We start from the raw sequence: 72,089 nt of genomic DNA, 5'->3' as shown, positions 1-72,089 counted from the left end.
AATAAAAACTCCGCATTGACTTACAAATGCCTTTGCGTTCACTCTGGGACGCAGCGGTTTGCCCTGTGCAGAGACTTCCTCAATTGGGAGATGCGCATTATCGGCCATCCCTTTGGCTGGCCTCGTTTCTTTCTAGAAGATTGGCTCGATGTGGAGGGCTAAAAGAAGAAACATTCGTTAATATATATATATATATACAAATCAACTAATGCATCTATCTAGTGATCACCAGAGGCTTAATATACCTCACCGAACTTTGTTAAGGGTCCAACATTTTGTGAGCCGTCATCGCAATCAGTGCTTGTTTGCGCTTCGTATCTTGGTTCTAGCTCCGTTCCCTCACTGTTATGTGCTTCACCCCCTTGTATAATTTTGAACTATTCCTCTTCACGGTCTCTGCCACCGTACTCCATAGCTTAACTAACATAGAACAAAGATAAAACAAATTTTGAATTAACATAACATTTCTAAATTATTTTAGTTCCACAACTTATTGTACACAAGTACTAAATTATATCTATTTCCATTTTCTACCCTAAACCCTAAATCATGTTTCTATTTTCTATTTCTACTATTTCCAAATAGCATTTCCAACTAGGGTATTACATGTAAATAAAAAGTAATTAACATCTAAAACAACTAGCATTTCCAAATAGCATTTCCAACTAGGGTATTACATGTAAATAAAAAGTAATTAACATCTAAACAATCATATTTCCATTTTCTACCCTAAACCCTAAATCCTATTTCTATTTCTACTATTTCCTTGTACTCCCAAATTGATGCATATTTCTTCAATTCCATCACAAATCAATAAATAGAAGACAAAATGCAATGAAACTTCAATAAATCCATTTATAATTAATTACGATAGGTTAATAGGAAATTAATTAAATAAATCCATAAGACCAGAGATGGTGGTCGGAGCGGCGCCGACCCCCTGGTCCAGATGGTGGCGGCGCCTCGACCCCCTGGTCCAGATGGTCGCTGGAGCGGCGCCTCAACCCCCTGGTCCTGATGGTGCCGGCACCGCCCGCGAATGGGAAGGACCCGAGGCTGACTTAAACAAGGTGTACACGCATTTATCTGAACGCAAAGTGCTCCTGATGAAGTGGGTTGACTACGAGTTTCACTCCCGCCAAGGCCTCAGCAGCGACTTCACCTCGTTGGTGAGCAATGCCAGTCTGGAGGTCTTCTCGTCGCTCAACTGTGACACCTACAAGCGTGCCACCCTTGAGTTTCTTGCGGCCTTCCACGACGACCTCGCCGTCCTAGGGCTACACACCACTGTGAGCATTCGATTGAACAGTGTACCGCATGTCCTTACTTGTAATGAATTTTGCGGTTGCTTCGGGTTCTCCACTGATGAAGGACCCGATATTACTGAGAAGGTTGTCTAGGAGGTGCAACAAGCCTGGCAACATATTTCTGTACACAGGATCATGAACTATCTACGGAAGAAGACCGCCACCATCTAGAACCCTGTCGTCCGCTACATCACTACCTTCTTGGCGAACTCTATCTTCGGCAAGGGAGATACCCGGGCCATGGCTAGCCCCGAGATGTGTGTCATCTACAGTGCACTCAACCCCAACATGGTGCACAAGGTGAACCTTGGTGCCCTTATCATTCAGCACTTCCGCTGATAGAGGTCGGCAAATTCAGGTGATATCCGTTGTGGTGGGTTAGTCACCCAAATTGCTTATTTCTGTTGACTTGAGATGCCTCCGGGCAATGTTATCATGGGATGTAAGTATTTGGATGATAACCATATGGCTAGTACCAAGTTTTTGGGTGTGTATAGGCAGAACAATCAACTTCGTGCCTATCAGTTTTATTTTGAGACTAACGGTGAATTGTTCCAAGAGTTGTTGCCTTTTCCTGGTGCCTTTGGTCTTCCTGGAAAGAATACTTGGGTGCTTTCACCGGAGGAGTACCACGCTTTGAGGGTGGCGGTTGGACGAGTACAAGCCCCAGGAGGAAATGCTGCTTGGGAGCAGCAAAATCATCAAGCTGGAGATGATGACCAGTAGTGGGGAGATCAGGGGTGGGATGACTACAGTCAAGCCCACCAATTTCAGCAGTACCAGCAGCCGCCGCAGCAGCTCTACATGCAGCCACAGCCGGGATATGACTACGTCCCGAGGGAGGAGTACAACACCTTGTTGGGTCACGTCGGTGGCGCGGAGAGCACGTTACAAGACGTGAACGCCAATGTGATTTCTCTCACCCAGAGCTTGAGCGAGTTCACCACCAGCTTCCAGACCTACTACCCGCCGCCGCACGGTGGTGATGGTGGGCAATGATCCAAGTTAGGCTAAACACCTAAGCTTGGGGAGGTTCAAATCCTCCACCTCTTCATTCATATTTCAGTTTATTGTTTTTCATTTATTTTCTTTTCTTGTTATTTGCATGTTTACTTCTCGTTTTGCATTTATAATTGAAAACACACAAAAATTAGTTAAAATTTCCTCGGTTTTTATTTTTGTGAAGCTCTCTTTATATTTTCTTTGAAATTTCTTTGAGTTATTCACTTCCAGTGTCCTCGTGATGGGAATGGAAGGGAGGAGGACTCGGGTATAAGGAAAGCAAGCGAGATGAGGTACCATTTCTCATCTTCACTCTCGTTGTTATTCCATTCGTGATCATATTATTATTTTCTTGGTTGCACTCTAGTCTCGCTCCCCATTTAGCTCGTTATCATATAAATTTCATTCCCATGCTAGTGTCACTACTTTGGTTTTGTTTCACAATCATTGAATGAGGTATGAAAAACAAACGCAATTGGATTCAACTCCAATCATTTTTATAACAAGAACAAGCATCTCTTGATGACTTTGGTGCCGTATGTTTGTCTTAAGCTTTTAATCTTGGTAGTGCTCAACAACATATCTTGATGAATTTATTTGATATCACTCATGATAGGAGTTGTTTGATTGAACTAAAACCTAGTAGTAGCTGAGACGCATGCCAAGATTTAATGTCGTGAATCAAGTATGATATTGCATAAAAGCTTGTCTACAAACTGTGGTGCACACTCTTGGGATGATAACAACTCCTCTGGCTTATGAACGATTCAAAGTATAAATCCCAATTTCAGCTACTGAGTTGAAGGCACGGGTGGCCAGCTACTCGTGTGTACTATTAGCCCGTTGAGTCTTGCAAAAATATTGGAAACTATCACTCGAATCCAAATTATCACTTCAAAGTCTTGGCATGGACTCGTTACTATTAGATGAATTTTCTTGAAAGACAATGAGGGGATTGGGTGTTAGAGTGTCAAGAATCTTGATATGGAGGTCAATGATTTGCTCTAAGATTAATTCTCTTTTGACTTACACATGTGCACCCTTAATTTGATCAAAGCATTCCATTGCTTAAAATATCTATTTCACTCTCAATAAGAAGAGAGGCACCGAAACAATGTATTCGCGAACCTAGTCAAACTCTTGACACTATCCATGGGTTTAGAATTTATTTTGATAGATGAACTACACGTGGCTAGGACGCGATATTAGGTGCAACCATTTGAATATCTTATGATCATGTTTGAAGTTGCAAGGTTTTTGAAGATGAATTTGATATCACTTCGGACTTGTGAGCTCTTCTACTCAAGTTTATTTCTCTCTACTCTTCTTTTATCACTTTGTCACTCGAGGACGAGTAACAGCTAAGCTTGGGGATGTTGATAGCTCCAAATTTCGAGGCTTTTTACTACGGATTTTCCACCATTTATCTCTCAGTTTCATTGGGTTTTCATCGGATTTTGTGTTTCAACTAATGTTAATATCGCAATCTAAGCGAAACCTTGTTTTGGAATTATGTATTTCAGGAAACCATCATTTATGGAGGATCCGAGGACATTTATGAGCTGATTGCAACAAATAAAGATATTTCCTTTAGAGGCCAATTTCATCCTGACGAGATATGGAGTTTAGCGGGCATTCGTACGGGCGGGGCTGACCGTACCGCCCGCCAGTACTAAGCGCCGCTGCCTTCCCCATATCAAGGCAAGCCCTTTTCGTAAAGGGCAACACACCAAAAACGCAACACAGCAGCCACCATTCGCCCCAGAACAAAAGAGATCAGATCTAAAGAAGGAGAAGATCATCCTCGACTCCACCGAAGATCAATCTCATCAAGATCACCACCTCATCCATCACACCCACTTGTACTGAGAGAGAGGGAGATTCATACTTGTAAGATTAGGGATTGAAACCTCTATTCCATCTTGGTTTGTATTTGATTTGATCTTCAACTATTGTGGCTTGCTATGGTAATATCGAGATGAACTCCATTTACTTTGCTATGATATCATTATGTTATTCTCCTCTCATGTGTGAGTAGATCCCATTGGCGTGGGAGATGTAGGGGATTGGTGAGATGTGATTTGCCAATTTTATTCCATCTATTTGTGAATTTATGATTAAGATGATTATATATGAGTATGAATGTTTATGTGCACCTAATGCTGTTATCTAATTTAAGGGCCCAGATAGCATGATCTCAAGAACTCATAAATTGGAACATGTGTGCTAGTGAATCGGCGACCCCCGAGTGACACGACCGATATCAAAGAGGATCTAGCAATACTCGAGGAATCACAAGGAACCACCAAGCTTAAAGCCTTACTCCGGTTTAACCACCTTAATAGATGCGCTGACCATGGCTTTGGTAACAGGCAGAAGGATTATTGGAGGAAGATGGAATGTGACGCCCCAAAACCGGTACCATGAGGATTCCGGCGATTCCACCGAAATCCGCACGTATCAATTTTGAGACGCCCTCCGACATGACATGCGCGATGAATCACACACGTGATGCCAGAGGAATTACCACGAGCAGTTACATTACAACAATAGAGCCCACAAGAAACATATATTACAACAACGACTCCAACGAGTCAAGATACAAATGTACAATACAAGATCCAAATCATACAGAAGATCAAATACGTCCGTGTACGGACAAGATACAAATTGGACTAAGAGTCGTGAAGATAACCAGTGGCATCCATAACCCTGCCCAGGCCAAGCCGGAGGGTAACTTTGCTAACGTCGTCTTCATCGAACATGTCTTCATACCTGCCCGGTTATGTCCCAAAGCAGCAATAAGTACGGGTTCGTACTTAACAAGACTTCAAGACGTGTAAGCATTCATCAACCAGTCGTCCTTTGTACTTGAGGCACGCAGGGGACTTAGAGAACGCAAGAGGGCGTCATAGTCAATACGGTGGGGTTACGCGGCAGCGCTCAAGCACTAAAAACCTATAGAGACACTCTCAACTCACAAGTGTAAGAGAGCACATAACTAACAATTCCATACTCCGCAAACATAACCCAGCCGATGTGTTCCCCCCTTCGCAAAGGAATTACTTGCAAGGGCACTCACACGGTTGACAAATTTTATTCAGTATCAGTTGTAGTAATGCTAATTTACTACGCAGGTTATTAGCAAATTATTAGCAACAACATAAAGGTGTATGTTGTTCTATGATCGAGTTAAACAACTCCAAGTCGTCCATAACCGCGAACACGGCTTATCGATGAGATGTACACCCTGCAAGGGTTGCCCAAATGTAACCATACACATGCTCTACCACACCGAGTGACAGTGAAGTCTCACAACAAGACCGTTCCCAGTTCAACAAGAAAGTCTAGGGGGCCACCCGACTAAGCTACCCGTATCAAAGTTCGGTCGTACTCCGAAGCGGACTCAGGGTTTGCGTCGGCAGCTAGGCATGCAAACCACATGCTTCGCTAAATGTCCCGCGAGGTACAATACAGAATATATACACCCAAAGGCAACTGAATGTAAACACCCGAAGGCAACAGTAAGTAAAGAATGGCATACATGGCATTGGCAAATAAAACCAAGGTTGTGGCCCCCTTTTCAACTGACTTGAGAAAAGGTAATGGGTGAGGGGGGGTCCCGATAATCATCCCAGGTACGGGTAGAGTGCTCAATCTCGGAACAGATAACAAGAAGTCGGGTCCTAGGGGACATTAGCGAGACAAAGATCCGATGCTTTCGCAAAGGGGCTTACAGATGCCACTGCTTACAATTTTAGTTGTTAACAATTAAGTAAAGCATGATTATCTCCAACAACTAATGTAGCATGTGATAACCTCCCAACAACCCAACAGATAACCCGATAAGATAACAATGGCGAAACTCGATATAACGACACTAGCATGCACTACGACTCGCAAGGCAGACCCGATAACCAAACAATAGCTGTAGGAGGGCGGTGGAGGCAATATGGGCTGCTTGAGGTAACAAGTGGATAGGACACGTGACAAAAACGCAACTCAAGGCTAGCATAAGAGAGAAGGCAAAATAAAATGGGTAAGAGACTCCCGCAGAGACAGGAGTGTGGAAATTCTTGCCTGTTAAAGATTGCCGAGGAACATCCGGAGAACTTGGCGTAGCTCGCATCAGCTCAACGGCCTATCCGGGAAGAAGCAAATGCTGGAACAAACAACGGATGCAAATCTTACAACTATGGATAAAGAAGATCCAGCATGATCAAGATGATACGTATGACATGGCAGCGATGGTGCAATGCAACTTATCCTTATTAATCGGAGTCAGAAACTCCGAACAAACAAATTAGGTTGGAGTTGCATTTTCTATCGACAAAGTTATTTGTTGATTAGCATGGCATAACATGGCAGGGGGTGTGCTACTTCAAAGTTAAATGGAACCGGGACAACAATTATATCATATCCCACATATTCCATATGTTATCTATGAGGTGATAATGCAAACTATCACGAAATTATATGAAGCATGGTGCAACAACAAGCATGGATGGCATAATCATGTTCCTTGCATTTTTTGATCAATTTTCATATATAAAACATTTTCATTTGAATTACCAATTAAAAGATATTAACATATTAGGGTTTTGTTATTTTAAAAATAGATAAATAGATTTTATTTAATTAGAAAGGACCTGAAAACAAGTACTGGGTCAGGGGAGGACCCCGGGTTTGTTTACAGAAGTTACAGGGGTTTTTAAATGAAACAAACAGGATCAGGGGCGGCGGGTTGATGAACTAAAAGATGCAGGGGCCTTGATGGAAAAACATCCAGATCTAGATCTTGGGGGGTTTCTCACCGGTGGGTTTCCTAGCCACAGAGAATGACGGGTGGGGCCCGGAGTTGACGTGGCTGCTAGCGTGGCGCTAAGCTAGCGAAGCTTGTCGGTGCGCAGCGACGGCGGTGATCACCGTGGGATGGTCTCGTTGCGCGCTGGCGACGGCGGTCGTTCAAGGAAACGAAAGGAGGGGCGTCGGGAGCGCCTCGTTGGCGCGGACTACGGGATGGCGGCGCCGTTGCCTGGAGGTTGTCATAGCATCACCGGCGGCGGGTACCTGCGACGGCGGCATTCGGATCAATGGTGAAAAGGGGTACCAAGAAGAGAAGAAAGAGAGGATGATGTCCAGGATATGCGCAAGCCCACCTTTGAGCTCGACGTGCCATCGCTAGTGCTGGAGAAGGGCGGTGGTCGCCAGAATCGAAGAAAGGCTTCGCCGGAGACGGAGAAGGGAACGGTGATTCGCGGGCGTTTTGGGAGATTCTCTGGCCGATTCTTTGCGCAAGTAGAACGAGAGCGTCAAGGCGATGCTGGAGGTGGTCTCGGAAAGGCCGGAGGTGGACGGAGTCGACGGTGGCGATGAACAGCGGTGGTGGCGCTCTAGGAGGTTCTCACAGAGAGAAGGAAAGGGAGGGGAAAAGAGGTAGCGGTGCGAGGGAGGAGGAAGAGGGAGAGCGCTAGGGTTTCATGAGAAGATAAAGCAGGGCGGAGCAGGTGTGGAGCAGGTGTGGTCCAGGCGGCCAAGGCGATCACGTTGGCCGCGGGGTGGTCACGCCTCCTGCGTGAAGTGGAAAACGACGAGCGTCTCCGTTGCTTTGTCGAAGCGGTACGAGGCCAGGAAAAGGAGTGGGCTCGGGCTGGGCCAAGAAAAGAGAGAGGAGGTGGGCTGCCGGAGGGAAAAAATTAAAAGGAGGCCAGGGGTTGGGTTGAGAGGAAGAGAGGGCCCAGGGTAGAAGGGTTAGGGTTTTTATTTTGCAAATTCTTTTCTTTTTCAAACCTATTTTGCAATATGAATCCAAACCAGAATTCAAACCTGATTTTGAAAGAAAAGCATTTAAAATATTTTATTTGTTTTGACACTTTGCTTTTTGGGTTTTGTTTTAAAATAAAATGATAAAGGGGGAGGGTTTATTATAAAAACCATATGAGAGGAAAAAACAAAATAGCTAGGGTTTATAAAATAAGTTTATTTTGTTAAATAAGACATGAATGATATGATGCATATGCCATGATGATGCATAAAAGAAAAAGAACAAACAAAATCTAATAGGGGTATTTCTGGGGCCGTTACAATCGATATCACTAACAAGGAACCTCGCCCCGAGGTTCCACGCCATGGTACGGGGGAGAGAGGTGAACTATCGGATCTTCAGGTGGCGTGTCGATCTTCTCGACACCACTAATAAGGGTTCTTGCTCCATGTTGATCGGTCGACACCACTAACAAGAAGTCGTTGTTCCGCTGTTGATGACGCGCTTTCATCGTGGCCTCCGAAGATCAGACCTATTAGGATAAAGGCAGAGATTGTCCAACCCACGTGGGAACCTAAGACTCGGAAAACTCAGATAAGAGAGAAGACTCAAAACTTGCAAAGGTAAGATGAGAAAGAATTGAGGTAAGGAGCAAAATGCAGAGCTAATCATATCTATCCAACGAATTTTCAGAAAATAGGTTTTTGACACTAGACACAACAACGTCCGTTTGGCAAGGTTATCCTACAGGCAACTGGACCAGTGGGGTACCGTCAACCTGGGCTCTGATACCAACTTGTGATGCCCCAAAACCGGTACCATGAGGATTCCGGCGATTCCGCCAAAATCCGCACGTATCGATTCTGAGACGCCCTCCGACACGACGTGCGCGACGAATCACACACGTGATGCCAGAGGAATTACCACGAGCGGTTACATTACAACAGGCTTACAATAGAGCCCACAAGAAACATATATTACAACAACGACTCCAACGAGTCAAGATACAAATGTACAATACAAGATCCAAAATATACAGGAGATCAAATACGTCCGAGTACGGACAAGATACAAATTGGACTAAGAGTCCTGAAGATAACCAGTGGCGTCCATATTCCTGCCCAGGCCAAGCCGGAGGGTAACTTTGCTAACATCGTCTTCATCGAACATGTCTTCATACCTGCCCGGTTATGTCCTAAAGCAGCAATAAGCATGGGTTTGTACTTAACAAGACTTCAAGATGTGTAAGCATTCGTCAACCAGTCGTCCTTTGTACTTGAGGCACGCAAGGGACTTAGAGGACGCAAGAGAACGTCATAGGAAATATGGTGGGGTAAGCACTAAAAACCTATAGAGACACTCTCAACTCACAGGTGCTAGAATAGGTAAGAGAGCGCATAACTAATAGTTCTATCCTCTGCAAACATAACCTAGTCAATGTGTTCCCCTCTTCGCAAAGGAAGTACTTGCAAGGGCACTCACACGGTTGACAAATTTTATTCAGTATCATTTGTAGTAATGCTAATTTACTACGCATGTTATTAGCAAATTATTAGCAACAACATAATGGTGTAAGTTGTTCTATGATCGAGTTAAACAGCTCCAAGTCGTACATAACCGCGGACACGGCTTATCGACAAGATGTACACCCTGCAGGGGTTGCCCAAATGTAACCATACGCATGCTTGACCACACCGAGGGATAGTGAAGTCTCACAACAAGACCGTTCCCAGTTCAACAAGAAAGTCTAGGGGGGCCACCCGACTAAGCTACCCGTATCGAAGTTCGGCCGTACTCCGAAGCGGACTCAGGGTTTGCGTCGGCGGCTAGGCATGCAAACCACACGCTTCGCTAAACGTCCCGCGAGGAATAGTACAGAATATAAATACCCGAAGGCAGCAGAATGTAAACACCCGAAGGCAACAGTAAGTAAAGCATGTCATACATGGCATAGGCAAATAAAACCAAAGTTGTGGCCCCCTTTTCAACTGACTTGAGAAAAGGTAATGGGTGAGGGGGGTCGCGATAATCGTCCCCACATACGGGTAGAGCGCTCAATCTCGGAACAGATAACAAGAACTCGGGTCCTAGGGGACATTAGCGAGACAAAGATCCGATGCTTTTGCGAAGGGGCTCACAGATGCCACTGCTTACAATTCTAGATGTTAACAATTAAGTAAAGCATGATTATCTCCAACAACTAATGTAGCATGTGATAACCTCCCAACAACCCAACAGATAACCCGATAAGATAATGATGGCGAAACGAGATATAACGGCACTAGCATGCACTACGACTCGCAAGGCAGACCCGATAACCAAACAATAGCTGTAGGAGGGTGGTGGAGGCAATATGGGCTGCTTGAGGTAACAAGTGGATAGGACACGTGACAAGAACGCAACTCAAGGCTAGCATAAGAGAGAATGCAAAATAAAATAGGTAAGAGACTCCCGCAGAGACAGGAGTGTGGAAATGCTTGCCTGTTAAAGATTGCCAAGGAACATCCGGAGAACCTTGCGTAGCTCGCATCAACTCAACGGCCTATCCGGGAAGAAGCGAATGCTGGAACAAACACCGGATGCAAATGTTACAACTACGGATAAAGAAGATCCAGCATGATCAAGATGATATGCATGACATGGCAGCGATGGTGCAATGCAACTTATCCTTATTAATCGGAGTCGGAAACCCTGGACAAACAAATTAGGTTGGAGTTGCATTTTCTATCGACAAAGTTAATTGTTGATTAGCATGGCATAACATGGCAGGGGGTGTGCTACTTGAAAGGTAAATGAAACCGGGACAACAATTATACCATATCCCACATATTCTATATGTTATCTATTAGGTGATAATGCAAACTATCATGAAATTACATGAAGCATGGTGCAACAGCAAGCATGGATGGCATAATCATGTTCCTTGCATTTTTCCGATCAATTTTCATATATAAAACATTTTCATTTGAATTACCAATTAAAAGATATTAACATATTAGGGTTTTGCTATTTTAAAAATAGATAAACAAATTTTATTTAATTAGAAAGGACCTGAAAACAAATACTGGGTCAGGGGAGGACACCGGGTTTGTTTACAGAAGTTACAGGGGGTTTTCTATGAAACAAACAGGTTCAGGGGCTGCGGGTTGATGAACTAAAAGATGCATAGGCCTTGATGGAAAAACATCCAGATCTAGATCTTGGGGGGTTTCTCACCGGAGGTTTACCTAGCCGTAGAGAATGACGGGTGGGGCCTGTAACGACCCGGAAAAACCCTAATATTAGATTTTTCTCCACTGCTTGTTTTTCCATGTCGTTCCGAAAATCATCATATTGTATTCATGCATCTTGTCACCATGGCCATTATAAATTGTATATTTTACTTTGTTGTTCTTCCATTCTCTCTCAAAATTGGTTTGACCTATCTAGGGTTTGCCAATTATTTTGAATACAAAATATTTTTCTTTTTTCCATTAAATTCCTATGCCTCCGTCCCACTCTCTTATTTCTTCCTTTACCCTTTTCAGGCAGCCATAGCTTGGTTTAAACGCTTGAGCCTCTTTGTTATTCAAAATATAGTTTCAATTTCAAATTCTGTTTTCCTCAAATTTCAGAAAAAGATTTGAAAATGAGAGAGAAATAAAAAAACAGAAAACAAAAAGGAAAAGCAAAACTAACCTAACCCTAGTCTAACCTAGCCCAGCAACATATCCCCCCGGTGGTCCATTCCTTCTCCTCTGGCCCAACCCCCTTTCTTTCCTCCTCTCTGGCCCAACACCAGCACCCAGCCCATCTCCCCAGCAGCTGATGTCTACGCACGCTTCTATTCTTGTAGACAGTGTTGGGCCTCCAAGTCCAGAGGTTTGTAGAACAGCAGCAAGTTTCCCTTAAGTAAATCACCCAAGGTTTATCGAACTCAGGGAGGTAGAGGTCAAAGATATCCCTCTCAAGCAACCCTGCAATTAAGATACAAGAAGTCTCTTGTGTCCCCAACACACCCAATACACTTGTCAGGTGTATAGGTGTCCTAGTTCGGCGAAGAGATAGTGAAATACAAGTAATATGGATGATTATAAGTGGTAATTGCAATCTGAAATAAAAATGGCAGCAAGCAAACATGTAGCAGAACTGGTTGTAAACGGTGTTTCAATGCTTAGAAACAAGGCCTAGGGATCTTACTTTCACTAGTGGACACTCTCAACAATGATATCATAATTGAATACATAAATATCATCTCTTCACTATGCTACTCTGAACCACTCTCCGGTTGGATACGAACACCAATTCACCGCGTAGGGCTGCAAAAGCACACCTTAAAGTTCGCGTTCCAAACCTAGGGACACCCCACTCTATCACTTTGAGCATCCAAAGATAGTACTAACAAACACCACAATTTCATAGAGACATCCAACACAAATTATAACTCATGACAAGTATTTCTGTAATCTTTAGCCTAAGAGACACACACGGTGCGCACACTATCACCTTCACACCGTGGGACAAGGTGTCTCCGGAGATCACAATAATAAAACCACTTGAGTAGCATAATAGATGAAGAGTAACATCTACTTATTCAACTAGATTACAAAGCTCATGATCACATAAAGATCACACCATGGGAGAGAAGATAAACCACATAGCTACCGGTAAAGCCCTCAGTCTCGGGGGAGAACCACTCCCTCCTCATCATGGGAGTCAGCAACAGCGATGAAGATGGCGGTGGAGTCGTTGAGATGGCTCTGGGGGCAATTCCCCGTCTCGGTAGGGTGCCGGAACAGAGATTTCTGTCCCCCGAAACTTGTCTTCGAGGGCGGCGGAGCTACGGAACTTTTCGTGGATGGAGGCTCGGGTGTTTAGGGTTTTTGCGTCAAAGGCAATATATAGGCGGAAGGGCGAGGTCGGTGGATGCCCGAGGGGCCCACACCATACCTAGGCGCGGCCAGGGTGCCGCGCCTAGGGGTGGTGTGGCCGCCTCTTGGCTCCTCTCCGTCTCCCCTTTGGACTCCGTCTTTGTGACAGCAAAATAGGAACTTCGGCTTTCGTTTCGTCCAATTTCGAGAATATTTCCAGAACAACTTTTCTGAAATACAAAAACAGCAGAAAATAGGAACTCGCACTGTGGCATCTTGTTAATAGGTTAGTTCCAGAAAATGCATAAAAATGCCACGAAGTGTAAACAAAACATATAGAAATTGGTGTCAAACAAGCATGAAGCATCAAAAATTATAGATACGTTTATAACGTATCAGCATCCCCAAGCTTAACTCCTGCTCGTCCTCGAGTAGGTAAGTGATAACAAAAATAATTTTTGAGGTGACATGCAGCCAACACAATCTTGATAAAGTTATTGTAAAAGCATTGTAAGCTGGGATCAAAGTACTCCAAACATAGGCATGATATATATAATTCTAACAATAGAACTTAGCAACTATGTTACAACATGAGAAGTAACTCAAACAAAAGATCATGAATAATAGTGCACTGAAAGCAACTGTTTGTTTTTTAGCATAGAGAAAACATAGCAAAGTGGTATTCAGCTTGTCCTTCATGAAATAGCAAAACATAAATGCAAAGGACACCTTTAAAGTTCAAAAGGGTGATTAGATACAAATAATTTGAGAACAAGCAATAACATAATCATGAATCAATCAATAATAAATTTTAGGACTATGCACATTATACTCAGAATGACAACTATGCTCTCTTAATTGGTGCATAAAGTTAGAAGATGAATACTCAACATAAAAGTAAAAGAAAGGCCCTGCGCAGAGGGAAGCAAGATTACTCATGTGCTAGAGCTTTTTATTTTGAATAAAACAGAGGTCTCGAAAATGTATTTTGAGAGGTATGTATGTCTATGTTAACGAATGGCACCAAATGATCTATCATCCTTTCATGTTTAATGGCTTCAAGAGTGGCTCCCATAGAGAGAATAATAAAGTTCCTCTTCTCCTTTGTTTGAACAAGCTAAGTTCATGATTTCTCAAGCCCATGGTGTTCAGAGATTTATTTGATTATTTGTTTATTTTATATTTAGTGGGCTGGGCACCCGCTTGCCTGCTCTTTTTGCAATATTAGGGACTAGCACATTATGCATGCTAGTCAAGGTGTGAAGCCAAAATAAACATGAAAGAGACAATAAAACATTCAACACTTCCTCACGAGCTAAAACAGGAACACAAAACAGGTAATAATTTTTGAAGGTTTTAAAGGTAGCACACAAGCAATTTACTTTGGAGTGGCGGTGAAATACCACATATAGGTAGGTATGGTGGACACAATTGGGAAACTTTGGTTTTTGGGAGTTGGATGCACGAGTAGAGCTCATACTCAGTACAGGTGAAGGCTAGCAAAAGACTGGGAGCGACGAACTAAGAGATCAATAATGGCCATAATCATGCATAGCGACAAAACATTATTAATCAAAGCATAAAGTGATATTAAAAGTCAAAAACTAAATGATCATAGAGGCTTGAGGTGACTGGTTTGTAGTCATGACATGGTGTAAGCATGCGCCAAGTCAACCGAATTAAAGCATCAAAGGAGAATACCACAATATTATGCTTTTGTATGATGGAAACAACACATGATTCTTTCAATGGCACATTAAGCACTCTCAGATATTTGAGACAAGTCATGCTACAACAATAACTACTAAGCATATAATTAAAATAACATCTAACATGACATGCTAAAGTCTAAGCCACAGTCTAAACAAGCTTCTTTTGCACCACTATAAGCATGAAATATTTTACTCGTCTCCAACACCAATCAAATATTTTTTTGAAACAACTCTCATAATAATTTATAAATGAAGACCAGAGAGCTAATCATACCTAACTAAAGAAAACTAACAAGCTCTGAACAAGAGATGCATGAAAAACAGGAGCTAAAAGCATTGCAGTAGCTAGACAAGAATACTCAACAAATATAAGTGAAGAATACGATTATTCACATGAAAAAGCGGAGCGTGTCTCTCTCCCACACAAGAATGCTAGGATCCAACCAAGTTGATTACAGCAAACAAAACAAAAGAAAACTAAAAACAAAAATAAAGACGCTCCAAGAACAACACATAGTATATGAAGCAATAAAAATATAGTGTCTTGAAAGATGACCTGATATTTTTGTTGATGAAGAAGGGGATGACTTGGGGTGACATGGGCATCCCCAAGCTTGAGCTTTTGTCCATCCTTCATCTCATCACATCATTCTTCTCTCCCTACACTTGAAAACTTCCTTCATACAAAACTTCACACAATTTTCATTAGCAACATTAGTGCAATCAAAATAACAAATCCACTTTGTTTCAGTTCTAACATAAGTCAAACATCCATTAAACATTAGCTACTATAGCAACTTCTTTTAAAAGCTCTTTCTCTCAAAAGAACTCAAAAAGAAAAAGATTAAGAGGCAAATGCAAATAGTGGTAGAAATCTGTCGATACAGAACAGCAGGTAAAGATCATTTTTTTCGAAAATCCTCTGTTGCTCAACTCGAAAAGTGAAAAACTAATGAATGTTAGATAATAACCCGGGGCAGGTGCTCAAAAATTATCAGATCAATCTGACGTCCTGGCTGAGAATACTAATTTTTTTGGTGGCAGCACAGAATCTGTTTCAGGACAGCAACTTCCCCAAATCTTACCTTCTTCCTATTAGAGGCTATCCTTGGCACAAAAACGAAATAAAAAGGATAAGGAGAGGTTATTACAGTGGTAACAACTTTCAAGACTCAACAAAAGAAAAATTACAGAAATAAAACATGGGTTATCTCCCAAGAATGCTTTTCTTTAACGCCTTTCAGCTAGGCACAGTAGTTTGAGAAGATGCTCACATAAAAAATATGCATTGAAGTAAAAGAGAGCATCACGAAGAAAATATAAAACAAATTGAAGTCTAACCCACTTCCTATGAAAAATAATCTTGTAAAGAAACAAGTCATGGAAGCACAAAGCAACAAGCATAGGAAAGCAAAACAAGTGCAACTTCAAAATTTTCAACATAAAGAGGTGAAACTTAATATTGTTGAGATACATAAAACCATGTTTCCCTGTCTCATAATCACTTTCAGTAGCACCGTGAATAAAATTAACAATATAACTATCACATAAAACATTCTTATCATGAGCCACATGCATAAAATAATTATTACTCCCCACATAAGCATAGTCATTCTTATTAATTGTAGTGGGAGCAAATTCAACAAAATAGCTATCATTATTATTCTCATCACCATAATCATCAAATATAGGAGGCATATTGTAATCATAATTAATTTTCTCCTCAATAGTAGGTGGACTGAAAATATCATATTCATCATTGTAATCATCATATATTGGAGGTATAGTATCATCATAAGCAATAGAATAGTTATCTTCCAAAGTGTGTTCATTTGTAAACATATCATCATTGGAAGGAATATGGATAGTACTAATAGTACAGCAATTATTAACATCATCATTTTCAGAATTGGTACCCAAGAGATTTTCAATATCAAAAGTAGTGTGCTTTTCCCAATCATGATCACTACTATAGGTAACATGCATAGGATCATCATCGAGTTCAGACTCATCAACAAAAACTATAATAGGAGCAACATGTTTAGGGGAAGATACCGTTTCCTCTCTCCTTTTACTCCTCCTCTTCTTCTTCTTCTTCCCCTCTTTAAGAGGGAGAGGCTTGAAAGGAAGGTTCTCCACATACCCTGTTTTATTGTCAGAAACAATAGAAGAAACTTTGGAGGATTCATCCTTTTCATTAATAAGAACAAAACACATATTAGTCCTGTCATATTTTGGTAAAGTTTCATCTTTTACAATATTTTGTATGTAAGTATTTGCATGGAAATTATCAACACAATAAAGATGACATCCATGCAGGGCGCTATTCATATCAAAAGCACTCATATCTACCAAAGAAGTTTTCCTTGATAACTCTTCATACCCCAAAAATAATCTAAGTTCATCATGCTGATTAGGAGTGATCATGTCATCACAATACAAACTTGCAGTACTCATTGGATTCGAAAGGCTATTATCATAGCCTGAGCATTGAAAATTGAAATGACCCATTTTATAGCAAAGTTCACAAACAAAAGGATAGAGGGCACAAACTTTTTCACCAAGATCATTTAGAGCCCTGTCCCACGTTCTAGTTTTTTCATTCCTGTGATGGATACAATATTTTTCTTTGATTTGATTCTTTTCACAAGGTCTAAGTGCTCCACAAAAATTAACATGCTTATAAGAAATAGTAGTTTCAGAAGTTTGAGCATGTTTATTGCAATCATTAATAACAGTTTCATTTTTCATGCAAGTGCCTTTAAATGGTTCATGATACATGTCCCAATTTCCTTTAGGAACATTAATATGAGAAGCATAGGCTCTACATCAATCAACAATAATTTGAGGATCAAGACCATATTTAGCACTAAGCTCTTGAAAATTAGCAGTTTCAGCGAAAGACTTAATGCAATCATACTCATAGTTTATACCTGATTCTTTACCTTTGTCGTTATCCCAATCTTCGGTATTGCTTTGAATTGTTTCAAGAAGATCCCACTTAGGTTCAACCTCCTTACTTGTGAAAGATCCCTCTAAATAGGCATCTAGGTAGTCCTTGTACTGTCCTGAAAGCCTTGCATAAAAATTATTAATAACAATATTACTGGGGAGCTCATGAATGGGACATTTGAGCATTAGTGACTTCAATCTCCCCCATGCTTGGGCAATACTTTCTCCATCATGAGGACAAAAATTATAAATATAATTCCTATCTAAATGCATTTCATGAGGAGGATAAAATTTAGAGTAAAAGAGAGATCCAAGCTCCTTCCACTCTGAATGATGAGGATCATCTAGTAGCTGATACCACTCCCTTGCTTTGTCCTTAAGTGACAATGAAAATAATTTCTTCATGGCATTTTCTCTTGATAAACCTGCAACCTTAAACAACTCACAAAGTTCTTTAAGTTTCAACAAGTGATCACTTGGATGGACTGTTCCATCCCCTGCATAACGTTCATCCATGATTTTTTCAACAATTTTCATAGGTATTTTAAAAGGAATACTTTCAGTAGGTTCATTTAAAATATCACAAGCATCATTAGAATTACCACATATGGGAGATAAAATATCATCAGAGCAAATTTTCTCCTCTAAAGTTGGGGAACTAAAAAGATCATTTTCATAAAAACTAGCTTCCCCAAGCTTAGACTTTTCCATAGCGTTAGCAATAATGGTGTTCAAAGAAATAACATTGCTATTAGAATGCAAATAAAGTTCCATAGGTTTTTTAATTTTCTCTTCAAACACCTCATGTCCTAACTCAAGATAAATACTATAAAGCTCTCTAATTGTTTTGTTGTTTTCCATTAAGCCTAACTAGTGAAAATAAAAATACAAACAAGAAACAAAAAGATATAATTGCAGAATCTAAAGAAAATAACTTCGATCACTCACACACCAGGAACAGTAATAGAAGATAGCTTAGTAGCCAGAGGATGTGAGTACCTTTTACCTTACCTCCCCGGCAACGGCGCCAGAAAAGAGCTTGATGTCTACGCACGCTTCTATTCTTGTAGACAGTGTTGGGCCTCCAAGTGCAGAGGTTTGTAGAACAGCAGCAAGTTTCCCTTAAGTGAATCACCCAAGGTTTATCGAACTCAAGGAGGTAGAGGTCAAAGATATCCCTCTCAAGCAACCCTGTAATTAAGATACAAGAAGTCTCTTGTGTCCCCAACACACCCAATACACTTGTCAGGTGTATAGGTGCACTAGTTCGGCGAAGAGATAGTGAAATACATGTAATATGGATGATTATAAGTGGTAATTGCAATCTGAAATAAAAATGGCAGCAAGCAAACATGTAGCAGAACTGGTTGTAAACGGTGTTTCAATGCTTAGAAACAAGGCCTAGGGATATTACTTTCACTAGTGGACACTCTCAACAATGATATCATAATTGAATACATAAATATCGTCTCTTCACTATGCTACTCTGAACCACTCTCCGGTTGGATAACGAACACTAATTCACCGCGTAGGGCTGCAAAAGCACACCTTAAAGTTCGCGTTCCAAACCTAGGGACAGCCCACTCTGTCACTTTGAGCATCCAAAGATAGTACTAACAAACACCACAATTTCATAGAGACATCCAACACAAATTATAACTCATGATAAGTATTTCTGTAATCTTTAGCCTAAGAGACACACACGGTGCGCACACTGTCACCTTCTAACTGTGGGACAAGGTGTCTCCAGAGATCACAATAATAAAACCACTTGAGTAGCATAATAGATGAAGAGTAACATCTACTTATTCAACTAGATTACAAAGCTCATGATCACATAAAGATCACACCATGGGAGAGAGAGATAAACCACATAGCTACCGGTAAAGCCCTCAGCCTTGGGGGAGAACTACTCCCTCCTCATCATGGGAGTCAGCAACAGAGATGAAGATGGCGGTGGAGTCGATGGAGATGGCTTCAGGGGCAATTCCCGTCTCGGCAGGGTGCCGGAACAGAGATTTCTATCCCTTAAAACTTGTCTTCGATGGCGGCGGAGCTACGGAACTTTTCGTGGACGGAGGCTTGGGTGTTTAGGGTTTTCGCGTCGAAGGCAATAGATAGGCGAAAGGGCGAGGTCGGTGGACGCCCGAGGGGCCCACACCATACCTAGGCGCGGCCAGGGGGGCCCTCACCTAGGGGTGGTGTGGCCGCCTCCTGGCTCTTCTCCATCTCCCCTTTGGACTCCGTCTTCGTGACAGCAAAATAGGAACTTCGGCTTTCGTTTCGTCCAATTCCGAGAATATTTCCAGAACAACTTTTCTGATATACAAAAATAGCAGAAAATAGGAACTAGTACTGTGGCGTCTTGTTAATAGGTTAGTTCTAGAAAATGCATAAAATTGCCATGAAGTGTAAACAAAACATATAGAAATTGGTGTAAAACAAGCATGGAGCATCAAAAATTATAGATACGTTTGCAACGTATCAGCAGCCCGATACCCCTTCGCCAGGACGAGCTCCCCCTGTCGTCTTCCTGCTTCACGCCAAGCGCATGGGCACAGCGCCAGTCTCCCCTCCCTCGCTTTCCTTCCTGGACCACATGCGCCTCGTCCTCCTCCTCCTCCTTATCCCCTGCAACCACCAAGCCTCCTCTCCCACGCCTCTCTCCTCCATCCTCCTTCCCTTTTCTCTTCCTCTCCAAGGCAAGAAACGAGGAGGGTTTTTCCCGAGCACCACCGCCGCCACCTCGCCACCGTCCCGTTGATTCTGGTCACCCCCTTCAAAACTGAGACCACCAGGAGTTGAGCCTCATCGCCAGGATCCTCCTCGCGCAAGGAATCGAAGCGGGATGTCTTCAATCACGCGGAAACTCGCCGTTTCTTCTCCGTCCCCGGCGAACAAACCCGTCATCTCCGGCCACCATGGCCCTCGTCTGACCTTCCTGAGCACGGCTACGTCTTCGTGGTGAGCAGGCGCATCTCACCAACCTCTTTCCACCCCTCCTTCTCTCTGGTATGGTTTCCCCGGTGGTGACCACTGCCTCCCCTGCAGATCCTTGTCACCGACGCCGTTACCAAGACCTCCTCGCTAGAGCGCCGCCACCATCGAGTTCACCGTGCCAAGACATGTCGAGCATGACCACCTCTCTATCCCGGGGCGCCCTCCTTGGTCGTCGACCTGCCGTGCCACCGCCTCCGCTCGGACACCGTCGACCTACCCCGTCGCCTCCGCCTCCTCTCCGTCGGCCCCGAGCTCCCCCTCTGGTTCCTCACCTTCGTTGACCACGCCCTCAACTCCCTGCACCGCCGGTCACCGACGCCAAGCCTCCTTCCTCGCGCGTGAGCACGGCCATGCCCTGCTTCGTCTCACTGCGACGACAACAACACGATTCAGTTTCGTTAGAAGAAACCGGCGTACAAGGTTGGCCACGGTGGCGTTCTACGTGGACGTGGGCCCTCTCTGTCAGCCTCTGCGGCTAGCCAGCATCTCGGTGAGAATCCCCCAGATCTTATCTGGATCTAACTCATTGCAAATATGCCCTTGCATCTTTTGTCTCCAAATGTGGCGTCCCTGGCACTGCTGTTTATCAAAATAACCCCTTGCATGTGTTCGAAACTAACCCGGGGTCCTCCTTTGCCTTGTCAGCAGCTCTTGCCCAGTCAGCACCTCCCTGGCCCACGCGTCAGCCGCCCAGGCTAGCTTCCACCTGGGTGAGAAACATCTCTGCTTCTTTTCTGTTTTTCTGAAAAATGGCAGGAAATGTTTAAAACATGCAAAATTAATAACTTTTAAATGCTAACTCGAAATAAAAAGTGTTATATATGAATTTTGGTCAGAAAAATGCAAGGATCATGAATATGCCATCCATATGCCTGTTTGCATCTCACATCATGTTGCATGATGATAGTTTGTGCATATCACCTAACATAATATGCGGAGTATTTCAGATTTCCAACTAGGGTTTTCCCCACTCCTTTTAATATGGAAGTAGCGCACCCCTGCCATGTTGTGCCATGCTAATCAACATTTAATTTTGTCGATAGAAATGCAACTCCAACCTTAATCTGTTTGTCCGGGGTTCCGACTCCGATTAATATGGATAAGTTGCATTGCACCATCGCTGCCATGTCATGCATATCATCATGAGCATGCTGATTCTTTTGCCGTAGTGGTAAGACTTGAACTCGTTGTTTGCTGTAGCATTTGCTTCTTCCCGGATAGGATCACGAAGTGATGATGTGAGATACGGCGAGTTCTCCAGCATGTTCTTCTGCAGCTTTTCACAGGCAAGCCCACCTCTTCACCTATTTTACAGTTTCTATCTCATTGATCTCCTGCTATCCATATATTGCGATTCTATTGTGTCACATGTCCTATCCACTTGTTACCTCAAGCAGCCCATATTGGCTCCACCAACCTCCTACAGCTGTTGTTTGGTTATCGAGTCTGCTTTGCGAGTCATAGCGCATGCTTAGGGATATGTTGTTATCTCTATATCTGTTGGGTTGTTGGGAGGTTATCACATGCTATCTTAGTTGTTGGAGATAATCATGCCTTACTTTATTGTTAACACCTAAAATTGTAAGAAGTGGCATCTGTGAGCCCCTTTGCGAAAGCATCGGATCTTTGTCTCGCTAATGTCCCCTAGGACCCGAGTTCTTGTTATCTGTTCCGAGATTGAGCGCTCTACCTGTACATGGGGACGATTATCGGGACCACCCCTCAACCATTACCTTTTCTCAAGTCAGTTGAAAAGGGGGCCACAACCTTGGTTTTATTTGCCTATGCCATGTATGTCATGCTTTACTTACTATTGCCTTTGGGTGTTTACATTTTGTTGCCTTTGGGTGTTTATATCCTTTAATGTACCCTGCGGGACGTTTAGCGAAGCGTGTGATTTGCACGCCTAACCGCCGACGCAAAACCTAAGTCCGTCTTGGAGTACGGCCAAACGTCGTCATGGGTAGCTTAGTCAGGTGGCCCCCCTAGACTTTCTTGTTGAACTGGGAACGGTCTTGTTGTGAGACTCCGCACTTGCTACGCGGGTTCGAGCATGCGTATGGTTACATTTGGACAACCCCTGCAGGGTGTACATCTTATCGATAAGCAGTGTCCGCGGTTATGGACGACTTGGAGCTGTATAGCTTGATCATAGAACAACTTACACCTTATGCATTGTTGCTAATAATCTGCTAATAACTTGTGTATTAATTTAGCAATTACTACAACTGATACTTAATAAAACTTGACAACCGTGTGAGTGCGCTTGCAAGTACTTCATTTGCGAAGGGGGGGAACACATCGGCTGGGTTATGTTTGCAGAGTATAGAACTGTTAGTTTATGCACTCTCTCACCTTCTCTGTTAGACAAATGTTGTAGTGTCTCTCTATTCGTTAGTACAAGCTTTGCTGCCACTAAACTCCACATATAGCCGAGCAATTTTTATTGCCCACCAGCGAGCACAGCTGGTCTTGTCTCGCAAGTACGTGCCATTGGTACTTACCCTCGCCTTTCTTTCTCTTTTGTCTCTTCTCTCCCTTTTGTTGGCAACCCTTGGCCCGACTTTCGCAGGTTTGAGATGACGATGTTAGCAAGGTTACCCTCCGGCATGGCCTGGGCAGGGTTATGGACGCCACTGGTTATCTTCAGGACTCTTAGTCCAATTTGTATCTTGTCTGTACACGGATGTATTCGATCTTCTGTATGATTCGGATCTTGTATTATATATTTCTTTCTTGACTCGTTGGAGTCGTTGTTCTAATATATCTTTCTTGTGGGCTCTATTGTAAACCTGTTGTAATGTTACTGCTCGTGGTAATTCCTCTGGCATCACATGTGTGATTCATCGCGCACGTTGTGTCGGAGGGCGTCTTAGAATCGATACGTGCGGATTTTGGTGGAATCGCTTGAATCCTCATGGTACCGGTTTCGGGGCGTCATAGGGCCCGGAGTTGATGTGGCTGCCAGCGTGGCGCTGAGCTGGCGAAGCTTGTCGGTGCGCAGCGACGACGGTGATCACCGTGGGATGGTCTCGTTGTGCGCGGGCGACTGCGGTCGTTCCAGGAAGCGAAAGGAGGGGCGTCGGGAGCACCTCGTTGGCGCAAACCACGGGATGGCGGCACCGTCATCGTCGCCTGGAGGTCATCGTAGCTTCACCGGCGGCGGGTACCTGCGATGGTGGCGTTTGCATCAACGGCGAAAAGGGGTACCGGGAAGAGAAGAAAGAGAGGATGATGTCTAGGAGATGCGCAAGACCACCTTAGAGCTCTACGTGCCATCGCCAGTGCCGGAGAAGGGCGGTGGTCGCCGGAATCAAAGAAAGGCTTCGCCGAAGATGGAGAAGGGAACGGCAATTCACGGGCGTTTGGGAGGTTCTCTGCCCGATTCTTTGCGTAAGTAGAACGAGGGCATCAAGGTGGTGCTGGAGGTGGTCTCGGAAAGGCCGGAGATGGACAGAGTCGACGGTGGCGATGAACAGCGGCGGCGGCGCTCTCGGAGGTTCTCGCAGAGAGAAGAAAAGGGAGGGGAAAAGAGGCGGCGGTGCGAGGGAGGAGGAAGAGGGAGAGTGCTAGGGTTTGCGCGAGAAGATAAATCAGGGGGAGCTAGTAGGGAGCGGGCGTGGTCCAGGTGACCATGGCGATGATGTTGGCCACGGGGTGGTCACGCCTCCTGCGTGAAGGGGAAAACGATGAGTGTCTCCGTCGCTTTGTCGAAGCGGTACGAGGCCAGGAAAAGGAGTGGGCACGGGCTGGGCCAAGAAAAGAGAGAGGAGGTGGGCTGCCAGAGGGAAAAAATGAAAAGGAGGCCAGGGGTTGGGCTGAGAGGAAGAGAGGGCCCAGGATAGAAGGGTTAGGGTTTTTATTTTGCAAATTCTTTTCTTTTTGAAACCTGTTTTGCAATTTGAATCCAAACCAGAATTCAAACCTGATTTTGAAAGAAAAGCATTTAAAATATTTTATTTGTTTTGACACTTTGCTTTTAGGGTTTTGTTTTAAAAGAAAATGATAAAGGGGGAGGGTTTATTATAAAAACCATATGAGAGGAAAAAAACAAAATAGCTAGGGTTTATAAAAATAATTTTATTTTGTTAAATAAAACATGAATGATATGATGCATATGCCATGATGATGCATAAAAGAAAAAGAACAAACAAAATCTAATAGGGGTATTTCCGGGGCGGTTACATGAACAACCAAGAGGAGTCTTTCTCTCTTTTGGGTTGCTTGCCTTCTCAAATATAAATAGGAAGAATCATATTCACTTATCAGATTTATTCCGCTAGGCACATTCACTATCACCATGAACTGAATTCCTCCCGCGCTTACCTTTCCATCTATAGAAACTCGTTTATTTCTTATTAGTTGTTTACTTTTATGCACTTTACTTTATTGCATTTTCAACACTTCAAAACCTTATCATTACATTCACTATTTTTCATTTCAATTCTTGCAGTCAATTCACCTAAGACTTGTGACACCTTGGGTGCGACAGAAACACCGCAAATAAACATCCTCCTACGCTCCTCGTTGGGACACGATATAAAAACCGGAAATAATACTTCCATGAAAATATGCACGAATGACCCTGTGTTCTTGCAGGCCATCATTTCACTTCCGCTAGCTCACACTGGCCGCCAAAAACAGGGGAGATGATGTTGCACAGCACACCTTCGAATTTTGTATCAAATTCTTTCCTTCTAGGGCAGTGTTAGTTGATGGCAGCATGCGGGTCATTGAGAGAGACACGATTGTTAAATGGGAGGTAGAATTTGCAGACATTGATCCCCAAGACCTAAAATGCATGGAAGAGAAGGCGGTGAGGAATGTGGTGGACAAAATTGGGGAGAGTGTGGTTTGGGGGCCAGAGCAAGAAGTATCTTCGTTAGGATTTGATGATTGGAAAGGTGAGTATGTTAGGATTGAGACAGGGGAAGAAATGGTTGATGAAATCGATCGACGAGACGACTGGACAAGCAAAAGTGCTATGTTTTTAGCAGAGCTCATTGATCTGAAGTCTGATTCGAGGGTTGGATATGTGCCCTCGAAGTTGGCTTCTCAGATGGTTTATGATGATTGGGCTACACAAAGGCAAATAATGCCTATAGTTACTGAATTGGCAGTGTTAATAGGGTAGGCTAATGCAGATGCACAAGAGGCAGTTAATTGTGCTGAAAAGGTTGTATCTATTGATTGGAATACAGTTGAGATAAGTGACCGAACTGATTTGGTCATTGCACCAATGTCTGACATTCAAATGGAAAATCTTTTTAGCATTCCTGTAGATGACAAAGACAAGGAGAAGGAGAGGGATGAAGCTTCAAATGATGGTAACATACGTTCAAGGCATGATGCAGATGATGATGATGTAGATATAGATTCAGAGTTGATGCGGAATGTTGCCGTTGATGTAGATAATGGACATGATGATGAGCTAATAAGTGTTTATGACAAAGAAAATCTAGAAGGGGAAGAAAGATGAAAAGAAAGATGCCAAGCCAAAAAGGGCCTAAAAAGGTAACAAAAATAGATGCAAGCTCTGTGAAGAACTTGGACACCGACCTGGATCTACCAAGTGTAGATACACTGCTGAAAAACCAAAGTATGTTCAAGTTCATCCAAATGTTCATCCAAAAGCTCTGTTTTTGTTTTTGATGATTTTTCACTTACTAACCATATGACATGAATTGTTCTTCAGGAGGAAGCGTGCAAACTGTGCTATTGTGCCCCTTGTAGTTGAAACTTGCTAGCCAACGAAAAAGGTAACAATTGGGGGCTGTAGAAAGAACAGGAGTGTGCAGACTTTGTTCAATTGTGCAGAACTTGCAGTGGCTGTGCAAACTGAAGATGTTGAGGTGCAAACTGAAGTAGTTGAGGTGCAAACTAAAGCAGTTTTGGAGGATGTTGTGCCACCTCAAGCAGTTTTGGAGGATGTTGTGCAAACTAAATCTGTTGAGATGCAAATTGAAGTTGTTTTGGATGAAATTCTAGCTCTAGGTCTTGCTGTGGGAGGCCTACTGAAAGTGATGCAAAGAAAACAAGGAGCATGACTGGTTTTTCTTGGTATAGAAGCAAAAGCAAGCAAAGGTAAGCCGAAGAAAAAGAAATCAAGTGCTAAGAAGAAGTGATGTAATATTTATGATACTTTGATTCGTGAAAACATGTGTGATTTGTAATAATGCTATATCTACATTTGATCAAATTTGAATAAAAAATCAAATTTGATCCAAAATTCAAATATGATGCTAAATTTGAATTTCAACCAATGTAGCTATTTGTACCTTTCTATGTTTGTTTGAGCTTTCAACGTTTTCTCAAATATTATACACCTCCCGTGATCACCCAGATCTCTTTTGTGAAGTACAACTCATCGTCACCGAAAATGTGGTACAAATAGGCTCCAAAGCTAGGGGAAATGATCCCATATCTAAGCAACTTATTTTTTGACCTTGTCCAAATCATCCAAATAAATTTCATTAGCATCTATTGTACATATATAGTATCAATACGAAGTCTCACTATTTTTTGAATTAATCTTCATATTATTAAATCATTAAAAACAACTTCAAAACATGAAAATGCAAAACTAACTTCAGATCCTGCTTGGTCACTCCAAAATAAAGCTAGGTTGAGGTTTTTGATATTTTCCATTTTCAAAACCCCAAACCCTCTACTCTCTCTTTTGAACTCTCTGCAACCTCAGTCGAGGTTGTTCACTTTGTGAAGGATTTTTCGTGCAAATTATTGTACATCATGTTAATGATTTTTTTCTCGTAACTAGGTCACATAACATGACTATGTGCGAAGGTTTTGTATTTTTCAATTTTTTTTGAAGTAGTTATGCACGGTCAAACCTGTCAAAACCCTGTTGACTGAGCCCAAAACCCCTCAAAACCCCGTTCGTTGACCACACTAACCCTAACGACCAACGTCGACCGTGGATCTAACCCTAGCGCGCTACCCTGTCCATGCGATCTATTCTTCTAGAAGGATTCCGCGGGCGATCCGCGAGAGCCCCAGTTCTGCGACGTGATTGGCTGGCCTATTTTTTTTCAGAGTGTCGCGTACGGTTGGGCGGTAGACGGTGAAATGTCCGTTGGGCCGTCTCGCACATCCACACATGCCCTCGTCCAACGGGCCCATGCATGCGCAGCCACCACGTAGCCTGTTGGCATGCATGCGAGCTGCTCGCGACGTCCATGCATGCCCTTGTCTCAGACGTTGCAAGTGTAGCAATTAGGCACCCAGGCTCTCAACGCAGTAAAGCATGCCTAGCGCTCAGGCTCTCGTCATAGAAATACTGAAACAGCGTGCAGAATTGTCGCATGGTAGTGATTACAGCTCCACGCGGCCGTGTCGGTCGGTCGGATTTTTCCGTCACGCGCAAACGGGTTAGGGTTCACACGCGCAGACCCCTTTATCCACGGGCGGAGCCACCACCGGGTCGAGCCGGGGCGACCGACCCCCTCAGATTCTGGCGAAAAAAAATGACCCCCCACGAAACCAATCGGTATCGAGCGAACCCGAGCGATAGAGCCACAGGTCGAGCGACGGAGGCAGGCAGGCAGCGACGGAGGAAGACCTAGCCGCGCCGCCGCCACCCCGCCCCGCTCCGGTGGCATGCCGGCCGCACCGCCGCGTTTCCCCGCCGCTCCGCCGTGCTTGCCCGGCCCGCCGCCGCCTCTCCCCGCCAGGTCCCGCCCCGCCCCGCCCCCTTTCCCCCTTTCAGCTTCCACAGACGGATGGAGGAGGGTGATGATGAATCTCGCAAGAGGGCACGCTTACAGGTCGATTTTCCCCCTCTTCTTGAATTTTGATACTTGCTTGCATCATTAAAGTAGAAATCAGGGGTTAGGGTTAGGCAAATGTTCCTGAAATTTTAGTTTCCTTTTCAATGTTGTAGGCAAATGTTCCTGAAATTTTTGATCTAGCAAATGTGGTTGCCGATCCCGGAATTCGGAGACCAATTGAGTCATTTGGTACCCCTGAAATCAGAGACAAAATGAGATGGGCATATTTATCGAGAGACCGTACTCGTTTAGATGGTCATAATTTTCTCAAAGGTCCGGATAAGCGGTCATTTCTAAGTGCATGGTATGCCAAGTTTGATTGGTTGGAGTATAGTGTGGAGAAGAATGCTGCAATTTGTTTTCATTGTTTTCTTTTCAAGTCTTCAAGCAATGGTAACCACTATGGATCAGATGTTTTCACAAAGTCAGGTTTTACAAATTGGAAGAAAGCATCGGAATATTTCAGGGGTCATGTGGGTGGACCAACTAGCTTTCATAACAATGCAAGAAATAGTTGTGAAGATTTCAGAAATAAAAAGCAAAGTGTTGCATATGCTCTTGTTCGTCATGAAGAAAAATCACATATTGAGTATGAGATTCGTTTGAGGGCTGTTGTGGGTGTTGTCAGATTTCTACTTGAACAAGGTCTAGCTTTTCGTGGGCATGACGAGTCTAGCACTTCCTTCAACAAGGGCAATTTCCGTGAGTTGTTGGATTGGTATGGTGCAAGATGCAAGGATGTAGCCGATGTGATTAATGAGAATGCTCCTGGCAATTGTCAATTGACATCTCCTGAAATCCAAAAAGATATAGTGCAAGCATGTGCAGAAGAGATTACACAAGTCATTATGAGTGAGCTCGGAAATTCTAGTTTCTCTCTACTTGTTGACGAGTCTCGTGATGCATCGGTTAAAGAGCAAATGGCTGTGATGGTGAGGTGAGCTCAGAAATTATGTTTTCTCTAAATTATCATACTCTCAGAAACTCAATTATCATACTCTCACAAACTGAACTTATATGTTATTGCTTGTAGGTTTGTGAACCAAAAAGGAGAGATCATGGAAAGATTGCTTGGTATTGATCATGTTCTTGATACTAGATCGGCATCTTTGAAAAGCATTCTAGATGCAATGTTTCTTAAACATAATTTGTCCATGTCTAGATTAAGAGGTCAAGGATATGATGGTTCCTCTAATATGCGGGGTGAGCTACATGGTTTGAAAACATTGATATTGGCTTCATGCTTTTTATGTGCATTGTTTTGCCCACCAACTTCAATTGGTTGTTGTGGCGGCTGTGAAAAATGTTCTGCCAGTTGGTCAGTTCTTTGGTCACTTAAACAAGATTGTTCTTATGGTTAGTTCTTGTACACAATTGCAAATAGTTGTCTTCAAATGTTTGTCTATGTATCAATTCTAAATGCACATATTTTGTAGGTGAGTGCCTCTTGTAGAAAGAAAGATGCATTGTTGCAAGCGCATCATGACCGTATGGTAGCACAGCTAGAGAGTGGGGAGATCTCATCGGGTAGAGGCCAAAATCAAGAGACAAGTTTAACAAGACCAGGTGATACACGTTGGGGGCCACACAATAAAACTCTAGTTCGTATTCAACTAATGTGGGATTCAGTCATTGAAGCTCTATGCAGTGTTTCTCATGATGGGACAGATGCCGAGGAGAAAGGTGTGGCTTCAGGTTATATCATATACATGGAAACCTTTGAATTTGTTATTATCTTGCATTTGATGATTCGATTGCTTGGTTTAACAAATGGTTTGTCCAACGCATTGCAATCCAAAGATCAGAATATAGTGAGCGCCATGAATATGATTGTCTCAGTGAAAAATGCAGTGCAGAAATTGAGAGATGATGGATGGGAGCCTCTATTGCTTGCTGCTACTAACTTTTGTGGTGGAAGAAATATTACAGTACCGAATATGGATGATAACATTGCAGCTAGGGGTTACCCAAGGAGCTCACGCAAGATGGTTACTTGCTTGCATCATTACAAGGTAGAAATCTTTAATGAGGTGCTTGATAGAAACATAGTTGAGATGAATCATAGATTTTCTGAAGCCTCTACACGCCTATTATTGTGCACTGCATGCCTTGATCCTAGAGACTCATTCAGCAACTTTGATAATGATATGCTAGTTGAGCTTGCAACCATGTACTCTGCTGATTTCTCTTCACATGATTATTCTCTATTGGTTGGTGAATTGGATATATATGTTGATGTGATGAAGAGAAGTCCTGATTTCATAGCTTGTGACAGTTTGAGTGATCTTGCTCTCAAGTTAGTTCATAAGAGATACCATGAGACCTTTCCATTGGTCTACCGCCTTATTACACTTGCTTTGACATTACCTGTGGCAACAGCATCAGTTGAGAGGGTTTTCTCGGCAATGAATATTATAAAATCATCTCTTCGGAACAAGATAGGGGATGATTGGCTCAATGATTTGATGATTTGCTATGTTGAGAAAGATATATTTGCCAAAATTGATGACAAGAAGATTATGCTACGTTTCCATTCCTACAACAACCGCAGAGGTCATCTTCCGCGGGGCTTTCGTCTTCCAAGCTTAGATACAACTTAATGGTATGATACTATCTTATCAAAATGTGGCTCTATTTTGGTGTTCTTGTTTTTTATAATCATTTTGTTGTTGTACTTGATGAAATATGCAAATTGAATATGTTTGAACCTCTTTTGTTGAATACATTTGCTTTTTCTGTCAAAAAAATTTTTAGAGCTTAGTTTCGACCCCCCTCAGTTCAATTTCTGGCTCTGCCACTGCCTTTATCTTCATGCGCCGAATTAAGTCACGCACCGAATTGAGTCTAACGCCTCGATACCGTGCGCCGCTTTGGATGCTGTCGTGCGTTTTTATGTGCAATTAGTGGATAACGAATCATCTCACGTCGCCACTTTTTATGCACCTATTTAACGGCACCCTCGACCTCACCCTCTCTCACACTCATCCAAGCCATCTCACCATCCTATCTCACCGTCTCCAAATTCAATCCATGCCACCACCCAAAGGGATTGCCACCATGCAGTTCAATGGCCCTACGTCCGCCGCCTTGCTACTGTGCCCGAGAGGAAGTTCCCGGCCGGAGTCGTCATCGAGAACCAGCTGCGCATGTGGGCCATTTCGAGGTGGAGGGGCGCAAGGAAGCTAGCTCTCTTCTTCCTCTCTGCTAGCTACCGCCACCTCCCTCCAGGCTCACTGCACATGTTCCAGCTCAAGGAGTACCATGACGGCAATAGCGCCATGTCATAGGCCTCTACGTCACTTTCGCCAACCGCTTCGACGCTTACCATCTCCTCGGGCAGGTGTTTTGGTGTGGGTGCGAGTTCACTGCATTCACCAACTACAACATCTTCACGAACTTCAACGCCATCTTCCCCAACCCGGGCAACATGCACTGCCTCCCCTATATCATGCCGGAGGACGACGAGTGAGCCTCCAAGGAGGAGCTAAGGATGATGAGCCAAGGAGGAGCCAAGCAGGAGCCAAGGAGGGAAGACAGCGTTGTCTCCCTTGTTTTATTGTTTATCTAGTTTTTATGAGTGTTTTTATTATCTATGTCTTGTAAGGCTACTATCGTGGTTGTAAGGCTACTATCGTGTTTGTGTCGTGTCAGTGGATGGGTTTCCTAAGTTATGTAAGGCTACTATCGTCTTCTATTTGTCTAATTTGGCTACTTGATGCAATGATTGAGACAACTCATTTTCTTTAACAAGAATACAAAAATGAGTTCTTGATGCTTCATGCATTAACAAGAATAATAAAAAGAATGAGTAGCCAAGTTAGTTTGCAAGAAAATGAGATTATTGCATTTCAGTCAATTCGAGATTATAGCTCAAAATGAGTCAAGCAATAGCTAGTTAGTTTGCACCGTGCGCACTTTTTTTTGCTGAAGCTACATGTACTATTGGGCCTAGATACGATCTATTTAGGACTGGCTACCTTCTATTTGGGCCGGGCCTTTTCTACCACTTGTCGTCGATTTTTTTTTCTTTACACTGAACTTTTTGCACTCCCCTGCACACACATCTTAACTGACGAACTGAAAAACCTAAAAAGAACTGAGAAAATTTGGCCGAATTCGTGTTGTATTTTATTCAAGGCTGTCAGTACGATTACAAACCATGGCGATTGTTACTCGAACAGTGATTGCGTTGTCTAACAACTAATGATCTGGAGATAAACAAAACCGAGAGAAATTACACAAAAATAAAAAAGTCCGGCCATCAGATTGTCCTGCTTCTTCAGATCGACAAGTTTCAGTAGCTGTTTGTTCATCTTCTTCAACTCCTTCAACACCAACTCAGCTGCCTTCTCTTCCGCAACCCCTTCCGCTGCTTTCCCCACCATAGCAACCCCGTAGGAGTTCCCAATTGCTCCACCGCCGATGGCAAATTGAGCCCCAGGGATGCGCCCTCGATTTCAATCCTCTTGATGTACTCATCAGGCCACTCGAAATGCATGCATTTCCCCAGATTCTAAAGATAGGAAATATTAACCCTAATTCCCAAATCGGATGAAAACCCAAAAATTGAGGAAAATAAAACGAAATTGGGAGAGGGGAAACTCAGATCTCACCTTCCCTTGCGCTGGTTTGCTATCGCATTTCACAAACTCGTGCCCTAGGTTGCCATTCTTATCGCTCGAGGTGACCAGCCGCTTCAGGGGTGCCGTCCTTGGGCAATCAGGGCAGCTTCCAAGCGGCACAAGACCATACCTCGGCCATGGGCAGTGGGAGGCTGAAGCGCAGCTCGACATCTACCGCCGGCGTTGCCTCGCTTCGAGGCTCGCCGGAGAAGAAGAAGAAGGCACGGGAGGATGCAGGGGAGGATGCAACAGTCGGAACTGGCTCCGGCGCAGGGCGAGATGCTCTGTCTTGTACCAGATGGGAGTTCTGGGTCCCACGCCGTGAGGTGGATAAGCAGTGGGTCCCGCGTGGTGAGGTTGACAAAAGGTGTCTCCTGTGCTAATGTGGATAAGTTGTGGGCCCCGCCAGGTCACATAATTCCAATTGCTAACCTATTTCATGCGTTTAAGCCCTGCGACTATTTGAGCCACGAGAATCGTCACACAGGAGCTAGTTGAGCCAACTATGTCGCTTTCTCTCCAATTCACCTCAACAACACATCGCACAGGAGCTATTTGCCCCTTTGAACATCTACTCATGTATATAAGTCTAAGATGTGACCTAAAATTAGTTCTAAAGCTTTCTTGGAACAATTACATTACTTTTTCATTTGCGATGATAAATAGTATCTAGGATCATTAGTTGTTTAATACAATGGTTTATCTTTTTCATATGTACTAGAAACGTTTTTGAGAATTGGACATCGTTTGATATGACTAACCAGATTCATGCAAACAGCTACAACGGATTAAAAAAAAAATGAAACCGTGTCTAGGAGGAATTAGACACTTTTTTGATATAGTAGAAGCGGGACTTGGCATGACAATTCCGAAATTCGTCCCTGATAGGAATCGAACTCCGGTCGTTGGGGTGCGCCACTGCGACCCCAACCACTGGGCTAATCCCACGTCGTCAGCTACAACGGATTAAAATCGAGGAGCCCATCCACGAATCGGTTTGAACTCGGGTAAGTTCAATGAATTATTCATGTTTACCATATCATTAGCTTCCGACAATGCACAATCAGGACGGGAGAGCGAAAATCATACCAAGCTCGCGCCGTACTGACTTGAGGGTGACTGTCGTGTCGTTTGTGCTGTGCGGGTAGCCATCCCGTTTCACACCGCGCCCGCTGTTGTCGCTGTTGTGCCCAGGATCAAGCAAATCGGCGCGAGCTGGCGAGGCAGCCGCTGTCAGGGCCATGGTGATGTTGACGATGCTCGGCGGCTACACGGGTAGGGGAGGCCTCGTGTGGGCTGATCAAACGCCCAAGTTCTTCATTTTGGGATATCTTTGGGAAATCCATCCCAAACTCTAACAATTATAATTGTAGTTAATATATATGTTTAGAATTACAGGTAATATAGGCAGATATAAGGACAAACTGCAGATAAATGCACTAAAAAATGAAAACAACAAGATAATTTTAAAACACAGACAAACCTTCAGAACTCAAATCTCTCTGAGTTCGGATGATAATGAATGCACCTACTATAATCAAATTTTGTTCATCTTATATTGATATACACACTACAGATTCAGTGTGATGTCGGTACCTGTGAAAAAACTAATTGAACAAATTGCATCTTACGTATAATTTTAGCCGCCTCAGTTAACAGAGAAGTCACCAAACAACATGTCGGTACACAGAGAATTCACTCTGGCACCTCTCCTAACTGTCAGCCCCTGCAAGCTCCACCTCCTCAGACCCTGATTCGGCTCCCATGGAACACTGGCTTTGCCTGCCGGTCCAGCGTCAAGGACGACACGGCACTCCCGCCCCTGTTGGTCCACCGCCTGGAGCTCATCTCCGTCTGTGTATTTTCAGTTCCCGTCCCTTCGAGACAACCTGTTGAGAGTCGAGAGAAAACTCCAGCTTCAGTTTCCTCTCTGAATTTTACTTTCGTGGTGATGGACCAGAGGTTTATGGCGGAGAAGGTGTGCTATAACTCAATAGTTCATATGGCTGCATCGGGATGCACTGGGTGAAGTTGAGGCGGCAGAGAATTCTCAGGTATGGATGGGCTGCAACATCTATAAATGCCGCTACAGGTTGCTGCTTTGTTGTGGGAGGCAAATGTTCGTGCGAGGGAACTTTATTTTGCTGAACTTTTTTTAGGTGCTTGACTAACTGCTGGTGTGCACTTCGTTTGTTGTACAGGTCGTAATAGGGGTTATTAGGGATGTACCGAGATGGTAAAGTAATATTTGTGCCAAGCAAAAGTAAGAGCTCATAATCTGTAAATGTGATCTCACATGTACTTCTCTGCAGTAAAATTATTGCACGCTTTATCAATACTCTCTTATCAGTGCTTGCCACTCAATTCAAGAATTAGATAACTAGGGAGGATTTGTAGCATGTTAGCTTTCTTCTCTTGGTCGTGTGCAATTCAAGATAATAAATAAAAACAAGAAAGCGATGTTATTATTATGTTAGTGCATGAGTCTTTGGACTACCAGAGATACTTAGATATGTGAAAAGAGGACCTTTATCGAAAAAAATGTGAAAAGAGGACACTTATACCAAACACGTTGTTTTCTAGTTTTTCTTCACATGTGTATGTTTCAGTTATATCAGCATCCAAGATTTCATCCTATTTCAGATTCCTAAACATCCCTAGGTTACCCTTTTCACAAACTTTATTTGTTTGGGGAAGAGCTGAGACGAGGAAGTTCAGATATTCACATAAACATAGGATGAAAGACAGATGAACTTACTCCCATGGGTCATTGCCGAGAAGGAGGACGTTTGTACACCTGCAAGACATAGATTAAGCTAAAATTGCACACTATCAAGTATCAAGAGATTATGGCTACATAATAAGCATGGCCATACGAGGCCGCAGTTTCCAACTGTCTTTTCCTTTAAGAAGCTTTTTAAGCTACTAGATGACCGGTTGCGCTATCGCGCAAATGGCGGAGGCTAACCATAAGGTTTGGCTTATTTTAGGACCGGAGGTTGTAGCGGAGCTCTTCCACCGAGTAAAGGGGTATTAGGGTTAAATGGGCATCCAGTTTGAGCTATAGTAGTATCCGACGGGGTGTGTTCGAGCTCTTCTCTGGTTACTGCGTTTACTCACCATAAGTCTTGGTTTATTTCAATACCGGAGGCTCGGGAGCGCGAAGTGTAGCTCTTTCGACCGCCATCATCATCGCAGTAGCAAAGGGGGAGTATTAGGTGAAATGGCCATCCATGGTGAGTTATAGTAATATTCGGCGTGTTTCGTTGGAGGAAATGCCCTCGACGGCCCTTCTACTCTTGTTTGGCTACTCCGTTTGCTTCGGTTGAGTTATAATCGATGGGGTAGGCTGGAGAAAATACCCTCGATGTCCCTTCCACTCTCTTTTGGATACTTGCTACCACTCGAGCGGTAACTGGGGAATATTACGGTTAAATGGCTGCGATTTCTTCTTCGGTCACTTGCACATTTGCCTCTTCCTCTTTCAAACTGTTAGACACACTCAGGAAGCAGGGCATTGGAGCTACTCGTAGTTGAATTTGGTGTATTGCATAACAACTTCATTTTTTGGTCAATTGATTGCATAACAACTGAAAACTTTTATCAACCGATGGCAATGAAATATTAGAATCTCGTCGCTCTATCTAAGTTTACCTATGCAGGGCATTTTAATAACTTTCAAATAATTTTTTTGTTGGGAGTGGGCTTACCAGGACTAATACCTGAAGGGTCGGTGATGTGTACAGCTATGTGGCGAGGGAGCGGAGGGGTCGGCGCATATAAAACCTTCGTCTCCCACGGCCGCATCCATTCCCCCCTTCCCCGGCCACCACTCCCAAAATCGCAAAAAAAATTCTCTCCATCTCGCTCACTCCGCCGCTAGTGTAGGTTTCTTCTCGCGCGGCTCTAGTAGAATAGGCGGCGATGGAAGCTGGGGGAAGAGTAGGCTGCGTGGAAGATGAGAGGAACCGCGATGTCACTGATGTTGCTGAAGCGGAGGAGGTCGTTGGAGGCGAAGGTGTTGTTGGAGAGTCCACCATGAGCACAGGCGCTTTGAGGTCCATCAGCGTGGATCCTCCGTCGTCGGCCCAGCAGTCATCGGGTCAACCGGCATCAGCTTGGTCGTCGAGGAATCGGCGGATCTAGCAGCGATTGACTCGGCTACAATAGGAGGCGAAGGCGATGCGGGAGCATCCACCATCGCCTGGCGCAGCCGTCATCAGGACGGCGGGCCAAGCGTCCGGCAAGGTCTCACTGGTGAAGCCGGACATGCAAAAGGAGTTATCTATTACGTGCGCATTTATTTGTTTTGAATTAGTCCGGCTTATTTTCTTTCCTTCCCCCACGATCTCTACTCAAACCAAAACAAAAATGTCCCCGAAGTTGTTCTCAAAACAGAAACAAAATATGTTACTGAAGCCGTGCACATATTGTTGACAGTGGTGCATTCACTATATGATGCATAGCTTGTGTATTATTCTTCACACTCGACTCCAACTCTTCCATCTCGATGGCCACTGCCTTCAAAGCATCACTCAAAGCTGCCATCTTCGCCTTATCGGCTTTCATCTCCTCCGTAGCATGGTCCTTCACGGGCAAAAGCAAGATCGCACATAACCATAAGTTTTAATCGGCTAATGTTAGGTCTTTGAGACCCTTCGACCTGTTGCTCCCCGGCACAAATGGCAAAAGGCAATATTCAAGCCATGTGTAATACGGAGTAGTATAATATATCCGATGCACGGGGAGGCTTCTTTTATGGTGTCGGTCACAGAACCTAATTATAGGCAAGTTTAACCGAACAAAAGCCATAATCAGGTTACAAAATCATAAACCAAACACCTTGTTAGCATCCAGATGTGTGGTGACCATCTGCACTAACACATTACCGCAAGTTGGATATAAAACCATTGAACACTAAATGATACATAGCCCAAATACAACTTTAAGAATAAAACAAATCACATATTGATTATAGTTAATTTCCCGCTTTTTTATAGAATTTTTGTACAGAACAACTACAATTCCATTAACCACATGCCCAGTAGCTGAGTCAGCAATGCTCTCAAGCTGCTGGCTCCCATAGGTATTTGCATATAAACTGCGCAGCCAGCTGTGAAGCATAATGAACACCTTGAAAATAATCAACAGCAGAAAGACTTCGCATCACTCCAAGCTCAGCTCCTAAGTGGGTGTATCAGGAACCGGGAATGAAAAGTTTCAATTTAAACATGGAGCATTTCCCAACTCACCAGTCTTCATGCCGTGGAGATGGGTTTCTGTTCTCTTTGCAGTGCCCTGCTTGATATTTGATGAGAAAAACCATACATGAATCTGAAAAATGTTTTGAAACTGAAATTAAGAAAGATGCACGGGACTGCATGATAATTCATTGCCTATATTCCCGAGCTGATGCATGTTTCACAGGGTAGTGGCTATTAATTATTATGAGATTAATTGTAGAGGGGTATTTCCTATTTTCTTCTTAAATGCATTACCGAGCAAGAGATTTTACTGAAAAAGAAAAGCAGAGACTTGACTCACAAGTTATCATGACAATGCAACTACTTGAAAGGCAATGTAAACCTTCTTGGTTAGATAACCATAATACTGGAAAATACTACATATATATGCTAAATAGTAAAAAACTCACAGAATGCAAAATAATAAATCACCATGACCTCTCGTCGCCATACAAGTGTAGAAACTAAGTTACTTGCCACATCCTAAACGTGTTCCCTTGAACAGGCCTGTAGAAAATGGTGCAATTTCAGGAAATCATAGCCGCAAAATGTGGCCTCTATAGAAAATTGTGAAATATTTATTGGCCGGAATGTGGAGTTTCAAATATGTTTTCTTTCTTCACTAAAATCAAGCAACCTACATGCTTATACAGGGTTTGCTGGTAGAATAATGTGGGTTCAGGACTGAGAACTTGCAATGAAGTCATGAATCAAATATATATGAATCTATACTCCCCTTCTATATTCCATAGTTGTTTGGTTTTCTGAAAAAGAGGTTGCCTTCCGATTTCCATTTTCAGAAACTAAATTAGTAGTTGGTAATCTACCCCTAAGAAAATTAAAGTAAAAAAAAGGGACACCTAGCGAATTGAAAAATGACAGTAGTCCCTCCGATTCATATTAATTGTCGCCAATATAGATGTATCTAGACACATTTAGTTCTAGATACATCCATATTAGGGAAAAATATTATGAATCGGAGGGCGCAGTTTTTTATCAGTATTGTAAAGTCAAAGAAGCTGCAATATATGTAACCTTCTTCTGTACCTCTCCTCAAACTTAAAACTAAAGCATGAAACATACAATATATACTCCCCTACAATATGTACAGGAATCATCATGCGAGATAGAATCACTCTAACCACCGAGGAGGCGAGGATCGGCCCCATGCGTAATTTCTGCATGAGATAAAATGGTTAAACTCACAGTTTCTTAATATTAGTATCAGATGGCTACCCCATTTCTCATAAATCACAATTACCCCCAAGCCAAACAATAATAAGAACACACAAATGCAGGAACAGAATGGTCGCCATGACAGCAGCATATCCCTTGTGTTGCTTCTTCCCATGGTGCTAAATCACACACACACAAGCCCTCCCCATCCCTTCACATACCCAACAAGATTAGTTGATACCCTGGTTTTATTCATCAATTAGAGTGGGAAGTAAAAAAAGTTTAAGCAGCAACAGTGAGGGTAACAAATCATACCCGCTCGAGTTCCATGAAGACAATATTGTGGTACATGGTCTTGGCCACCTCCACAAGCACTACAAGTACAGGACCGCTACTTCAATTTGAAGGTAATTACAAAATCAGCATACACTACTACCTCAGAGCTGCCTAGTTGCTGCAACAATCCATAAGTAGATGTGCTCAGATAGGTTGTAACTTATAGAAACGACCAGTCCAAAGATACTCTTTCCTATTTGTAGTTAGGATTAAAACAAAGATTGTAGATAATTGTGATGGTATTTAAGGTGGATCTGAACTGGACAGATTTTGACATAGGAAGGAATACAGTAGTAGTTGGTCCTCGGAAACAACGAAGTTCAGCTTCCCATTAGCTACAAAGAGTCTAATTCACGGAAGAAGCATCAGCGAGAAATGGTATCACAACTTATTATAAGGGATGGTGATGACATAAGCAAGAAAAGCATCAGAACTCATGGTTTCCCAAATTGACAATAAGCAATCCATTTGTTAATATTTTGTTGCATACATGCAGAAAACACCTCGGTTATACTTATGTTTCCTAGAAGATTAGAAGTTCACATGGAATTCTTAATTAGGGAACCAGGAGGGCATGCAATGTCCAGGAAGGTAAAATAAGGAAAGCAGAATTCAATTGCAATGGTCATTCAAAATTCCTTTTTACTCAGAGATTGGGTATATCCCTGACAAGCACCATACGATATAGGAAAGTAGAGAATACATGAGAAGTATTGGTGTGCTTGTACATGATAAATACATGATATGTGAATGCAAATAGAGAAAGCACGGGTGAAATTCACCGATGCATCACAGCCGCCATACAACGAGCCATGACAACTCGCTCGCCGATTAAAACAATGTCAGTATAGATACAAATAAACATAAGAATGCACAGAAAGACGTACTTTGTATGGGTCGCTTTCTCTGTAGGTACAAAGTGATCACACAATTCTGTAATGAGAAGCATGCTTCCTGTCATCTCAATTTCACCCTCGCCATCAGCTGAACAGAAACAAACCAGAACATTTTCACCTGACAAACAACATCTATGTGGAACCTGGTACAGATGGTAGTCCTGCTATAGGAAACTTTAGTTCATGTCATATATTGCATAGAAAATCATTGACATAAAAGGAAGAACATTAAATGCAACTAAATAATAAGATTAATGCTCAAGTCACTCACCAATAGCTGTTTTCCATCCTTAAAAGCTGATGTCGAAAATTTGGGAAATTATCTATTTTACATATCCTGATGTCGAAAATTTGTTCTTACGTTGAGTGATTGATGTTCATTTATATGTATTGCAGAAATAGGTACCAACCTTCTCTGTAGAATGAACTATGTTCATTTATATCAAGGGCCTTAGCAGAAAACCAAGCCAGTCCAAACCCACCCACATCAGCAAAAAACTGAAAAAATGGAATAATATCAGACAAGATTCTTATCTTGTGCAGATCTGGGTGTCATCTTGTAGCAGAGCGGATCAGATAATATACAGTAAGGGTGACAAACAAACATACTACTGATCCATTATAGCCATTTCAATGTGTGTAATTAAACTTGCCAAGCTTAAACTTCAGCTGCTGATATACACAAATGAGGGCACACATTTATTTTATATGTGGCTACAAGAGCATTCAATGAAAAAAGTAAAGCTCTTCAGATTTATCTTATAGAAAATTGATTGGAGAATCAATCCTAAAATTTGAACCCAGTCATGCAAAAGGTTTTATCAACGAACATTATATGAAAGAGAAGATAGTCATATTAATATTATAGAGGTTTTCTCTAAGATCTTATATTATCAGAGGGAGCTTGTGCAAATGCATCTACATAATGCAACTCAATAACTAAATTGTATCTGCATGGATAAAATGCAGAGAGATAGCTGGCAAATAGTTTTATTTTTATAACATATAAACATTGTAGAAACTCAATCAGCCTAATTCCATTGTGTACAAGAAACAGGAGATCTCTCTAGGGAACCAGAACACGTACTACTCCTCTGTCAAGGGCGCCACAGCAGAAAAACATAGGTCCGGACAAAATTATGTTATATAATAACATCTCTTCTCCATTTTCATTTTAAATCACAATGTAAAACGTTAGCATATATATTCCAATAGGAGCACAACTATGTAGAAGAAAGCTGCAAGGTAATACAAATAATTGAGGTGCACCTTTAACTTTAAGCATCCTTTCCATTAAACAGAAGAAAAAATGTAGAATGGAAAAAGCTAGAAGAAGGAAATCAAGCCATGCTCTCTAAGAATAAATAACTAATATGCAAGGGGGAAAGAGAAGAATGGCCTTTAACTAAACAAGATGGATGTACATATGAGATACATGAATAAACGTGATTTCTAAAGGTAATCAACAGTGGTTTGATTTGAAGAAAAGTAGGAAAATAGCTTGTAAGTGGATTCTTCACATCCCAAGCTAGAAACCATATATGCACGCTGACAACGAAGCCAGCTGAGGGGACAATGTAGTTCACACGGGAGTTAAAAACCATTAGCAACATGCAAATTAGAGCTCTAGAACATGAACAGAGGCCGGGTTTAGTAACTTCGCACCCAAGGTAAATTCCAGTAGGTAATGGAAGTTAGAAAAGGCACGTGAACAGGCCGGCGAGCGGCGGCGTGACGGCGCTGCAACTGGCTGCGCTGCCCGGGCACGTCGACTGCGTGCACCTGCTCATCGACGAGCACGCGGCCCTGGGCGCGCAGACGCTCCCCATCGCTGCGGCGCCCATGGCGGCCATCGGCGCCGGGAGCACGCCGCTGCACTACGCGGCCTCCGGCGGTGAGGTCAAGTGCTGCCAGATCCTCGTGTCCAGGGGCGCCGACAAGATGGCCGCCAACTGCAACGGGTGGCTGGCGGTGGACGTGGCCCGCATGTGGAACTGCAACTGGCTGGAGCACGTGCCTGAAATATATAAATAGTATCAATTATTCGGGTTCACTGGAACGTATGAAATAATAACAATGAATCCAAGGTAATGACCCTTTCTAGTATCTCTTTTGAAGAAGGCGGGCGTTGGGAGAAGCTCAAGTTAGCATCTTGACATCAGCTGTGATCGTAGTCGCTCGACAAGCACCGCTTCCAAATCCGCGCTTGTGGTCTTGAACTCCACTCCCGCTGTCCCACCGCCTGCCAGGCTGCTGCACAGCAGCGGTATCACCTCGCCCCGCTTCAATTGCGCTGGCGCCAGTCTCTTACCTACCCCAAAAAATTACACTACAATTTAAATGCAAGTACTCGAAAAGAACATAAACAGTCTAGTAAAATCTGGATTATGATCTCAAGACAAACACAAATAAAAGGTGGACGATATAGAAGCTAATAATACCATATGTAAATATTCATCTTTGCACCATGATCATCTTTGATAAGAAGCACATATCAAGTACTCCCTCCGGTCTCTTTTAATTACGAGAAAACAATATATCCACAGAATCAGTATACTTAGCTCAAACATTAAACCAATACCCCTTGCTTAGCAGGTTGCATTATGATATCCTAATTTATTTTGGAAGAAACTAAGCTATCTTGCAAGATATGGGGCTAAGAATAAACACTGCAATAACCACCAGTATAATGACACCATGGTTATGTATATGTATTGAGAGTTAAAGCATGAAAATTTAAAAAAAAGTCACTGGAAATTTGAGAAACATGCATCAACTTCATGTATAGGAATTTTAGCATTATATGCATACCACATATATAATACCTAACCACATTTCTTATAATTCTTTAAATAATTGAATGAAATATCTTAGATGATGCAATGGAAAGAGACACTAACAGTCATAGAGGCATTTCCATTTGGCAACTCAGAACCATGTAGAGTCTCTATTCTCACAAATAGCTCCTCGCTTTCTCTCATCTCTTGCATTGACTGGTTAGCTGTTGATTCTACATCTTTGGCAACCCTTTGATCACAAATAAATACAAATATTAGTGCTTCAGAGCCTCAAAGCTTTAAATGAGGTGTGCATGCCAACATCAATAAAGAAAACAAAGTGCAAGAGGTACACACTGTGGAATGTTGTTCTTTTGTGTCAATCTTTCCACCATTGATCTGATCCCTTCCAAGTTCAATGCTTTGCTTAGCTTTATTGATACTTTTCTAAGCTCATTTACTTGAGCTTCAGCTCCTGGAGATTTCAGAACTGACAAAGATACTGAAATATACATTCACTTAGAGGGCAAAAAACAAAGGTATGGAGTAGGCAATTTAACTGAGTTCACAGTTCTAAGTTCTTGCAGTTAAATATCAAGACCAAAGCTAATTTACAACATCATTTGGAGAGTAATTTAACATAAAAACATGTTACATATGCAAAGAATAGGCACAGATTCAGCTACAAAGACCAAAGGAAAATCAATTTGGAAGATTGAAGTTGAGACATGGTAGTAAAAAGAAAAGACTTACAGTGGATAGCATTGATCCTCTCATGGATCTTCTTTCTGGCAGCTCTTCGCCCACTTAAGAAACCACGAATTTTCACAGGCATTAACTTCAGATCTCTCACCTGCCACAATTAACAACAACCTGAATATCTGCAAATAGCTATCAGCCTGGCCATAAATACCTACTTGTTGACCGAAGGAGGCTTCATGTCAACCGGCAACACACAAATCAGGTATAAAAGTAGGGAGATTAAGCAGATAATAAGCAGGCCCATGTCAGGTTCTAGGATGATACTGATAAAACAAACAAAAAATAGCTATAGCTATATTTTCCATCAGACATATGACTTATCTCCACATTATTGTTTTAGCACATCAAATCCTTTACTGGAATAGCGGCTGCAAAGAGGGAAAAACAATTGTTAGAGTTTTATCTTAAAAACATATATGCAAAATATCTAAGCATAACACAAACTGTATTAGAATGACAATGAGATGGCTATAATTTTCTCTGTACCCATGCGTGGCTAAGCAGATCCAGGGCCGGCCCTAAGGGGGGGCAGACAGTGCCATCGCCCCAGGCCCCAAAAATCAAGGGGCCCCAACCCAGGTATACTACTGTGTATATTAGTAGTACATACTATATGTGTATTTGAAGGCCCTGTAACGTGTAACATGCAGCAAAGAAAGGCCTATGGGCCATAGAAAAGGAAACTGATCAGGACTCACGCAGCCACGTTGGGATTCCACAAAACGAAGCCATCGATCGCGCCGCAAGAAAAAGAAAACGAAGCGATCGATCCCTTATCTCTGGACGCGTCAGTTCCTCTTCGACCCAGTCCTCGTCGCCTCGGCTTCGACTGCCCAGCCCAAGCCGCCGATGATCCGATCCTCCGATAGCAGCCAAACCCGGATAGCAGCGAGACACGGGATAGCAAATTAGCAATTCGCGAGCAGCGCAGAACCTCTTTCAGTCTTTAGACTTCAGTTCAAAGATCAGCGAGACACGGACACGGTAAGAATTCGCGAGTTCGGAACTTAGAGATGATTCTTGTTTTCTCCTAAATTGTCCCTAATTCTGAATTTTTAATTATCAGTTCGCGGCTTGTCGTCTCGTCAGTTTCAATTTCCGGGGCCGTCGCCATAATACGCGCATACATACATCGCCGATTTACTTGAAGGAAGTTGCAGAAAATTTGCACAAACTTTCTCTCTGGAGGGTGGTTCATGTGATGTTGAGGTATATGATCTTATTTCTGAATTAAAGATGATGAGATTCACATTGCCAGATGGCGTGAAGTCTGCTATGGAGATTTTTGAGCATGTCAGAGAAGTTGATTGTTATCCTAATATCTCTCTATTGCTTACCGCATCATGTTTACTGTGCCCATGACTGTTGCATCAGCTGAAAGAAGCTTTTTAAAGTTGAAATTATTGAAGAACTATTTGAGATCAACAATGACTCAGCAGAGGTTAAACGGTTTGGCAGCATTATGCATCGAGAAGAAATTATTAGATGACATCGACATCGACCCCATCATAAGTGAATTTGCATCAAGGAATGCTAGAAGAAAATTTTAAGGTACTATGTATAAAATATTTGATATGCTAGTGCTTCTGGATACATTTAAGTGATATTGAGAATATTATTTTTTACGTATATCTATAAATATTATTGTGATAGCTATATTAAGGGTCCCAATTTTTAGCCTCGCCCTAGGTCCCAAAAACCCCAGGACCGGCCCTGAGCAGATCCACCATCATGGCCATGCGAAAAATGAATTAAAGTAGGAGGAAGAACGAGAATAAAGAGCTTACATGGATAAGTAATATTGACGAGCGACGAGATGCTGATGTGCTCCAGCGAGCGGCGCCATGGCCATTTGGCTCGTCACTGCTCCTCCATCACCGTCCCAGCCATGCCCCCTATAACTATATAACAAATTGCAGTAAGTAAAAGGCACGATAAGAACTAATAATAACCACAAAAAAGAAAAACCATACAAGATATATAGATCTTGAACGATTTTATTCAATGAAAAAAATATCTAAATGCTGCAAAATATATCAAAGTAGCATCTTCTAGGAATGCAGCGTAGCCCAAAAGTCTTGTATTGTATTACAACAAACCTCGTGGAAATATATGCACTTTGATTTGGGCAAAGGTAATATAGGGGGCATGACATGGCACCATTGATTCAGCAATCGAGTCCACCATCCCCAAAGGCCCAAACGATTGGAGTAGCTGAGTATGCAATACTCTTCTACAAAAAAGTAGAAGAACTTAAAACATGCCCGCTTTTAAATAATACATCAAATGTAGGAACCAAGCAAACAAATTAATTAGCCAAAATTTCAGTCTATGAAGCCATAGCTTGAGAAGAAGAGCTGTAACAGTGGCTCAAACACAAAACATATTGTCCAGGACAGAAAAACAATTGACCACTATGAAACTATTACGGAACTAAATGTACTGATACGACCTTGTCATGTATTAAGATATTTTGGGTGCTTGCTAGAAGATGTGATTGAGGGCAGAGAGAACACAAAATGAGAGAGAAGGGCTGGGAGGAGCTCACCTGGTGTCTAGCTTGGCCATGCTCGTCGTTGTCAAGCCCTGAAATGATAAGGAGAAATGATAAGCATACCACCACTGAAATCGAAGAAATCAAGTATATAAGTAGCATTCTTCATAGTACACAAGAGACATCCTGCTCGTTATGACATCAATGCTATAATCACATGGTAGAAAATTGCTCATTGTATTATCTTTTTCAGCTAACTGAAGCCTAAAATGATACTGATAAAACAAACAAAAAATAGCTATAGCTATATTTTCCATCAGACATATGACTTATCTCCACATTATTGTTTTAGCACATCAAATCCTTTACTGGAATAGCGGCTGCAAAGAGGGAAAAACAATTGTTAGAGTTTTATCTTAAAAACATATATGCAAAATATCTAAGCATAACACAAACTGTATTAGAATGACAATAACCCAATCTCATACATGCTACCTATACTATCAACCTTGCTCAAGCATTTAGATAACCAGTAAATCTAAGAAAGAGAGATGATAATCAACAATACGGAATTGAGAGGTACATGTGTCCGGTAGATGCAGGCGTCGGATTCGAGGGCCATGGCCGGCGTGGCCAACAGCAGAGAGGAAGAGAAGGAAACATGGGTGGAAACCAGAGCTCGACCAGGAAAACGTCACGGAGCTCTGCAGGTTGGAGTGACGACCAAGATTGATCCCGCCGCCGCTGCAGCCCTCCATCCGCCAGATCTCGAGCACCGGCGGGTGTGGACGCCCTTCTCGACCTCGAGGTGCCGATCCGCCAGATCTCGAGCACCGTACCGGCGGCTGTGGACGACCTTCTCGACCTCGAGGCACCGTTCTGCCGCCACTCTCCGAGTCGACGCCGCCCATGTGCGCTCCTGCAGCGCCTAGCCCGGGCCACCATCGTGCCACCGCTGCTGCCGTCTCCATCCGTCCCCATCGATCTCCTGTCCTAGAGGTCCACGAGCGTGAAGCTCATGTGTGGCCGGCGGCGGGGGTCGCTTGGGCGGGCGTCCTGGCCGCCGCAACCCCGGCTCCTCGAAGCTGCTGCCGCACCGCTGCCGGCCGTGTCGTACCCGGCACTGGAGCACCCTGTCGCCGCGAGCAAGCACGCACGGGAGCAGAGAGGAGAGGAGGCAGCGCAGCCACACTGAGTCCGAGCCACCGCTGTCTCTAGAGGAGGAGGAGGAGGAGGTGAGAGGAGGCGGGGATTGGGGGAGGACGGGACGCACGGAATTGGTTAGGGTTTTCACCTCTTTGTTTTTCTGAGCCACGCGAGCACGGATGCTTGCTGTCTCAAACAAACAGCCCTACTCATGCACGGGCCCAGCCGTCATGCACCCAGAACAAGCAGCGGCCGGTACAGAAAAACTTACTACATCCGACGGCTGAGGTGAAAAGCGGGTTTCAGAACTTTACTGTGCTGTGAAACGGACGAACGAGATCGTTTTGCCCCTTTCAGACCCCCTGGTTGAGAGGGTAGTCTTTCAACATTTATAGAAGTAATATCTGACCATTTCATCCACGCTAAGTACAAGATACAATTGTTGTCTTGCAACATATATCTAATGCAATCAAGTTCTTATCTGAACCATCAACCACCATTTTCATAAATTATTTCATGATGACAATAAGTTATATGTCATTCATTTTTTCAGTCGCAAAGCCTTAAACCTTTTTCTTCCATTTTGAAGTATTCCCATAATCAACTCCAAAGTGCATATTAGCTTAATCGCAAAAAAAAGTGCATATTAGCTAAGCAACCCAGAGGCCTAGATGATGGAACCCATCCTCCACAGGCAGACCCCCACCAAACCGTCCTGAGATATTGCCACTCCTACTATCTGACGGGAAGAGAAGCACGACCAAACCCAGATCCGACACATCCCACATCCCAGCGCTTCACGGAGCAAACCGTCGGGTCGGAGTCTCAGAGAACAGCCCCCGGCGAGCTGTTCTTCGTGTCTCCCGGCCGTACCTGACTGCACCGGAATCAAGCTCGGCCCGCGGTTCTGACGGTGAGAGGAAGAAGCCAGCAGCCCCGTGACGGGAAGAGGGGGCGGGGGCGACCTCGATTTCCCGTGCGAGGGTCGGAAAAGGGAGAGCGCAGCCACACACTCGAGTTCCCGTGCTCCTCATCCCCGATGTGCACTGGAGCTCCATAGTAGTGCGCCTCCAGCCGTTGGGGAGAGGGACGGGAAGTAGAGGAACCGGACGGAGAGGGGCAGAGAAGGGAGAGAGTGTGAGAGCAACGCTAGCGAGCTATGGCAGGGAGCAGCAACGCTGGAGGATCTTGGCGGAGCGAGCGCATTTGGGATGATAGGGATAGAACCATAGAAGACAAGCTCCACTTAGAGCATCTCCATATATAAAATTATACATCACTTTTTTACATTTTTTCACAGTTTTTACATCACCTCAATTTTATTGTCAAAGTCCAGATAATGTAAAATATATCACCTGTACTCCAACGGATGTAAATTTTACATCATCTGTGCTACAAAACTTTAAATAAAAATTTAAACTTTGGCACATTTCAAATAAAATTTAAACTTGGGCACATAATTCAGCATCGACAGCTTGGCACAAATAGTTCATACATAAATAAACATCGATAGCTCGATACATAGACACTTTCGACACTACTACGACACTCGATCACTCGACTCGACACTGCTTTGTTAAAGTATAAACTTCAGGTACTTACGTTTACTTGTATTGTTGCCCCGTGGCAATGCACAGGCATTTTACTAGTAGCTATATATATATATATATATATATATATATATATATATACCCGATTGCTAAAATGTGCATGGAGGTTGTTGTCTCGATCGCACGCCAACGTGCGAGCCGTAGGTGGGCGACGGTGCAAGTTGCAACCTTATCCTCTGGCGTACTCCTAATCCCTTTCTCCCCCTATTGCCTTGATCCCCTTTCTCTCTCATCAAGCTCCTCGCATCTCTCCCATTCCCCAGCCCATAGCTCCGATCTGGTCTACCGCCCATGTGGTTCTCCATCGCCTCCTTGTCATTCATCTCGCGAGCGGTGGTGGCGCGTCGCGGAGTCCACGGGTCATGCGCACGCATGCTTCAATTCGCAATTTCTGCTACACATCACGTCTTGATCTCTGCCGCCATGGATACAGACCATATTGATGCAGCTCGCTTTATGGAAGAGCAATTTCTTCGTGTCACTTAATATGGAATCATTCTAAATAAAATCTTACAAAAATTATGGATGTAGTATACTAAATAAGTTGGCATTATTAGGCGGTGGCGTCCCACGACCAGCGTCCATCCCGTTGCTGGTGCTTAGAGCGAGCTCTAGCCAGTGGCGGTGGCCATGGCGCCTAGCACGAGCCAGTCATGGCCCCCGACCAGCGTAAGTTCCTTATACTTTTAATTAAAGTAGTCACTGCTACTTGTTAAGTTGTTTATTAAAACATGTTAAGTTGTTTTTACATCCATGGACTAAGTTTTTGGAAGGACAGTTTTGTATGTTCTGTTTTGTGTGTGTTTTCCATCTAATCCAAGTTGTTTATCCACTTTAATTAAGTTACCTACTGCTACTTACTAAGTTTCTTAATGAAACCTGTTAAGTCATTGTACATCCATGGACTAGGTTGTTTGGGGTGATAGTTTTTGTATGTTCTGTTTTTTGTGTGTTTTCCATCTGATCCAAGTTGCTTCTCCATTTTAATTAAGTTACTTACTGCTACTTATTAAGTTGCTTATCTCATTACTTTTATATAATAAAGTTGCAGTTTTGAAATCACCAAGATGATTTTCGGGTCCATGTAAGTTGCAGTTCCAGATCCACTGTGTTGCCTTTTGATGGCAGCTGGTTTTTATTCCCTGTCGATGCAATTCTGGATGCAAAAGGAAGGTCCACCCATCGCGGGTGGACCTGGGTGCGGGGAGATGGTGGGAGAATTTTGGCGTGGTCAATAGCCCTTGACGTGTGAAGAGAGTGCTTTCCTGACCAAGGTCTGTCGGATCGGATAGAACTTTCCATTTCTGGCAGAGTGCTCCACTCGACTAACGGGCCAACATTAGCTACCTAGACTTCCGGGCGGAACACCTGGATTTCCTGTTTTTACGCGTACTGTTTTAATCACGATTTTCGAACCGCTTATCGGAACGATGCAAGTAACATATTGTTGAAAAGCTACAGAAATTACACACCTTTTTCGTTCTAATAATTTTTCCAAATAATGTACAGTTTAAGAGCAGATTTGAATATAGTAAAATATGTTTTCACGGATTTCACCGTTTTCGTACAGTTTCCAGGACCTATTTTTAAACCGCTCGTCGGATTGATGCATATGATATACCGTTGGAAAACTGTGAAAATTGCGCAACTTTTTTGTCAAGATTATTTTTCCAAAACATTTACGGTTTTAAACTAATTTTAAATACACTAAAAATGGAGGTGGTCGGCGGTAAACCAACGATTTGAAATTGACACGCCTTCGGTGCTCGAGTGGGGCAGAGCGGCATGCTAGAGCCTCATATTGTGTTCAATTAGTCGAGGTGGGGGTCAATTTGGGCAACCGGTACTCGTAGAGATTACTTTAATACGTAGTATTTCCGCCCGTGGAAAACAGAGTATATGAACTGCCTTGGACATCCATGTGAACTTCCGGATATGTGTTAGTGAACTCCCGATCGTGGAAATAGATGCTCTCCGCTGCTTCCGGTATTTTGGTCATAGTTCTCAAACAGTTTATTGTAATGATGCAAATGATATACCATTGGAAAGCTATGTAAATTCCGCATCTTCTCCATATTGATCTTTTTAAAAAATCTTTGCATTTTGAGAGCATATTTAAATTTACAAAACTCTATTTTTTCAAACTTCACGCTTTTTTCGCAATGGTTATTTCACAGTGAACTTCAATGTTATATGCACTGAATTTGCCAAGTTAATAAAGTGAACCTCTCAATATATCTTATTAGCCACACATTAACAAGGCATACACGGTTATAATATGTTTCCAAATTTCGGTGTTTTTCTTGTGTTTTTTTTGCATAGTGGAGTTCATGTTTTCAAACGGTGAATTTTCTACATGTTCAAAGAGTGAACTCCTAATTTTTTTCTCACGGTGAAATACTCACTCCCTCGATAAACTTCGAGAGAAAACATGAACTCCTTGACAAAAGGAGATGGACTTCCAGATTAAAAGAAGCAAACATTGATTAAGAAATAAAACAGTTCGAACAGCCAAGTTAATCCATGAGTAAAAAATGTTGCTCGATCGGACAAAATAAACCTTGAACTTGACAAACTGAACTTCCTATCGATATATAGTGAACTTTCAGAGAGATAAAAAATGAACTTCCACTCGAGGTTGATTTGCACTTTCCTAGAAAATAATTGACTGAGATGAACTCCTGGAAAAAAGAGGCGAACTTTGTGTATACATGAAGTGAACTTTTGGCCAATTGCAACCCGCACTGCCCAAGTATGTTGCAGGTACACATTTTTATCATACAAGTGTACTGCCCAGGCCAAATGATGGAACTGCCTCAAAATAGTCAGTGTACCGCGGAAAAAAATCTTCTTTCTTTCTTACACAGAGTGAACTAGCAGGACAAATAAGTGAACCGCTGGTAATACACAAATGTACCCTTTAAGCTAAATGAGTAAACTTCTCTAAGAAGTAATGTAGTTCCGCGAATACAAGTGAATTCTTCCTAACAACAAATAGTGTGTCATCCTTTGGTAGATCTCTGGTTCCTTGGTCATCATCCTCTGTAAAACAAAAAAAATTATTAGGGCCAAGTACGTGCAATGGAGCTATCGGCAAGCAATCAACAACAGCAACAAGCGCATACCTTCAAGAGAAAAGCAGCAGAATAATATGCTACCCTTGAGTCTGTATCATCCAGAAGCCCCATATTGTTGTTGAAGGGAGAAGGGAGAAACAACGAGTATTAGCTATACGCCACATTTAGGAGAAAGATATGCATGCAGCTCACAAAAGATTACCCGAAGAACTCATTGCCTTCTGATGGGTTCATTGCATGGAAAACAAAAAAATTCTACCGTGAACATGAACAAAAACCAAGATCCAATCTAGGATGAAGCAAGATCTAATCTACAAAGCTCGAAGCAACGAGATGTATGAGAGACTAACCCTCGAAGATCCAAAGCCTTACGAGATCAGATCTCGTTGTTGATGTAGTCGATCGTCCGGTGCTTCAATCCGACAACACTTCCGTACTCGGTCGTGCGTATGGTGTCGATGAAGTCCGTCCTCTCCCCGTTCCAGTGGGCAGCAGAGGTGTGGTAGATCCTCTCGGAATCCCAGCAGCACGAGGGCGTGGTGGTGGTGGTGGAGGAGAATTCCTGCAGGGCTTCGCCTAAGCCGGAGCAGAACTGTGGTGGAGGAGAGAGGGGGGCGGCTAGGGTTAGGGGATGAAGGAGGGCTGCACCCCCTGCCCCCTCCCCTCTTTATATAGGGGGGAGGCCGGCCAGGGTTTGCCTTGGCCCCTCCTCCAAGCCTATGGCCGGCGGCCCAAAGGGGGGAGGGGGAATTCTTCCCCCCCAAGTTGATCCCCCCGTAGGGTTTGGGGAAACCCTAAAGGGGTTGGCCGGCTGGGCCTTGAGGGGCATGTGCCCCTGGCCCATTAGGCTAGGCTGCACCCCCTCGGCCCATGTTGGCCTCCTAGGGTCGTGGGCCCACTGGTGGGATCGCCGGAACCTTCTAGAACCTTCCCGATCTTCTACCGGAAAAATCCTGAAGTTTTCCGAAACCTAGAAATCAACTTCCCTTATATGAATCTTATTCTTCGGACCATTCTGGACCTCCTCGTGATGTCCTAGATCCCATCCGAGACTCCGAACAACATTCGGTCTCCATCTAATATTCCGAATCTACTTACACGACATCGAACCTTAAGCGCATCACCCTACGGTTCGTGAACTATGCACACATGATCGAGACTCCTCTCCGACCAATAACCAATAGCGGGACCTGGAGATCCATAATGGCTCCCACACATTCAACGATAACTTAGTGATCGATTGAACCATTTACATACGATACCGATTCCCTTTGTCACGCGATACTTTATTTGTCCGAGGCTTGATCATCGGTATCTCCATACCTAGTTCAACCTCGTTACCGACAAGTACTCTTTACTCATACCGTGGTATGTCATCTCTTGTGACCTTGTCACATGCTTGCAAGCTAATTAGACGACCTTCCACCGAGAGGGCCCAGAGTATATCTATCCGTCATCGGGATGGACAAATCCCACTCTTGATCCATATACCTCAACTCACACTTTCCGAATACTCAATCCCATCTTTATAACCACCCATTTACGCAGTGGCGTTTGATGTAATCAAAGTACTCTTCCGGTGTAAGTGATTTACATGATCTCATGGTCGAAGGACTAGGTTACTATGTATCAAAAGCTTATAGCAAGATGAAATTAATGACTTGATCTTATGCTATGCTTAATTGGGTGTGTGTCCATTATATCATTCACCCAATGACATAACCTTGTTATTAACAACATCCAATATTCATGATCATGCATGATCATCTATTAATCAACAAGCTAGTTATACAAGAGGCTTACTAGGGACTCTTTTCGGTTTACATAACACACATGTATTAACGTTTCCAGTTAATACAATTATAGCATGGATGCCAACATTTATCATAAACACAAAGATATAATAATAACCACTTTATTATTGCCTCTTGGGCATATCTCCAACACCTTCTACTTCCGTAAGTGCTTCCTGATCAGCGGTGCATTTTCCAATCAAAAGAAAAAAGAAGAGCCGCTCTAATATCTGACGTAGCACCAGGAATATTGCCTCTTCCTATGCTACCAACAACAATAGCCTTGTACAACCAAAAAGTTGACCAAGGGATTGAAGGCATCCCAGTTGCATCATATTTGTGCACGGAAGCCTTAGACATAATTGCGAAAACAATTGAATTCATATACCAGTTCAGATCACACTTTTCTAATTAGAAAACAAATTCTCCAGGTGTGAGTGAAACGAACATTACTAGCGACGCTGGGGGTATGGCGGCATATAGGAAGAGCACGGAATGAACTTTTTTTTGCCATCTTATAAAAGTGAATTGGTTTTACAATTTACAAAGCAAACTTCAATTTTTTTGTATGGACTAAACTCCAGTTATTTGCGGAGTGAACTTCAATCTACAACAATGAACTCACTTGTTACTTTACCAAATGCACAAAAGACAATATGAGGGCATAATAATAATTCAGTTTTCACAGAACCAAATCCCTTTCGCCTGGGCATTGTTTTTAATTGCTATTCTACCAAAAAGAAAACCTTGTAACTATATTGACTATAGCTCTCAAAAGCCAAAGGAAATCCTTTAATTTTCAGATGCAAGTAAATAAACAAGTGCACTCTCTAAACCGAATGAATGAACTTCACAAAATAAAAGGTGTACAGAGGGCATTTTTCTTCTATCTTTTTCAAAAGGAATGTGAACTCTCTATTTGGCCTAATCGAACAACTCATAATTAACAAGTGAACTACTCAGTGCTGTAAAAAGCACAAACAAGTATGGCCAAGAATAAATTCGCATGCAATAGTAGCATTTTGCATTGGAGTAACCAGCAGAGCGACCACAGTCCACAGTGTGAGGAGCAGGCTGACCTGGGCATGAAGCCTGGCAGTTCATGAAACCATCGCCGCTTTTCCGAAGTGAACTGTAAATTTTTATATTTTGACGAGTGAACTTCCTGGGTCGGTTGAATGAACAGCCAGTGATCAATCAAGTGCACTGCCATCAAAATTCTATGTTTCCTTCTTTCTTACTTACACCATACTTGTGTATACTGGCTCAAATATGTGTATAATGTAACACTTTTTACACATTTTTCTTGCAATCACCAAAAATGAAATGGGGGAAAGAGAGCCATTTGTAACACTATTTAGTTTTAATGACTGCTCACAAGCGTACACAGCCAAGTAGCCAAGTAGCAACACAAAAAAGAACTATATTTCTAGATATAAAGTCAATCCATCAAGCAATTTGGATGCACCAGAATTTAAACTAAGAGTGAACTTCTGTTTTTCATGTACTGATTTGGTTTAGAACAAATAGTGAACTTCCTTTAGCTATTAGAAAGCCAACTTTTTGTAAATTAGAAGCATCAACAGGGACATAAAATATTTTATGGAAATTATTCAGGAAACATAGACATAAAAAAACACCAGTAGGGTACTGATGTCTACGTTCCCCCTCCTTTCCTGTAGACAGTGTTGGGCCTCCAAGAGCAGAGGTTTGTAGAACAGCAGCAAGTTTTCCCTTAAGTGGATACCCAAGGTTTATCGAACTCAGGGAGGAAGAGGTCAAAGATATCCCTCTCATGCAACCCTGCAACCACAAAGCAAGAAGTCTCTTGTGTCCCCAACACACCTAATAGGTGCACTAGTTCGGCGAAGAGATAGTGAAATACAGGTGGTATGAATATATATGAGCAGTAGCAACGGTGCCAGAAAATAGCTTGCGGATGTGTAGTTGATGGTGGTAATATTGCAGCAGTAGTAACGCAGTAAAACAGTAAACAAGCAGTAATAGCAGTATTTAGGAACAAGGCCTAGGGATCATACTTTCACTAGTGGACACTCTCAACATTGATCACATAACAGAATAGATAAATGCATACTCTACACTCTTGTTGGATGATGAACACATTGCGTAGGATTACACGAACCCTCAATGCCGGAGTTAACAAGCTCCACAATTTATTCATATTTAGTAACCTTATAGTGTAAGATAGATCAACAGACTAAACCAAGTACTAACATAGCATGCACACTGTCACCTTCATGCATATGTAGGAGGAATAGATCACATCAATATTATCATAGCAATAGTTAACTTCACAATCTACAAGAGATCATGATCATAGCATAAACCAAGTACTAACACGGTGCACACACTGTCACCTTTACACACGTGCAGGAGGAATAGAACTACTTTAATAACTTTGCTAGAGTAGCACATAGATAGTAGTGATACAAAACTCATATGAATCTCAATCATGTAAAGCAGCTCATGAGATCATTGTATTGAGGTACATGGGAGAGAGATGAACCACATAGCTACAGCGGAGCCCTCAGCCTCGGGGGTGGATTACTCCCTCCTCATCATGGAGGCAGTGATGGCGGTGAAGATGGCGGTGAAGACGGCGGTGGAGATGGCTCCGGGGGCAATTCCCCGTCCGGCAGGGTGCCGGAACAGAGAGTTCTGTCCCCCGAATTGGAGTTTCGCGATGGCGGCGGCGCCCCTGGAGTCTTTCTCGAGTTTCGTCAATTGGTACTGCGTTTTTAGGTCGAAAGGGATTTTATAGGCGAAGAGGCGGCGCAGGGGGCACTGGGGCGCCACACCCCTAGGCCGGCGCGGCCTAGGCCTGGCCCGCGCCGCCATGTGGTGTGGTGGCCCCCTGGCCCCTCTCCGACTCTTCTTCGGTGTTACGGACGCTTCCGGGGAAAAATAGGAGGTTTGGCGTTGATTTCGTCCAATTCCGAGAATATTGCCCGAACAGCCTTTCTCGGAACCAAAAACAGCAGAAAACAGAACGGCACTGTGGCATCTTGTTAATAGGTTAGTTCCGGAAAATGCATGAAAATGATATAAAGTGTGAACAAAACATGTTGGTGTTGTCATAAAACAAGCATGGAACATCGGAAATTATAGATACGTTGGAGACGTATCAGCATCCCCAAGCTTAGTTCCTACTCGTCCTCGAGTAGGTAAACGATAAAAGATAATTTCGAGGTGACATGCTACCAACATAATCTTAATCATACCATTGTAAAGCATATGAGATGAATGCAGCGATTCGAAACAATGTAAATGCAATGAGTAAACAAGTGAATCATATAGCAAAGACTTTTCATGAATAGTACTTTCGAGACAAGCATCAATAAGTCTTGCATAAGAGTTACTCATAAAGCAATAAATTCATAGTAGAGACATTGAAGCAACACAATGGAATATTAAGTTTCAGCGGTTGCTTTCAACTTGTAACATGTATATCTCATGGATAGTTGTCAATGCAAAGCAATATAACAAATGCAATAAGCAAGTATATAAGAATCAATGCACGCCTCACACAAATGTTTCCTTCTTGAGGTGGAGAAAGATAGGTGAACTGACTCAACAATAAAAGTAAAAGAATGGTCCTTCAAAGAGGAAAGCATCGATTGCTATATTTGTGCTAGAGCTTTTATTTTGAAAACATGAAACAATTTTGTCAACGGTAGTAATAAAGCATATGTATCATGTAAATTATATCTTACAAGTTGCAAGCCTCATGCATAGTATACTAATAGTGCCCGCACCTTGTCCTAATTAGCTTGGACTACCGGATCATCACAATGCACATGTTTTAACCAAGTGTCACAAAGGGGTACCTCTATGCCGCTGTACCAAGGTCTAAGGAGAAAGCTCGCATTGGATTTCTCGCTATTGATTATTCTCAACTTAGACATCCATACCGGGACAACATAGACAACAGATAATGGACTCCTCTTTTATGCATAAGCATGTAACAACAATTAATAATTTTCTCATATGAGATTGAGGATATATGTCCAAAACTGAAACTTCCACCATGGATCATGGCTTTAGTTAGCGGCCCAATGTTCTTCTCTAACAATATGCATGCTTAACCATAGGGTGGTAGATCTCTCTTACTTCAGACAAGACGGACATGCATAGCAACTCACATGAAATTCAACAATGAATAGTTGATGGCGTCCCCAGTGAACATGGTTATCGCACAACAAGCAACTTAATAAGAGATAAAGTGCATAATTACATATTCAATACCACAATAGTTTTTAAGCTATTTGTCCCATGAGCTATATATTGCAAAGGTGAATGATGGAATTTTAAAGGTAGCACTCAAGCAATTTACTTTGGAATGGCGGAAAATACCATGTAGTAGGTAGGTATGGTGGACACAAATGGCATAGTGTTGTTTGGCTCAAGGATTTGGATGCATGAGAAGTATTCCCTCTCGATACAAGGTTTAGGCTAGCAAGGTTGTTTGAAGCAAACACAAGCACGAACTAGTACAGCAAAACTCACATAAAAGACATATTACAAGCATTATAAAACTATACATCGTCTTCCTTGTTGTTCAAACATCTTACTAGAAAATATCTAGACTCTAGAGAAACCACTCATGCAAACCCAAATTTTAACAAGCTCTATGTATTTCCTCACTAATGGGTGCAAGGTATATGATGCAAGAGCTTAAACAAGAGCACAACAATTGCCAAGTATCACATTATTCAAGACATCACACCAATTTCTACATGTAGCATTTTCCAATTCCAACCATATAACAATTTAACGAAGGAGAAACTTTGCCATGAATACTATGAGTAGAAACCAAGGACATACTTGTCCATATGCTACAGCGGAGCGTGTCTCTCTCCCACACAAGCATGATGTAATCCAATTTATTCAAACACAAACAAAAATAAAAGCAAACCGACGCTCCAAGAAAAAGCACATAAGATGTGATGGAATAAAAATATAGTTTCAGGGGAGGAACCTGATAATGTTGTCGATGAAGAAGGGGATGCCTTGGGCATCCCCAAGCTTAGACGCTTGAGTCTTCTTGATATATGCAGGGGTGAACCACCGGGTGCATCCCCAAGCTTAGAGCTTTCACTCTCCTTGATCATGTTGCATCATACTCCTCTCTTGATCCTTGAAAACTTCCTCCACATCAAACTCGAAACAACTCATTAGAGGGTTAGTGCACAATAAAAATTAACATATTCAGAGGTGACACAATCATTCTTAACACTTCTGGACATTGCATAATGCTACTGGACATTAGTGGATCAAAGAAATTCATCCAACATAGCAAAAGAGGCAATGCGAAATAAAAGGCAGAATCTGTCAAAACAGAACAGTTCGTATTGACGAATTTTAAAATGGCACCAGACTTGCTCAAATGAAAATGCTCAAATTGAATGAAAGTTGCGTACATATCTGAGGATCATGCACGTAAATTGGCTTAATTTTCTGAGCTACCTACAGGGAGGTAGACCCAGATTCGTGACAGCAAAGAAATCTGGAACTGTGCAGTAATCCAAATCTAGTACTTACTTTACTATCAAAGACTTTACTTGGCACAACAAAACACAAAACTAAGATAAGGAGAGGTTGCTACAGTAGTAAACAACTTCCAAGACACAAATATAAAACAAAGTACTGTAGCAAAATAACACATGGGTTATCTCCCAAGAAGTTCTTTCTTTATAGCCATTAAGATGGGCTCAAAGTTTTAATGATGCACTCGCAAGAAATAGTATTTGAAGCAAAAGAGAGCATCATGAGGCAAATTCAAAACACATTTAAGTCTAACATGCTTCCTATGCATAGGAATCTTGTAAATAAACAAGTTCATGAAGAGCAAAGTAACAAGCATAGGAAGATAAAACAAGTGTAGCTTAAAAAATTTCAGCACATAGAGAGGTGTTTTAGTAACATGAAAATTTCCACAACCATATTTTCCTCTCTCATAATAACTTTCAGTAGCAACATTAGCAAACTCAACAATATAACTATCACATAAAGCATTCTTATCATGAGTCTCATGCATAAAATTATTACTCTCCACATAGGCATAATCAATTTTATTAGTTGTAGTGGGAGCAAATTCAACAAAGTAGCTATCATTATTATTCTCATCAAGTGTAGGAGGCATAGTATAATCACAACAAAATTTACTCTCCATAGTAGGTGGCACCAAAAGACCACTATCATTATAATCATCATAAATAGGAGGCAAAGTATCATCAAAGAAAATTTTCTCCTCAATGCTTGGGGGACTAAAAATATCATGCTCATCAAAGCCAGCTTCCCCAAGCTTAGAATTTTCCATATCATTAGCAACAATGGTGTTCAAAGCGTTCATACTAATATCATTGCTACTAGCATGCAAATAAGATTCCATGGGTTTTTTAATTTTCGCATTAAACCATTCATGTCTTGACTCAGGAAATAGAATAAAAAGCTCACAGATGTTGTCCATTATGCCTTACTAGTGTAAACAAGAAACAAAAAGATGCAATTGCAGGATCTAAAGGAAATAGCTTCGAGCACAAACACAATGGTGCCAGAAAAGTACTTTACCTGGAACCGGAGTATGAGTGCCTTTTACCTTTCCTCCCCGGCAACGGCGCCAGAAAAGTGCTTGATGTCTACGTTCCCCCTCCTTTCCTGTAGACAGTGTTGGGCCTCCAAGAGCAGAGGTTTGTAGAACAGCAGCAAGTTTTCCCTTAAGTGGATACCCAAGGTTTATCGAACTCAGGGAGGAAGAGGTCAAAGATATCCCTCTCATGCAACCCTGCAACCACAAAGCAAGAAGTCTCTTGTGTCCCCAACACACCTAATAGGTGCACTAGTTCGGCGAAGAGATAGTGAAATACAGGTGGTATGAATATATATGAGCAGTAGCAACGGTGCCAGAAAATAGCTTGCGGATGTGTAGTTGATGGTGGTAATATTGCAGCAGTAGTAATGCAGTAAAACAGTAAACAAGCAGTAATAGCAGTATTTAGGAACAAGGCCTAGGGATCATACTTTCACTAGTGGACACTCTCAACATTGATCACATAACAGAATAGATAAATGCATACTCTACACTCTTGTTGGATGATGAACACATTGCGTAGGATTACACGAACCCTCAATGCCGGAGTTAACAAGCTCCACAATTTGTTCATATTTAGTAACCTTATAGTGTAAGATAGATCAACAGACTAAACCAAGTACTAACATAGCATGCACACTGTCACCTTCATGCATATGTAGGAGGAATAGATCACATCAATATTATCATAGCAATAGTTAACTTCGCAATCTACAAGAGATCATGATCATAGCATAAACCAAGTACTAACACGGTGCACACACTGTCACCTTTACACACGTGCAGGAGGAATAGAACTACTTTAATAACTTTGCTAGAGTAGCACATAGATAGTAGTGATACAAAACTCATATGAATCTCAATCATGTAAAGCAGCTCATGAGATCATTGTATTGAGGTACATGGGAGAGTGACATAGGCATCCCAAATGGGCCTGCCGAAGATGATACCCGGGGTTTACTGGAGGCCCAATACCCGAAGAATAAGAAGATTCGGGAGCCCAAGATTTACTAAGGAAAGATAGAGTTGTAATAGGAAGTGTTGTTTGTAATCTGGCGGGACGAGTTAGAAACCGTCCCGGACTCTGTAAACTTGTATAGCACGAATCCCTCGGCTTCACCTCATATATAAGGGGGAGTCGAGGGACAAAAGAATCAACCGAATCATTGTCTGCAAACCCTAGTTTTCACAATCGTCGAGTACTTTTCGGCTGAAACCTTCGAGATCTACTTACCCTCTACTTCTAACTAAACCCTAGCCTACAATCTATAGGCATTGACAAGTTAATCCCTTGTCAGAGAGAGATGAACCACATAGCTACAGTGGAGCCCTCAGCCTCGGGGGTGGATTACTCCCTCCTCATCATGGAGGCAGCGATGGCGGTGAAGATGGCGGTGAAGACGGCGGTGGAGATGGCTCCGGGGGCAATTCCCCGTCCGGCAGGGTGCCGGAACAGAGAGTTCTGTCCCCCGAATTGGAGTTTCGCGATGGCGGCGGCGCCCCTGGAGTCTTTCTGGAGTTTCGTCAATTGGTACTGCGTTTTTAGGTCGAAAGGGATTTTATAGGCGAAGAGGCAGCGCAGGGGGGCACCTGGGGGCGCCACACCCTAGGCCGGCGCGGCCTAGGCCTGGCCCGCGCCGCCATGTGGTGTGGTGGCCCCCTGGCCCCTCTCCGACTCTTCTTCGGTGTTCTGGACGCTTCCGGGAAAAATAGGAGGTTTGGCGTTGATTTCGTCCAATTCCGAGAATATTGCCCGAACAGCCTTTCTGGAACCAAAAACAGCAGAAAACAGGAACTGGCACTGTGGCATCTTGTTAATAGGTTAGTTCCGGAAAATGCATGAAAATGATATAAAGTGTGAACAAAACATGTTGGTGTTGTCATAAAACAAGCATGGAACATCGGAAATTATAGATACGTTGGAGACGTATCAGGTACAAATTCCATTTACTTTGAAACACCAGCTCTACAGGAGTTCGTGGAGAACGATGCCAGAGTTCATTGCCACCAGACGTCGGTGGACTCCTGCCGCGGCTCCTGATGGACTCCCGCGGTGGCGCATGTGAACTCCCGCGGCCGCGGAGTTCAGAGATGCGACACGCAACTTGAGAAAAATATCAATTGATGTACACAAAGTGAACTATTAGTTAGAATAGAAATATTATTATGATGATGAGTTTTCCTAATTCTGAAAAGGGCACATTACAAATTCACCTTCTCTGAACTACCTTTTCTTCATGCCTGTACTCATGTGGCGCACAACATGGACTGCCCTGGCAAGCACCAGTGCACCTAGTCCACCATGAAGTCACCCATGGACTCACGAGGAGGACCACCTCTATATCTCCATGATAGATGTGAACTGAAAGAGTCAAATAAATCAATCAAACTGCAGTTCACATCATCGGTGTGATTCGCATTAGCAGAGCAGTAGTGCAGCTCAAGCAAAGCAATAATGTAGTTCCTCACGACTAGTGCGCGACATTTTTCTCTCTCTTTTTTATAGGAATGTGAACTCCCTTCTTGAGCCAAATTGAACTGCTCGAAATTAACAAGTGAACCTCTCAATGTTGTCAAATAAATGAGGAAGGGTAGCATATCAACACTCCTAACTGCACTAGTCAAAGCGGTGGACTGCCGTGTAGTGTATGGCATGCCGATGTCGTTGTCGTGCCACAGGCAACATCAGAACATCAACATTGGACATGTAAGAGCTCATAAACAGGAAATGATAGTAATTCTACGACCACCTTTTGTAATGAAAAACTTATACAAACGCAACTAAAAGAATGGCAAAAGTTGGTCACGGAATTATGTAACATGAAAGTTTTAAATGATAGGAAGCAGCTGTATTTGTTTCCTATTGAACTCCTTTCCCCTGATGTAAGAAACTTTACCTAAAATAAAGTGAACTTGGCCTGCTCGATGGAGGTCTGGAGCGACCCTTGCTGGAGTTCAGAACAGCGCGCTCGGATCGCCGCTCCTGCTCTGCACCGGCGAGCTCTGTAATAGTGCACTTATCTAAATTAATAAGTTACAGTCGATGGTAATTGATATAACTTCTTTACAAGAAAGTGAGAGAGACCGAGTAGGTAATTAGCATGCAGTTCACATTAGCGGAGGACCAGAGCAGTATTGCAGCACTCCAGACTCCATGCGTGTCTGGTCGGGAGTCAAAAGTCAGCGCGGCAGTGGCATCAACACTTCATAAATTCAATTTCTAGGGCGGCTGTGGTCTACGGCCGGTAGGGAGCACAGTGGACACCAGTAGTGGCGTGGGTGAACTCCCGTGCTGGCGGTGGTAGGGAGTCCAGGGGCGGCGCTAGCCGTGGCTTCCTGGGTCGCTAAGCAAGGCCACAGTGGGGGGTACGTGCGCCGATGAGTAGGACCGAGCTCCGGGAGTTCAGCCGAAGGGAGTTCACCCATGCACCATATTTGCCGGAGGTATGGGAGAATATGGCGGCGCCGACAGTCGGGAATGGAGGAGGGGTAGGGATAGGTGGTGCCGGCAGCCATGGACGGAGGTGGGGTAGGGATAGGCGGCATCGGCGACGGTCAGGGAAGGAGGTGGAGTAGGGAGGGTGAGGCCAGCGGTGGGGGGAAGGTGGTGGGGTAGGTAGGGGCGGCGGCGGCTGGGGAAGGAAGTGGGGTATGGAGGTGCGGTGCCAGCGACCGGGGAAGGAAGTGGGTTATGGAGGGGCAGCGCCGGTGGCCAGGGAAGGAGGTGATGTAGGGAGAGGTGGCGCCGACGGCAAGGAAGGAAGCGGGGATAGGGAGGGTGCTGCGGGGTCGGGGTCGTGTGGGTTGATTCGGTGTAGGTAGGTCACTGGTGGGTTGGTTCGGTTTAGATGTAGTTGGTTTTTTCTGTTTGGGTTTGGTTCGGGAAGGGTTGATTCGGTTTAGGTAGGTCGCTGGTGGGTTCGGTTCGGTTTAGATGTAGTTGGTCAAATAGAGTCGCGCTATTTGACCCTCAGGTTGCAGAATAGTTATTCTACACCCATCCTGTATCTTTGCAACCGTACATTAGTTTTACGTCACGTAAATTTTGTATTACTTCAGAAGTCGAATAGAACATAAGAAGAAATAGACATGACATAAGTTTTTTGTTTACATGACGTAAAATACATATTTTTGGTGTTTTGACACTGTAATGACTCATACAATGTGTTTTTATGTCATTTTCTTTATTGTGAGTCAATATGAACGTAATTATTTGTATACAAAACTTAATTTTATGAATGTAACAACGTAAAAATATGCTGGGTGCAAAATAACTTTTATGCACCCTAGGTGCTGAATAGCATCTCTCTCTCTCTCTTTCTATATATATATATATATATATATATATATATATATAGAGGACATATTCATGCTACACCCGGGTGTAGTTACTCCCACGTGTGTTTCACACAATCTAGGTAGTATCTATCATACCGAAGAGTATATACATGTAGTATGAAGTATATAAGAATATTTTGGTAGTATATATACTACTTTGTAGGTAGTATGTACACTTTTTTACGTACACAATTTTTTTACGTATAAATATGCATGTATTTTGTATATATAGTGCAAACTATGGGTGTATTTAAATTTTTTTCACCAAAGTTGGTATGGAGTATCTTAGATATAGTGTACGAACATACTCAAACCAATAAAATATGTTATATACTTCCGTATGGTAGTATATGAGACGTGGGTGTAGTTACACCCAGGAGTAGGAAGTATTTATCCTATATATATATATATATATATATATATATATATATATAGGACATATTTATACTACACCCGGGTGTAGTTACACCCACGTGTGTTTCTCATAATCTAGAGAGTATCTATCATACCGGATAGTATGTACATGTAGTATGAAGTATACAAAACTATTTTGGAAGTATATATACTACTTTGTAGGTAGTATGTACATTTTTTTACGTAGACTCATTTTTTAGTATACATATGCATGTATTTCGGATATATAGTGCAAACTATGGGTTCACTTCCATTTTTTTCACCAAACTTTGTTTAGAGTATCTTAGATATAGTATACGAACATACTCAAATCGATAAAGTATCGTATATACTTCCGTATGGTAGTATATTAGATATGGGTGTAACTACACCACCCGCTCCTGTTTTTTTTTCTCTCACCTGATTCTGATCGAACGCGGATAGGGGCGAGCGAGCCAGCGCGGCGGCGGGCGAGTGTTGGCGGGCGGCGGGAGGGTGTGAGCCGCGTCTTCTGCCCCGCCGGCATCACCTTGTTCTTCACCGCCCGATGCCACCGGCCAATATGGATCCATTTCCCACCGCCTCCAAGCGCTGCCGTGACCCGGCCGTCATCGTCTCCAACGACGCCGAGCTCCAGTGGCCTGTGACTAGGTCTTGTCGCCTCCGTCCTCGCCTCACGTCCCAAATACCTTGCATCGACCACCAACGCCAGTCGCCGCCGTCCTCCTCGCCTCCAACCTCTCCGGCTGCGCTTCGTTCTCAACCTCCAGCTCCAGATCCCGTATGGGAGCAGCGGAACTTCAGGTGAGGCATCTTGGTTTCTTCAGGCCTTCAAGTGGCCGGTGGCCTCGGTGGCGTGCGATGCTGCGGGTGACCTTGAGGTGAGTTTCCTCAACCATCATAATTATAATTTGCTGACTATAATTTTTTCCAATTTGGTCGTCGTGGGGTTGAGACTTGAGTGCTGCCCACTAACCCCGTCGCCTCATTTTTTTTCCGTGATGGTTTTCAGTTAAACGCACATGGCGGAGAGCAGTAGGAATTGGGCGCGGCATCGGCGATGGGGTGAGCGGCCGACGGCCGACGGCGAGCGGGTAAGCTGCGGGTGTGCTCTGCTCTCTGGCTGTCCTCTGCTCCGTCGTGGTCGGCCGGCGGAATCGCTGGCGCCGTGGTCAGCCGGCTGAATCGGCGAAGTGGTGCTCCAGCGAGATCTATTTGCTGTTATGCTCGGAGCTGCCATCTCCGTCGTCCTCGGATCCGGTTGTCTTTTGGTTTGATTCGCTCTCAAATAACCTCATATGTTCTGTTGATTTGGGTCTATTGCCGGGGGATCGTGGTCATCTATTTACGTCTAATAAATTTCCATGCGTGTTTACCTCGTCCCTAAAAATTGGTGCAGCACCTGGATTTTCACCTGTTTTGGATAGATGCGTTAGAGGTGGTTCAGTTATGGCATGAAATTTGATAGGCGGTTGACTCGCTGAGGGAAAACTAGTTATCCATCGCATTCATAGATTTATTATTGCAGTCTGGGCTTACCTTGCTCAGCATGTAGGTCAAGGCGTCTCTCCTAGCATGAAAATTATTAGTTCATGTAAAGTGAGCAGAAGAGAAGACACACCTAATAATCTATGTTCAACACCAGGGCGTAGGAACTCTCCTCTGTCCATAGATCCAGGCTGTGCAGACACCATAGCTAGCTCACCAATCCCGACATTTCGTAGCTCACATGAGTACGACCACGAGAGATCTAACACCATCGGCGCTGAGAACAACACACTGAAATGGCCATACATGTCAGCTCGTAACGTGATCTGCTTAAGCACGGGGCCACGATATCAAGGTCACCAAGACACCGGTAGCCACGCAAGACAAGCTACTCAATTGTCGGTGAGTGGACTTTGACTGCACGCGCAAGTGAGGCACCGCCTAATCAGCTTAACCAAGTTGTTGAAGCTGCAGCGAGCGACATACAGCTTCTCCAGCATAGGGAACTCAACCCCCCCCCCCCCCCCCCCCGCCAGTAGTATTATATAGAGTTGGCTGCGCTTAGCTTGGTAGCCCGATGTTAGTTTTAGTCATCTACTTTTCCAGCGACTCCTGTGTTTTTGTTCAAAAACTTTCATTGCCGGAGCTCATTGATTCTTCAGGCCTTCGTGGGAGGTGGTTCACATATATCAGTGGTGACGTATTTTCTTATCAACTACATGTTAGGTTGCTCCTACTTCATCAAATCTATTTTTTTCTAGCTGTCGAGGCTGCTGAGGCAATGGATCCGTCAATCTTCTTTTATTGATACCAACTAATTTATGACTAGCTATGCAGTCTTTAATGTAAAAGATTAAAGAAAAGATTGGCTCACTTTTCTGCATGTCACCAATGCGTAATTTCTGATCCATCATGGAACTTGTGATAGATTGATCAGTTTTTTCCCATATCGTAGCTTGGCTTATGTGTAGAGCCTGTAAATTTACATCAGTGTATCTACAAGTGTTACTTATTTTGTGCGCCTCGTTCCTTTTAGCAGATTACATGATTAAGTTTCCAAAGGTTGAACTTGACATATCTGCGTACATGTGAAATATTACAACTACAACAGTTTGATCTAATTTCATCGGGAAATGGTACTCATATTTTAACTTCAGATAACATTTATCAGCATGTATGGAGCTGTTCAACGATTCACAATTATATCCTTCGTATATCTGTGATTGAGTTACATGTATCTAGCTATCTTGTGCTACATTCAGTTATACTAGAGTTGATAATACAATCCCCATAACTGGACAATCAGGTTACTGTTGTAGCCATATCCATCGTCTAGGAGATTTTTTGAGCATATGCTCTTTTGTCGCCGCCGATGGTTGACCGTAGATTTACGTCAAGCGACATGCTTTCTCAATTTCCACTAATTAGTTCCAAATTGATATTTCAAGTTTCAGTTCATCTTTTGTTTATTGGTTTTGTAAACGATTTGACTCTGTGGTGACATGTATTGAATTGCTAGGCTAACAGCGGGAAGCATGGAGGCAACGCCATCGGCTCACCGTACAACATGTCCTAGTCAGAGGACCAGCAGGCTAATGAGCTCTTTAGAAAGAAGCTAGAGATGTTTTGCAGTGGTCCATACCGGAGCTCTTGTTCCCATTGACGGCTCCTCCGCTCGCAGAGGTGTCAGTGCCCTTATTACGGTGACTCCAACAGCAGATCTTTCGTTCTGGACATCAGCTCCCCGGACAATTCTCCCTGGTACTGCTTCCGAACGGACCAACTGGTTATCACAAAGTGTGGTAGGTAATGCTAGTGACAGTTTAGGGAAAACGATGTGATTCTGGTTATATTGGTCAGATGTGTTCTTTCCTGGGGAAGCAATCAGTATCGATTGATTGTAAGTAAACTGTAATAAGTGGCTCTAAAAGTCCCCTTTTGGAACGCCTGAATTTGATGGAAAACGAGTGTAAATTGTTCTTTTTTCACACTCGTGATTATGTTTGCCGATATCATTATGATTTTTCCGTACAACTAATTAAATTATGCTGCTATGTGAATGTATGGTGATATGATTATGCGCTGTCCTAGCTTCATATAATTAAATTATGCTGCTATGTGAATGTATGGTGATCTGATTATGTTTAGCCCAACTTTTGGCAGAACATGATTGCCAAAAGTAACTTGCTTTTGTCATGCCGTTTCGATTTATTTGCCCAGCTTCATATAATTGTCGTATGTTTAACTAGATGGAGTATTAAGATTGTTGGTCGCTGCATCTAGCTTCTATAGTTATCTTACAGAGGTTACCTTTTTTATGTCACAATGCACCGTCGGTTTGCTGGTTCGACCATAATATTCCAAACAAGTTACGTTGGTGCTACTTTCTGGAGTAAGTCGCATGCAACTTCATCACGTCACATTGTGCGGTTGCATCGATCGAGTATTTTTTATATCGCATGCCCCGTTATTCTGAACACAACCGGTTGCAGAATAATATTCTGAGCACCGACTTGTACTTTTCTGAACACAAGGTTGTACTTCCCGGATAACAGGGTTCAACTTACTGTCGAACTTACTTGAACTTCCCGTTTTCTTCAGAGGTACTGATTATACCTTGAGTTTCTCAACCATTTGTCGGAACTATGCAAATGATATTCCGTTGGATAGATAATGAAAAACCGCAACTTTTTCATGTTCACAACTTTCGCAGATTATGCACGGTTTAAAATTAATTTTGAAAATACGAAAACGCTTCTATATGGCCAGAAAACGAACTTTTAGTTCATTTTTCGAGTTGCTTATCCAAAATGTTCAAATGATATACCGTTGGATAGATAATGAAATTGCGCAACTTTTTCATGTTTTACGTTTTTTCAAAATCTTCACAGTTTTTGAACAATTTTGAAAATACCAAAATTCGGACGTACTCAAAAAACGGGTGGACAGTAATTTGGATGATTTGTTTCAACCGTATGTCGGAATGATGCAAATGATACGGCGTCGGAAAGCTATGGACTGGGCGCAACTTTCTTATTCCAATTGTTTTCTCTAATTCCTTACAGTTTAAGAGAAAATCTCGAATTACTGTCCGCCCGTTTTATGTGATGGGCACCGAATGATTTCCCCGTGATTTCCATGCGGTATATTTAAACAATCCAAATGATATACGGTTGGAAAGGTCTCAAAATGGCGCATCTTTTTCGTATCTACCATTTTTGCCAACTCCAAACGATTTGAAAGTAATTTTAGAAGTTTTGAAATCATGTTTTCGGTATATTTTGTGGGATAACAATTTGAATTTAATAGATTAGATCCATTTATTTGTTGTAAAATGTTGTAGGTAATGAAATTAGATATATACTCTACCATATAAAGCTTTTGGTGACAATGAATGAAGTGGTAGGTGATCAAATCGATGAGATTTGAACAATAGATTTCCGCCCCGTAAAAACAGAGCATTGAACTTCCCTCGACATGAACTTGCACTTCTTGGGAAATGCGGTTGTACTTCTGGGCGCTGTTTCACGAAAGTGTTCAGTAAAATGACTATAAGTTTCTCAGTAAAATTACCGCTTGTACTTCCTGTTGTCTCCACCTGTACTTCTCGGAATCACTGCACGTACTTCCTCGCAGATGACGGGATTATTTTGTTTTTTCTACATTTGGACTTTGTCGGGTTTCTTATACTTTTCTATATTAAGTGGGTGTACTGCTCGTGCCGAATGGTTGTGCTTCTCGTTTTCAAGTATATGAACTTCCTCGCGGGTGACGGGATTATTTTTGTTTTTTGTACATTTGGATTTTGTCCGTTTTCTTGTACTTCCTATATAAAGCGGGTGTACTGCTCGTGTTGAATGGTTGCACTTCTCCGCATCAACTATTTGAACTTCCTCACGGATGACAGGATTTTTTTATGTTTTTTCTAGATTTGGATTTTGTTGGTTTTCTTTTACTTCCTATAATAACTGCTTGTACTGCTTGTGTTAAATGGTTGTACTTATCTGTGTCTAGCATTTGAACTTCCTCGCGGATGATCGGATTATATTTTTTTCTCGGTTTGGATTTGGATTTTCTCGGTTTTCTTGTACTTCATATATTAAGCAGGTGTACTGCTCGTGTCGAATACTTGTACTTCTCAGCGTCAAGTAGTTGAACTTCCTCGTGGATAACAAGATTATTTTGTTTTTTCTACATTGGTTTTTTAGTACTTCCAATGTGAAGTAGGTGCACTGCTCGCGCCAAATAGTTGTACTTCTCAACCACAAGTATTTGACCTTCACTCCGGATGACTAGTTTTCTTAGTTTTCTTGTGCTTCCTGCATTCACTGCTTATACTTCTTTAAACCACTACTTGTACTTCTTGTGAACTAAAAATTGGATGATTTTTATTATTTTTGATGCACTACGGGGTGGAACCCGTGTACTTCCCAAAATCAATCAATTGTACTTCCAAATGTTTCACGTGTGTACTTCGTGGCAATATTTTTTACCACTTCATGTGGACTCTATTGTACTTCCTAAACCGGATGTCTTGTAATTCGACAATCTGTTGTGTGAAGATGCTCACGGATAATTTATTACTTTTACCTATATTTTTTTGACAAGAAGTGTACTTTCCAATGTCAATGTTCTAAGCTTTCAAACATTATTTATTGTACTTCTTGGTAGTTATTACATTTTTATCAGCACTATATGGCGTGTGTACTTTTCAAACCGTGGTTAATGTATTCGCCTAATTTACTAGCTTGAACTTATATGAGATATAATCTACCTATGCATCACAAACTATTTCCTTGTATTTCGAATAACCATCGGTATATACTTCTCAATATGTGCCAATAGAACTTCGTGCATATTTATTGTGTACTTGCCAAAATCGACATTTTAATTATTTTTCCTTAATTTTCTATAAAGAAGTGTACTTCCCATAATTGACATGTACATCTCCAAC

General features: G+C 42.7%; 3 long non-coding RNA genes across 3 annotated transcripts; 2 read left to right on the top strand and 1 right to left on the bottom strand.

Moving 5' to 3' along the window:
- Positions 1–43,612: 43,612 nt before the first annotated feature.
- Positions 43,613–44,277, bottom strand: LOC127345995 (uncharacterized). Its single transcript, XR_007879157.2, has 3 exons — positions 44,178–44,277; positions 43,782–43,926; positions 43,613–43,674 (listed from the first exon to the last, which is right to left on the bottom strand). It is a non-coding gene; the product is annotated as an uncharacterized lncRNA (long non-coding RNA).
- A 547-nt stretch (positions 44,278–44,824) lies between these two features.
- LOC127345996 (uncharacterized) lies at positions 44,825–45,825 on the top strand. The gene is made up of 2 exons (XR_007879159.1): positions 44,825–45,170; positions 45,253–45,825. It is a non-coding gene; the product is annotated as an uncharacterized lncRNA (long non-coding RNA).
- Positions 45,826–66,044: 20,219 nt separating this feature from the next.
- LOC127345994 (uncharacterized) lies at positions 66,045–69,127 on the top strand. The gene is made up of 2 exons (XR_007879155.2): positions 66,045–66,528; positions 66,660–69,127. It is a non-coding gene; the product is annotated as an uncharacterized lncRNA (long non-coding RNA).
- The last annotated feature ends 2,962 nt before the right edge of the window (positions 69,128–72,089 follow it).

Source organism: Lolium perenne, chromosome 3 (assembly GCF_019359855.2).
Source record: "Lolium perenne isolate Kyuss_39 chromosome 3, Kyuss_2.0, whole genome shotgun sequence".
NCBI classification, from domain to species: Eukaryota; Viridiplantae; Streptophyta; class Magnoliopsida; order Poales; family Poaceae; genus Lolium; species Lolium perenne.
This window is presented reverse-complemented; position numbering and strand designations above follow the sequence as displayed.